The following is a 72089-nucleotide window of genomic DNA, read 5'->3' as shown; positions in this document are numbered from 1 at the left end:
CATGTAGTTTTCCAGTTATCCCAGCATCATTTATTGAAAAGGCTATCTTTTTTGCATTGTATGTTCTTGCCTCCTTTGTAGTATATTACTTGACCATAGGTGCTTGAGTTTATTTCTGGGTTTTCTATCCTGTTCCATTGATCTATATTTCTGTTTTTGTGCCAGTACCATACTGATCTGATAACTTTGTAGTATGATCTGAAGTCAGGAAGCTTGATTCCTTCATTTCCATTTTTCTTTTCCAACATTACTTCAGCTATTCAGGGTATTGTATGTTTCCACAAAATTTTAAAATATTCTGTTCTAGTTCTATTTAGAGTGTCCTGGTTAACTTGATAGGGAGTGCATTGAATCTGTAGATTGCCTAGGGTAGGATAGTCATTTTGACAATATTGATTCTTCCAATCTAAGAGCATGGTATATCTTTCCATCTGTTTTGTTTTTAATTTCTTTCATCAGTGTCTTTTAGTTTTCACAGTATAGGTCTTTTGCCTCTTTTTTTAGGTTTATTTCTATATATGTTATTCTTTCTGCTGTGGTGGCAAATGGGATGGTTTCTCTGATTTCTCCTTCTGAAATTTTGGTGTTAATATATAGAAACGCAATTGATTTCTGTGTATTAATTTTGATTCCTGCAAATTTGTCAGATTCATTGATGACTTCTAAGTTTTACAGTACTATGTTTAGGGTTTTCTAGGTAGAGTATCATAGCATCTGCAAACAGTTGATAGTTTTACTTCTTTTCCAATTTATATTCCTTTCATTTCTTTTTCTTCTCTGATTTCTGTGGCTAGGACTTCCAAAACTATGTTGAATAATAGTGGTGAAAATGGAAATCCTTGTCTTGCTCCTGATCTTGGAAAGTGGAAATGCTTTCAATTTTTCACCATTGGGAGTGATGATAGCTCTGGGTTTTTCATATACGGATTTTATTATGTTTAGGTAGGTTCCTACTATGCCCACTCTCTGGAGAGTTTTAATCAGAAATGGGTGTTGAATTTTGTCAAAAGCATTTTCTGCATCTATTGAGATGATCATATGGCTTTTATTTTTCAGTTTATGTGGTGTATCACATTGATTGATTTGCAGATACTGAAGAATATTTGTATCCCTGTGATAAATCCCACTTGATCATGGTGTATGTTCTTTTAATATGTATCTGGATTTACTTTGCTAGCATTTTGTTGAGGATTTTTGCATCTATGTTCATCAGTGATATTGACCTGTAATTTCCATTTTTTGTAGTATCCTTGTCTGGTTTTGGTATTAAGGTGTTGTCATAGAATCCTCTGCTATTTTTTTTTAACGAATTTCAGAAGAATAGGTGTTAACTCTTCTCTGAATATTTGATAGAGTTCACCTGTGTAGCTATCTGGTCCTGAACTTTTGTTATTTGGAGGGATTTTAATCACATTTTCAATGTAATTACTTGTGATTGGTTTGTTCATATTTTCAATTTCTTCCTGGTTCAGTCTGATTAAGTTGTATCTTTGTAAGAAATTGTCCATTTCTTCTAGGTTTTCCATTTTGCTGGTAGTTTGCATATGATAGTCTATTATGACCCTTTGTATTTCTGTGGAGTTAGTTGCAATTTCCCCTTTTCAATTCCTAATTTGATTGATTTGAGCCCTCTCATTTTTTTCTTGATGAGTCTGGGTAAGGGTTTATCGATTTTGTTGATCTTTTTAAAGAACAAACTTTTGGTTTCATTGTTCTTTTCTATTGTTTTCTGTCTCTTTATGTCATTTTTTTCTGCTCTGATCTTTATGATTTTTTTTCCTCCAACAATTTTGGGCTTTTTCTGTTCTTTCTTCACCAGTTGTTTTAGGTGTAAGTTTAGGTTGTTTATTTGAGCTTTTTCTTCTTTCCTGTGATAAGATTTTATTCCTATATACTTCCCTCTCAGAACTGCTTTTGTTGTATCCCATAGGTTTGGGGTGTTGTATTTTCATTGTTATTTGTCTCTAAGTATCTTTTGATTTCCTCTTTGAATTCTGCAGTGATCTATTGGTTGTTTAGCAGCATATTGTTTATCTTCCAGCAATATGTGTTTTTTGCTGTCTTTTTCTTGTAGTTGATTTCTCACCTTATAGCATTGTGGTTGGAGAAAATGCATGGGATAATTTCAACTTTGTAAAATTTACCAAGGCTAGATCTGTGGCACAAGATGTGGTCTATCCTGGAGAATGGTCCATGTGCACTTGAGAAGAATGTATATTCTGCCACTTTGGGATGACATGTTCAATAAATATTAGTTAAATTTATCTCATCTATGGTGTCATTTAAGGCCTTTATTTCCTTGATGATTTTCTGTCTGGATGATCTGCCCCTTGATGTAAGTGGGCTGTTAAAGCCCACCACTATTATTGTGTTTCTTTCCATTTCTCCTTTTATGGCTGTCAGCTGTTGCTTTATATATTGAGGTGCTCATATGTTAGGTGCATATGTATTTACAATTGCTATATCTTCCTCGTTGTTTGATCCATTGATCCTTATGCAGTGTCTTTGTCTCTCCTGATCTTTCTTTCTTTCTTTCTTTCTTTCTTTCTTTCTTTCTTTCTTTCTTTCTTTCTTTCTCTCTCTCTCTCTGTCTCTCTCTCTCTCTCTCTCTCTCTCTCCCTCTCTCTCTTTTTAACACTCCACCCACATCATATAGAGGTTCAGGCTAGGGGTCTAATCGGAGCTGTAGTCCCTGGCCTACATGGCAGCTCACAGCAATGCCGGATCCTTAACTCTGAGCAAGTCCAGGGGTTGAAACTGTATCCACATAGATGCTAGTCAGATTCGTTTCCACTGATCCATAGCAGAAACTTGATCATCTTTGTTTTAAAGTCTGCTTTGTCTGATATGAGTATTTCTACTCCCACTTACATTTGATTTCCATTTGCATGTAATATATTCTCCCATCCCTCACTTTCAGTATGTATGTGTCCTTAGGTCTGAAGTGGGTCTCTTTTAAATAGCATATATATGGGTCTTTTTTTTCTATCCATTCAGCCAGTCCATGTCTTCTGGCTGGAATATTTAATCCATTATAGTGTAATTATGGATAAGTATGTATTTATTGCCATTTTGTTAATCATTTTGAATTTTTGCTTTTGGTCTTTTTTTCTTCCATTGTTTGTGGCCTTATTGTGATTTTCTAACTATCTTTAGTGTTGGGTTTGGATTATTTTTTCTTTTTTATGTTTGTGTCTATTATAGGCTTTGGTTTGTGTTTCCCATTAGATTTGGATATGACCATCTTTATGTGTACAGAATTATTTTTGGTTGCAGTTATCTTGTTTTCAAATGCATTTTCAGTGTCCTGCATTTGTTTTCTCCTCCTCTCATGCTTGCCAGTTTCAATATCATACTTGTCAATGGATAATTTTCTACTTTTATATTATCTTTGTCTTTACCTGTGAGTTTCCTCATTTGAAATTTTCTTGTTTCTAATTGTGGCTTTTCCATTTCTGCTTAGGGATATTACTTTAGTGGTTGTCGAGCTGGTTTAGAGGTGCTGAATTGTTTTAGCTTTTGTTTATCTGAAAATCTTTTGATATCTCCATTGAATCTGAATAAGAGCCTTACTGGGTACAGTATTCTTGGTTCTAAGTTCCTCTCTTTCATCACTTTAAATATACCTTGCCACTCCAGCTGTTATCTTTATGGGAGTTCCTTTGTACGTTATTTGTTGCCTTTCCCTTGTGGCTTTTAATATTTTCTTAATTTAATTTTTGTCAGTTTGCTTAGTGTGTGTCTTGGCTGTGTTTCTCTTTGCATCTATCCTATGTGGGATTCTCTATGCGTCCTCAACTTGAGTGAGTGTTTCCTTTTCCATATTGGGTAAGTTTTTGGCTATAATCTCTTGGAATATTTTCTCTGGCCCTTTCTCTCTCTCTTCTCTATTTGGAACCCCTATAATGTTAATGTTATTATATTTAATGTTGTCCCAGAGATCTCTTAGACTCTTCTCAGTTATTTACATTCTTTTTAATTTTTATCTGTGGCTGTGATTTCCACCCCTTGTATTCCACATCACTTATTCATTCTTCTGCCTCTGTTATCATGCTGTTGATTCCTGCTGTGTATTCTTCATTTCAGATATTGTGCTATCCATCTTAATTTGCTTGTTCTTTAGATCTTCTAACTTTTCAGCTGCTTCAGAAATAACTTTCTCCAAACTATAGGTAAATTGTAGCTCTCAATCAGCTCAGGAGACCACTTATAGAATCCTAGAGAGTCTGTACTGTTTCCAAAATCACCTTCTGTCCCCTAGGCAATTTGTACCTCTCTGAATGCCCAGGAGGTCACTAGTGGATTCCCAAGATCTTTCACTGTGTCCAAGTTAATTTCTCCACTCACCTAATGCCTTCCTAGAAGCCCCCTTGTGAAATCTCATCTTCTGAAATAGTTTTCTCCACCCCCTAGGTAAATTTCAGCTCTGCACTTGCCAAAAGGGCTCCTTGCACACTCTCAGGACCAAGATCTTCTGCACTGCTTTTCTCTGCCCCTATGCAAAATGCAGCTCTCTGTCTGCTCAGGGGGCCACTTGCAGTATCCTACCCATCTATGCTCTTTCCAAAATCACCTCTGTCCCCTAGGGAAAACGGGACTCTCCACCCACACACTCAGTCATCCATGATCCCCTGAGCCTTCTGCACTGTTATAGCAGTCGCTCTAGTGTTCCCCCATTGAGATGCTGGTGAGGGTCATGCGGATTGTGCTGTTCCCAAATTCCCAAGAATCTGCTCCAAATGTTCCCTCCACTTTGTCCAGCTTTTCTGTAGCCTTAATGCCTATGGGCTGCTGAGAGAGGATTAAGATGGTGGAGGACAGGAGCTCAACTTCTCTCCTAAAAACAACAAAATTCACAACTAAAGGCTGAACAATCTGCACCCAAATGGACTGGAAACCTTAAAAAAGATACCCTACTCCAGAAGAAAAAGAGGAGGCCACATCAAGAGGTAGGAGGGGCGAATTTGCAGTATAAACAACCCCATACCTTCGGGGTAGGAAGCTCCACAGACTGAAAACTAACTGGTTCACAGAGACTCGCCTACAGGAGTGAGAGTTCTGAGCCCAACATCAAACCCTCACTTGTGGGGATCTGGCAATGGGAGAAAGAGCCCCCGGAGCATCTGGCATTGAAGGCCAGTGGGGCTTGTGTGCAGGAGCTCCACAGGACTGGGGAAAATAGAGACCCCATTCTTAAAAGGTGCACGCAGACTTTCACGTGCACTGGGTTCCAGGTAAGAGCAAAGTCTCCATAGGAATCTGGGTCAGACCTGACTGTGGTTCTTTGAGGATCTCCTGGGAAAACAGGGGTGAATGTGGCTTGTTGTGAGGGAAAGACATTGGAAGCAAAGCTTTTGGGAATATTCAGCAGCATGCATTTCTCTGGAGGTGGCCATTTGGGGAAAATCTAGCCCTACCCATCAGCAATGAGAAGCCACAGGGCAAACAACAATCCAGGTGGGATCACAGCCCCACCCCTCAGTAAACAGGCTACCTAAAGACCCCTCATGTTCACAGCCACATCTAATCCCATCCAGAGACTAAGCCACACCCACCAGAGGGATTAGAATTGGCTCCACCCACCAGTGGGCAGGCATTAGCCCCTCCTATCAGGAAGCCTACAGCAAGCCCCCATACAGACTTCAGCCACAACAGAGGACAGACACCAGAAGTAGGAGAGGCTACAACTCTATTATCTGTAAAAAGGTTACCACACCAAAAACCTATAAAACAAAAAGACAGAGAATGATAACTTAGATGAGGGAGAAAGGAAAAAACCCAGAAAATCAGCTAAGCAATGAGGAGATTCTCAGCCTCCAGGAGAAAGACTTTAGACTGTTGATGCTGAAGATGATGCAAGAAATTGGAAATAAACTGGAGGCAAAGATGGATAACTTACAGGAAACACTGAGAAAAGAGATACAAGAGATAAAACTTAAACAAGAAGAGATGCAAAATACAATAACTGAAATAAAAATTTCACTAGAAGCCACTAACAGCAAAATACAGGAGGCAGAAGAATGAATAAGCAAGGTGGAGGACAGATTAGTAGAAATTTCAGATGAAGAACAGAAAAGAGAAAAAAGACTGAAAAGAAATGAAGGGAGTCTCAGAGAACTCTGGGACAACATTAAATGCACTAACATCTGTATTATAGGGGTGCCAGAAGGAGAAGAGAGAGAGAAGGGGACAGAAAAAATATTCCAAGAGATAATAGCCAAAAACTTCCCTAACATGGGAAAGGAATCACTCACTCAAATCCAGCAAGCACAATGAGTACCATATAAAATAAACCCAGGGAGGAATACCCGGAGACACATATTAATCCAACTGACCAAAATTAAAGACAAAGAGAAAATCTTGAAAGCAGCTAGGGAAAAGAAACAAGTAACATACAAGGGAACCCCAATACGGTTATCAGCAGATTTTTCAGCAGAAACTCTGCAGGCCAGAAGGGAGTGGCATGGTAGGAAAAAACCTCCAACCAAGATTACTCTACCCAGCAAAGCTCTCATTCAGATTTGAAGGAGAAAACAAAACCTTCACAGATAAGCAAAAGCTGAGAGAATTCAGCAACACTAAACCAGCCTTACAATAAATACTAAAGGAACTTCTCTAGGCAGAAAAGAAAACACAGCAACAGGAAACAAAAATTCCACAAATGACAAGGCTCACCAGGAAAGGTATGTATACAGTAAAGATACAAAATCATCCATGCACAATTATACCACCAAAATCAGAAATCATGAGAAGAGGTGGGTACAAATGCAGAGCAATGGAGATGAACTTGCAATTAAGAGAACAACAACTTAAAACCATCTCATATACATATAGACACTTATATCAAAACTTCAGAATAACTGCAAACCGAAAAGCTACAATTGATACACAAACAAGGAATATCTGAAGAAGAAATATATCTCATAGTAAATAAGTGCATAATCCACCATGAAGGGGGTCATTTGACATCATTCTTGGAATGCTGAAGTCTTCTTACATCTGATTCTGATTTCTTCTCCATCAAAGAATTTATGATAATTATAATTAAATAATGCAACTGTATAATTAAATAATACAGTTCTACAATTGTATTATTAATAACCATTTCTCTCCATGGAACAATGTAAGGTCTATAATGTCTTGTTTATCACATCACATAGAATGGTGTAATGCCTATATTGAAGAATCAATAACATGTAACAAATTGTGAGGACATATTTATATAGTTATACTGTTTTTTTAACCAATTTATGTATTTTATATTTTACTTATTTTCAGAGGGTATATTATTTTTGTTATTCTTACCAGTTATTCTTTTTATTATGCTGTATAAAATATTTAATGGTATATAAGGCTATCTTTATAAATTTTAGTTGCATAATATACACAATTTTAATATAATGCTAATATTTACAGAAAAATTGAAATGTAATAGATAATACTAAATAGTAAAGATGAAAGCCATACAAAATGGGATAAAGTATAGAATAAATTTCCTATTTGTCTCAGCATATTTTCCATTCCACTTCTCCATAGGGAGTCACTTAATCTGCTTCTTAAGATCCATGATATAATAATCTGTGTGAATGTAATTGTGTTTAAACATATGTATTTTACTCTGTAAAAAAAAAACAGAAATTAGAAAAAAATAAAATTGTTCAAATTTCCATGCAAAAAAAAAAAAAAAAAAAGGTCTGTGGACTGCCCCAAAACTGTTGCTAAACAGCCACTGCTTGAGGGTAGATCCTGGAGCTGTGGCAGTTGGGGTCTTTCAGTCTGATAATGTTTGCAGGGGGTAAGGCTATGGTTGTGGATCCCCCCCTTCCTTCCAGCACCCCCTAACAATGGTGCCTAGCCTCCAAGCCCGAATAGGATTGCTCAGCTTACAGCTTCAGATGTGGTCACTCTAGACTCCAGTCCCTCCAGGCTGTCTCTGCTACCAATCCTACTTTTTCCCCAGATGACCAGCCCCAGAATTCTGTCTGATCTCCAAAGGTGGAGTTTCAGTTTCTGGCACCTGGCCACACCAGCTTATGGTTGGGAAGTGCAGGGGAGGTGACACCAACCATTTATAGAAGACCATTTACATTTTAACTGCTTTATACCAATTTCTGTTCTCCTTCAATACACCAAAGGTCTTCCTATGTCTCAGCTGGTCTTCTCACTGGTGTGGGGGACTTCCCAGGGTGCAGAGATTTTTTTTCCCTTTTCCAGCTCCCTCCCAGGGATGCAGGTCCTGACCTGTTTTATTTCTACTTTTCTCTCCTTTCTTTTCGTCTTCTTTCTTTTGTCCAACCAAATTTCATTTCTATCAGAATCCTGGGGCCTTTTTTCAGCATTCAGCAAATTTTCTGGGCAAATAATTTCACATATAGATGGATTTTTGATGAATTTGTGGGAGTAGGAGAGCCTCACACCCTACTCCTATGCCACCATCTTTTTATCCCCCCAGGTTCATTCATTCTTAATTTTAAAGTACTAATTTTAAAAAATGGTGGAAAGTCTTTCAACACGATATAAACTTTTCTTAGTAAGACTAATACTGTACTTAATAGTGAAACATCTGAAAAATTATTTTCAGTTGTAAAAAGAAATAACACCTATAACTTATACAATTTGACATTTTACTAAAATACTATTTAACTAATTATTTAAGATATTAAAATTAACCTAGCCAATTAGACAGGGAAAAGAAATAAAAACATTAAAATAAAAATGATGAGATAAAACTATTTTCAGGTTATATGTATATACTGAGAAAAGACAAGAGAAACAGTTAAAAATTCTCTATATATCCAGTCATTCAGGATAGGTAGAGTATATTAACTTACAGAAATCAATAGTAATCAAACATAAAACCTATAGCAAATACTATGAAAAAAGCCTCAACAAAAATAAAATTTCTAGAAATCTATGAGAAATATGTGGAGCTATATTAAGATCTTAAAACTGTCCTGGAGGAACATAAAAATTAAGCAAATAAAAATAACAGAAAAAAATAATCTCCCCTAAGCTTATTAATAACTATAGGATTATCTCATTTATGTACCATTTATAAGCTACATAAATTAATACCAAATTTATACTTTTTTTTGTCTTTTTCTAGGGTTGCACCTTCGGCATATGGAGGTTCCCAGGCTAGGGGTCTAATCGGAGCTGTAGCTGCCAGCCTATGCCAGAGCCACAGCAACGCGGGATCCGAACTGCATCCGTGACCTACACCACAGCTCAGGGCAATGCTGGATCCTTAACCCACTGAGCAAGGCCAGGGATCGAAACCATCAACCTTATGGTTCCTAGTCAGATTCGTTAACCACTGAGCCATGATGGGAACTCCCAAATTTATACATATTTTTAACAATTAAAATTCTTGAAAAGAAAAGCAACCAGGCGTTTTTTCTTACATATAACGTATAAACTCAAGTTACTAAAACTATGTAGAGACAGATCAATGCAATAGAACAAAAAATTCAGATACCAACTCTAATAAAAATCTGAAGTGAACAGAAACAGATGTTCTAATCAACAAGCATGGTTTGAAATGACTGTGTTGAGCTCTAGGGGATAAAAAAAATCTGGTTCATACTCACACAAAGACAAGTTACAACTTAGCAATGATTTAAACATAAGAACCCATAAAGTAGAAAAGAAAGCATGGGAGATTTCTTTTATAAACTCAGAGTGGAAGGCATTTATACATTTGACACAATATTCAGAAATTATTACAAAGCCTGACAAATTTAATGACATGAGCATCAGAAGCTACTATATAGCAAAACAAAACGAAACAAAAATACACAAAGGACAAAGACCAACTGGGAAAATACCAGTACTCTGAAATACATAAAGAAACACTACAAGGAGGTAATAAAGTCAGTAGAAAAGATAAAATCAGTCACAGAAAAGGAAATGTGCCCTTAAGAATAATAAAATAGTCAAACTCTCCTTTATAAGAGAAATTCACACTAAAGCTACAGTATTATTCCATTTTTATTTCATTAGACTGATAAAATCCTAAAAGCTTGATGTAATACACAAGATTGGTGACCAGAGACAATGCAAAGTCCTCTTTCAGGATGTTGACTCACACTGCAGCCTATTTGAATGGCTGTTCACTACATAACTCCAATTGTGCAACAGGTAGGAGTGTTTGGGGGGTTGGGGGATTGGGGGTGGGCCTTCTCATACGATATTGTGGAAGTGTGACATTGTACAGCAACAATAGAGGGTGACTTCATAGTTTTTAAAATAATGTAATATGCATGCATCATTGTGACATCAATCCTTCTGGAGTTCCTTATTCATATCCACTGGTGCATATGCAAAATAGATTATGCACAAGTTTTGTTTTTGAGGTATTGTCTCTATCAGCAAAAGATGAATGCTAGTTAGGTAACAACAAGATTTGCTTACAGGAAGATCTTAATCAACCACTAATAAAGGAGTAGAAATCTCTCTATGAATTTATAGGAAAAGATGTCCTAATTTTTATGTGAAAAAAAAGAAAGAAACATCAGTGCAGGATGCTACCATTTATGTAAAAGAGAGGGAAACAGAATATATAATCTGTACAGGCTCAAACACATGTACACACAGAAAAAAATCAGAATAAAAAAAGTAAATAACAGTGGTGGTTGACCTCTTGCTTGGAAGTGTTAACAAAGCAGTTTGGGATCAAGGGTGGACAAGTGTCTTTGCTTGGACTGTAATAACAGAATACCAAAGACTTCAGGGCTTAAACAACAAATATCTATTTCTCACAGTTCTGGAGACTGAAATTCCAAGATCAAGGCTCTACCAAATTTGGTGTCTGGCGAGGACTCCCTTCCTGATCTGCAGACAGCCTTCTTCTTAGGTCCTCACATGGCTGAAAGAGCATGTTCTGGTCTCTTCTTCTACTTCTAAGGTCACCCATCTCATCATGGTGGCTCCACAGCTATAACCTCATTCAAATCTCATTCTATGATTCAATACACATGATCTATGTTGGGTGTTCAACATGGTTGAAATGATGTACACATCCCTGCTGACTGATCTAAATTTAAATTCATGACTGCTAACTTCCAGGGTCCAGGAGTGTACATTCAGCTTCACCATATTTAAACAATCTTTTGACACCATCCCCAATTTTGGGTCCTGAATTAGATCATTTCCATCATTATTCCAGTATGCTAGAGTTATATTTAAATATCCCCTGTTACCATCAAAGATACTCACAGGTATACATTATTCCTTTACAGCAAATACCTTGAATGAATTATTGATGTTTTCTGTCTTAATTTGATCTTTTTCTATTTTCTAAACAAATACAACAAGACCTGGCCTCCACTGATACTTCTCTCATCAACGTCATTTGTTTTCAACTGCCAAACCCAACAATAGTTTTTACCTTCCTACTCTATGTATCAATCAGCATTTGGAAGAGTTTATTACACTTTGTTAAAAGTTGCTTTCACATGCCCTCTAGGAGTTACAGTCTCCTAACCCTCCTCTTAACATTATTGACTTCTCTCTCTTCAACTCTACACATCAAAGAAGACCAGGCCTTGGTGTGATATCTCAACTTGAGCAAACTCACTGCAAACACAGCCTCTTTATGTCTCATGATTTTATATTCCATCTACTTCTGACTATTACATTTAGAGTAGCTAAGCAATGAGGTCCTACTATATAGCACAGGGAACTGTATCCAACACCTTGGGATAGAACCTGATGAAAGATAGTGTAAGAAAAAGTATATATATATATATATAAAGTGTGTATATACATATACATATGTGTATATATATATATATATATATATATATATATATGACTGGGTTACTATATTTTACAACAGAAATTGACACAACACTGTAAATCAACCGTACACTAATAAAAATAAAATTAAATTTAAAAAAAAAATCAACAGCCTGAACTTTGACCTAAAGTTTAAGACATAAACTTCTATAATACCATTAGCTATCTAAACAGTATTTGAAATTTCACATGTAAAATAAAAACAACTTCTTGATTTGGACCCCCACTGACTCATAAAATAGCTTCTTTCTTGGTCTTTCCAATCTCCATAAAGAGGAATTCTGCTCTGCCGTTTGCTTAGACCAAAATTATCTACAATACCCTTGACTCATTTCTGTCACATGCCATGTGCAATCTTCCTTCTAACAAGAACATAGTCCAAGAACAGATGCCTTGCACATTTCCTTGCATTGTTTCCTCCTTTGACTGTAATGCTCTTCCCGATGGACACACAATTCACTGATACCTCATTCAGATTGCTGACCTCATATCACAATACCATAGTTCTTTTCTGAATGATAACTGCTTATCTCTAATCAGACCTTAGTGTCCTTAGACTCCTTGAATCTTGTCTTCTAACCTTCCTTCCTCCCTACCTTCTTTCCTTCCTTCCTTCCTCTTCCTTCCTTCTTTCCTCTCATCTTTCCTTACTTTCTCACTCCTTTCCTTCCTTCTTCCCTCCCTTCTTTCCTTCCTCCCTTCCTTCTTTTATCCCTCTTCCTTGCTTCCTTCTTTCCTTCTTCTTTCTTTCCTTCTCCCTCCCTCCATCCCTTCCTTCCTTCCTTTCTTTCTTTCAAGTAGAGAATAAAAATGAGACAACACCTGCAGGCACCCTGAATTAAGCCCCAGGGATAAGTAAACAGTTTAGAGGAATTTAGGTTTCTCTAGTCTTTTGGATTGAGGGCTTCTAAGCAATCCTACATAAATTCCAAAGTTCAAAGAAGACTCCATTAACATATGAATAGTGATTATAAAACACTTTTGACTTTTCTGTCCAATCTCACTCCCAAGAAGCACATTTTCATCTGCCTTTCCCTGTCCCTCAATTTGAGAACCTCATATCCTAATGTTCACCCCACTTTTCTCTCTTCCTCCTATTACCCTCTTATTTTATCTTTCTTTCAGGCTTGAATTTTTTTTTACCTTCTGTACCATTCACATGATAAGCAGATTAAAATGAGTTGCACTTTCTGATATCTAGTCTTTGGTAGTGTTTCAAGAAGATGAGGTTACAAAAAATATCTGCCATGGTAAAACCTGCCTTAAATATCCTTCCCAGAAACCATAAACTCATTGTTAAACTTGCCCAGACATCTAGACTCTTGGCACATTGGAAAGAAATCATGTATGGTTTAAGAAAATCCTATCATTAGAAAGAACACTTATCTTTGGATAGTAACAAATATAAGAAGAGAGTTCACCTTATTACCTGGATAAGTATTCTAGAGAATAAAGGCACATTTTACCCCAGAATTCTAATCTCAATTAATATGTGTATTACTCTTTAAACACACAAATAGAAAATTAAGGTCCTTTTGTTTTCAAGTCTTTTCTGGATTTTTTTCTTTTTATTTTTCTCTCTGTTTTGTGGCAATAGGTGTATAAATAAAGCTCCCTGTAGATGATGTTGTATGGTAAGTCTTTTAATGAAGCAACCTCCCACTGGAAATTTATCAAACTTCTTACCCAAATGCAGCTTTTATTTTGATAGACTAGTGACTGTGGTCAATCAAAACATAGCTACAAAATACTTTTTATTTTCTTCATTTCATTGTGTACTTAAAGAGTAGCATAATCAGGAACCCCATTGTGGTTCAGTGGTAATGAATATGGCTAGTATCCATGAGGGCACAAGTTTGATCTCTTGCCTTGTTCAGTGGATTAAGGATCTGGTATTACTGTGAGCTATAGTGTAGGTCACAGAAGCGGCTCAGATCCCATGCTTCTGTGACTGTGGCATAGGCCAGCAGCTACATCTCCAATTCAAACCCTAGCCTGGAAATGTCCATATGCCACTAAAAAGCAAAAACAAACAAACAAAAAAAAACTAGCATAATCATTTCATAATGACCATAATTTCTTCTGCCAAATAAATTAATCATTTTGGGGGTCAGCACTTACCACATGCCTCATATTACTGCTTAAGAAAGATGTAACTTTCTTGGACTTCCAGTTGTGCCTCAGCAGGTTAAGCAACTGACATAGTGTCTGTGAGCACACAAGTTTGATCCCTGGCCTCACTCAATGGATTAAGGATCTGGCCTTGCTGCAAGATGCAGCATAGGTCACAGATGCAACTCAGGTCCAATGTAGCCATGGCTGTGGTGTAGGCTGGCAGCTGCAATTTAGATTCAACCCCTTGCCCAGTAATTTCCATATGCCACAGATGCGGTGGTAAAAAGAAAAAGAAAAAAAAAAAAAAAAAAAAAAAAAAGGACAAATGTAACTTTATATACTCCGGGTAATTACACCTCCTGAACAATGTATTGTGTTTAAACTCAAATACAATATGCAAAAATACTGAATCCTAGAACAAAACCTATATAGTGGGTTAGTGCTGCTGTTTTATGTCAATTACCAACTGTTCTAGAACAATACTTTTAAATAACACTTTATTAGTTAAGTGTCTGTAGCAGAGATTGAAAAAGAGGTTCTGCCACAAAAGATGTCCCTTTGATTAGCTGAAAAGAAAATTCAGTTTTAGCAAAAGAATGAATTTAAAGGCATAATGCATTTTTGCTCAAATCTGTCTAGTACAACAGTACCAAGCAAGGTATTCATTAGTTCTCTGACAAGTCTATGTTTAAGTTGTGCCCTGATAAGCAACTGGCTCCTCTTAGGAAGCAGTGTGTGGGGGAGAAAAGAAGAGATAATGTATTACAGAGGCCTTGATTGGAAGAAGCCTACTGGGGATTCATTGTGAGGGAAAATATAGGTAAGGAAAATCTTTGGTTAATCAGCCACATTAAAAGATTAACTGCATTTCCAGTTTCACTGAATCCCTCACATTCTTTAGAAGTCTGTTTCTTCTTTAGACCTTATCTCAAATGTCCTGGTTTACTGGATTACTGTTTTTGAAGATGTGTCTCTCTTGTTTGATCTTTGAAGCATCTTGAGCTTGCCTTGGGCAAAACCTGGAACCATTATACACTTGTTCTTCTGCCTCCAAGTGCTTTTTGAAGAAATGCTCCAGGCTCCCCACTATCTGTAAATGTCATGGTGCCCAGTAAAGTGTCACTTTACAGATCTGATTAAAGATATTGTAAATTTAATCAAAGTTTATTTAAAGTGCATTAATTTATGTCAATGAGCTTTAAAAATCTTAAACTGAATGCTATATTTATAAATATTCCAAAATATCTATAAATATTTTGAATCTTCCTCATGGAATCCTATTATGTTAAGTTTATCAACGATTAGAAGTATGTTTAATAGGCAAGAATATACCATTTTTCATGTCTTATAAGGTTTTAAAGCATACCAACTCTTAATTATTAATATTATATAGTATTTTACATTGATATAAAATGCATCTTTATTTTTATTAACTCACAACTCCATTTATGTGTATTAGCCCTCTTGATAATCATGGTGTCTAAGCTAGGCATAAAAATGAGGGTATAACATATGATGAAATGTGAGGTCCAGAGGGATTATAAGTGGTTTTCCAAAATTAGCTGGGATGTCAAAATTAAGGAAGCATGTCATAGACAATAAACTTCCCCCACCTCCCCACTTGGGTTGATTACATTGGAGACTGGGGCACAAAGCCACCCTCACAGAAGTGAGTGAAGGAACCCATTCTCCACACATCACTTTGCCCAGTTTCATGGAGCTGCTCTCACAAGCTGAGCAGTGGCCCTTGGGATCTAAGTGCCCATAAAGACTGTTAATAAGTCTTCTCAGGAAACAGATTGTCTGCCAGGGTATCCACTTTAGTCGCCTGTTTCAAAAGAGAAATAATTTGGAACCTCATTAGATGTGTAAGTTCCTTGGAAAAAGCAAGGCATGCATCACAGTATCACATTCACTTCTCTTCCCTTCTCCACAGACCTGTTCCCAAACATGCATTCGTCCAAACCTCACCTAGACCCAAGAATTACAGATTTATTCATCATCCTCTTATCTCCAAATGTGCACATGGAAGGGAGTTCCAGGCTGGAACTCTAGAGACCTGTCTGTTTTGTTGTCTCTTTTATTATTAGCTCACTATGGGGGCAGTTTACCTATTTTTTCTCTTCTAAATCCACTTTCCTTATATGTAAAATTAATGATCCCAAATTCGTAACTATCTAAAATCTCTTCAGTGTTTCCAAATCTGTAAGAAAATGTAAGAGTATGTTAAACAAATTTTAAACTGGCCGTATAGTAAATGATTAAAGCCATGACACTAAATAATGTCTTGATTCCAGGCTTTGCTAAAAGTGTCAATTTGGAGCAGAGATATAAGCATCCAATTTTAGTTGCCTAATGTAATTTCAGTAAAATGACAGAACCACTGATTCAACACCATTTCTAAATTAGTTAGTCCTTAAAGTGCAACACAGAACACCATTAAATTACACACTAATCAATGGTACATTTAAAAACATTTGTAGAAAGAGCCCTTGCGCAATCTGATTACAAACCATGTTTTAACCTTATAGCTCAATACTCCTCAAGGCACCCCATGTTTTAGCTAAACCATTGCTCTTACACACACACATATGGACCATGCATCATTCCTCACTACCCACACCTTCATTTTAATAAAGATGTTCTCTATTCACCATCTCTCCCTCAACTGACCCTTTAGCATCAACTCAAGTTTCACCACATAGAAGGATGAAAGAAGGATGAAAGGAATATGTATTTTTTCCCTCCAATATTCAGTCACATCTGTTTACTTCAACTTCCAGTCTCAAAGCTACTGATGATATTGGTTCTCTCCTGGTCCTAATGCTTTAAGTCATACTCTGCCCACATCAGTTCTGTGTTGGTCTATCATGCCATAGCTGAGTTTGTTCCATAATGATTTTCCCAGGGATTATTGCTGTCTTTCCTCCCTCACTAATTCCATATTCTTTGGACTTTCATCATATTTTTCACTAGTTCTAAACTCTTGGTAGTGTGACCTCAATTTTGATACCTATCTCTTACCTTATCTGATACAGAAATTTGTATGTTTATCTTCTATCTCTACTATTTGCGTTTCAGTTATTCCTGCTGACTTTTGGCTGAGTTCACTCAAATTATTTTCTTTGTATTTTACCTAATTTTCCCATATATTAGTTAGTTGCTAGCACATAAAATCATTATTTACATACTTAATACAAAACTTTATAGGAAAAACATTTTTCTATCTTTACCTAAGTCTGTACACATATACATACATATCCATATGTGTGTGTGTGTGTGTGTGTGTGTACTGCGGACATCAATAAGCAACAAAATATATTATTATTCTACTATATCAGCTACTAAATAATCTGGTCAAAAAATGCCTCAGCTTTAATTTTTCCTTCTACCCATCCTCTGTATTTATACTGACACCATTTCAGTTGAAGTCTTTAATTAAAAATTGGAAATAAATGTCTTAAAGTAAAAGAATTACCAAAATTGTCTTATTTTTAGTCACTCAAAGGAGACCTTTTGATTTCTAAAAAATCCTTTAAATTCTTTTTTTCTCTCAAACCACCTTTTCTTATTTGTTTTTATTAATTAAAAATGATCAAATTAGTCTGACACAGAACATATTCTTAAAAATATTTTCTCTCTTACATTTAAATATTAGGACTAAGAAATATGTTTGTTCTTAATTTAAATATAATGTTATGGTAAATTGATAATGTGGAATCAAGTGATTGTTTTCTAACTATAGCCTAATAAATCAGTATATTATAACAGCTGCTACAAGCAGTAAAGTGGTGGTAATAAATGTAATAGTCAGAACAATATAATGACTTTAATTATGCTTGACTATTCAAGGGTATCATTTTTTTCACACACCCAATTTTTAAAAAGAATGATGATAGTCAAGTAAGGTAGATAGCTGCCTGTATGACGCTTTATCCAAAAAATAAAAAGCTGACTACTTACTGATATAGAAAGGTATTAAAAATAAATATCAAAAATAAAAACTTGTCACTTTATGTTGAAATATTGATCTACTGATTATACTTTAAAATTATAAACTGAATGTGAAACAGTCCAATATTTTGTTGTCTTATTTTATTTCCTTGTTATATAATCTGTCCTGGAATCTATGTTCTATTTTTATTGAACATTTTTCTAATAGCTTAGTAGCTTTAGGGGAGTGAATTTCTACAGATATTTTTGGACTTTAAAATATAATCAAGATCATTTTTCAAATTATTTTTACTCAGCTTGTCCTCAAAATGTATGGAGCATTACAAGCTTTGGCATTAGACAGTCCTCAGCTCTTTTGGCTTTGCCACTCATTAGTCATGTAACTTTAGGAAAGTGTCTAAACTTCTCAAAACTTTATTGCCCTCCTTAATGAATGGTAGATAATTAAAGCACCAGCCTCACAGTGTAGCTTAATTTATTTTAATGGGCTAGGTAAAGTATTTAATACTGACATGTATGCCATACTCAAAAAACATTAGTATTAGTTTTTAAATAGTCACAACATCTTATACTTTAATTGTTCCTTCATTTATTTATTGGTCTTATCTTTAGAAACATTCTTCCTTCGTGGTACTTTAGAAGGTTATAAGAAGAATGATTTGGGGACCATGTAAAACTAAAAAGCTTCTACACGGCAAGATAAATCATCAATGAATTGAAAATCTGCACAATGGGAAAAGAAATCCACATGCCATATACCTGATAATGGGTTAATATCCAAAGTATATAAAAACTCATACAATTCAATAGCCAAAAACAAAACAAAACAAAACAAAAACCAAACAATCCAATTTTAAAAAATGGACAAAGGACATGAATAGATATTTCTCCAAAAATATACACATGACCAGCAAGTACATGAAATGATGCTCGATGTCATAAGTAATTAGTGAAATGCCAAATAAAACCACAGTGATACATCATCTCACACCTGTTAGAATGGCCATCATCGAAAAGACAAGTGATAACAAATGTTGGAAAATATGTGGAAACCCACTCACACCTCACTCTTGTAATGGCCCTTGAGGAGATAATTATGGAAGACAGTTTTGAATGTTACCCCCCAGACTGTTTCCATGCATGGAGGTTATCTTTCTGGGCTAGTGTTGAATGCAGAATCTCATTTTGCAGAAATGGCAATATTTAAGAATTTTATTAAGAAAAAATCTTTACCCAAGGAACAATATCTGATCACTTCTGATGGAACATGATGGAGGATAATGTGAAAAAAAAAAGAATGCATATAAATGTATAATTGGTTCACTTTGTTGTACAGCAGAAACTGACAGAAATTTGTAAATCAACTATAATAAAAATATTTTTTTAGAAATCTTTAGGAAATACTGAGGAGGAAAGGGAGCAGAAACAGGAAACGAGACTGTTTCACACACAGGAATTCATTGATTCCTCACAATATCCCCGGAGGCACATATTGTTTTCTAAGGTTCCATGCAAATCAAGAGAAACTCAGGCTAAGAGACATCCTCAAGGATTTTAGGAATCCTCAAGGCACATTAGGGAATTCAATAAAGTTCTATTTCATTCCAAAGCTTCACACTTAGCTGTTGAGATGGCAATTCTCAATATCTTTTTCTATTAGATCTTTGTTTTTTTGTTTGTTTGTTTTTTTTTTTTTTTTTTTGTTTTTAGTACAAGAAGTTTCTTATAAATATACACACATGTACAAAAACACATACATGCATATGAATCTTAGCATATACAGAAAGTGGAAATGCTATCTTGGCAGAGAGAGACATGAATAATCCAATAACTTTTTGAGTTTACCCTTTAAGAAAATTTCAATGAGACCAGTGGGAATTTTTTTTCTTAAATGTCTTAAATTTATTAATTAGATTTTACTAATTCAGACAATTTTCCAGTAAAATTCATTTACCTTAATGAAGCAAAAATAATGAATACTCAAATTTGTGATTATCAATCCCAAAATTAGCCGCAATTTTTAAAAATTTAATTCAGGTATAGTGGATTTACAATATAGTGTTAATTGCTGCCATAACACAAAATGCTTCAGTTATACATATATATACGTTTTCATATTCTTTTCCATTATAGTTTATTACAGGATATAGCAGGACCTTGTTTTTACTCATTCTACATATAATTGCTGATTTTCTTTTTTTTAACCTTTATTTTATTTATTTTTTTTATAATGTTTTTTTCCCCACTGTACAGCAAGGGGATCAAGTTATCCTTACATGTATACATTTTTTTCCCACCCTTCGTTCTGTTGCAACATGACTATCTAGACATAGTTCTCAATGCTACTCAGCAGGATCTCCTTGTAAATCTATTCTAAGTTGTGTCTGATAACCCCAAGCTCCAGATCCCTCCCACTCCCTCCCTCTCCCATCAGGCAGCCACAAGTCTATTCTCCAAGTCCATGATTTTCTTTTCTGTGGAGATGTTCATTTGTGCTGGATATTAGGTTCCAGTTATAAGTAAAATCATATGGTATCTGTCTTTGTCTTTCCGACTCATTTCACTCAGTACGAGAGTCTCTAGTTCCATCCATGTTGCTATAAATGGCATTATGTCATTCTTTTTATGGCTGAGTAGTATTCCATTGTGTATATATACCACTTCTTCCGAATCCAATCATCTGTTGATGGACATTTGGGTTGTTTCCATGTCCTGGCTATTGTGAATAGCGCTGCAATGAACATGCGGGTGCATGTGTGTCTTTTAAGGAGAGTTTTGTTTGGATATATGCCCAAGAGTGGGATTGCAGGATCATATGGAAGTTCTATGTATAGATTTCTAAGGTATCTCCAAACTGTTCCCCATAGTGGCTGTACCAGTTTACATTCCCACCAACAGTGCAGGAGGGTTCCCTTTTCTCCACACCCCCTCCAGCACTTGTTATTTGTGGACTTATTAATGAGGGCCATTCTGACTGGTGTGAAGTGGTATCTCATGGTAGTTTTGATTTGCATTTCTCTTATGATCAGCGATGTTGAGCATTTTCTCATGTGTTTGCTGGCCATCTGTATATCTTCCTTGGAGAACAGTCTATTCAGGTCTTTTGCCCATTTTTCCATTGGGTGATTGGCTTTTTTGCTGTGGGGTTGTATAAGTTGCTTATATATTTTAGAGTTTAAGCCCTTGTCTGCTGCCTCATTTGAAACTATTTTCTCCCGTTCTGTAAGTTGTCTTTTTGTTTTCTTTTTGGTTTCCTTTGCTGTGCAAAAGTTTTTTGTTGTTGTTGTTGTTGTTGTTGTTGTTGTTTTTATTTTCCCACTGTACAGCAAGGGGGTCAGGTTATCCTTACAGGTATACCTTACAATTACAGTTTTTCCCCCACCCTTTCTTCTGTTGCAACATGAGTATTTAGACATAGTTCTCAATGCTATTCAGCAGGATCTCTTTGTAAATCTATTCTAAGTTGTGTCTGATAAGCCCAAGCTCCAGATCCCTCCCACTCCCTCCCTCTCCCATCAGGCAGCCACAAGTCTATTCTCCAAGTCCATGATTTTCTTTTCTGTGGAGATGTTCATTTGTGCTGGATATTAGATTCCAGTTATAAGTGATATCACATGGTATTTGTCTTTGTCTTTCTGGCTCATTTCACTCAGGATGAGATTCTCTATTTCCAACCATGTTGCTGCAAATGGCATGATGTCATCCTTTTTTATGGCTGAGTAGTATTCCATTGTGTATATATACCACTTCTTCCGAATCCAATCATCTGTTGATGGACATTTGGGTTGTTTCCATGTCCTGGCTATTGTGAATAGCGCTGCAATAAACATGCAGGGGCATGTGTCTCTTTTAAGTAGAGTTTTGTCCGGATAGATGCCCAAGAGTGGGATTGCAGGGTCATATGGAAGTTCTATGTATAGATTTCTAAGGTATCTCCAAACTGTTCCCCATAGTGGCTGTACCAGTTTACATTCCCACCAACAGTGCAGGAGGGTTCCCTTTTCTCCACAGCCCCTCCCGCATTTGTTATTTGTGGACTTATTAATGAGGGCCATTCTGACTGGTGTGAGGTGGTATCTCATGGTAGTTTTGATTTGCATTTCTCTTATGATCAGCGATGTTGAGCATTTTCTCATGTGTTTGCTGGCCATCTGTATATCTTCTTTGGAGAAATGTCTATTCAGGTCTTTTGCCCATTTTTCCATTGATTGATTGGTTTTTTTGCTGTTGAGTTGTATAAGTTGCTTATATATTCTAGAGATTAAGCCCTTGTCAGTTGCATCATTTGAAACTATTTTCTCCCATTCTGTAAGTTGTCTTTTTGTTTTCTTTTTGGTTTCCTTTGCTGTGCAAAAGCTTTTCAGTTTGATGAGGTCCCATGGGTTTATTTTTGCTCTAATTTCTATTGCTTTGCGAGACTGACCTGAGAAAATATTCATGTTGATGTCAGAGAGTGTTTTGCCTATGTTCTCTTCTAGGAGTTTGATGGTGTCCCGTCTTATATTTAAGTCTTTCAGCCTTTTTGGAAATTTTTTTAATACCTCAAAATTTAACTCATAGTTTAAATTTAACTCATACTGAGATTGTGATTATAACTCATAATGATAATGAGATTAATAGCTATCCATGCTTATGACTATTTTTGCACAACAAATATGCTGTTGACTAAAGACATTACTATGGGGTGAGTATAGAAAATGCATTTGAGTTATCACTAAATCACTGTTCTCTATTTTCAGATCTTTGAATACTTGGTCTGGATAGAAACTTTCTTTCTTATTCTTTTTTTTTCTTTTTATGCTTGCACATGCAGCACATGGAAGTTCCCAGGGCCAGGGATTGAATGATAGCTGCAGCTGTGACCTACACTTGTGGAAATGCCAGATCCTTAACCCACTGAACCAGGCTGGGTATCAAACCCGTATCCTTATGAAGACAATTTTGGGTCTTTCATCTGCAGAGCCACAATGGGAACTCTGGGATAGAAACTTTCAGCCAGAGCTGATCTAAATTTGCCACTGGCCACCCTCTTGAAGGAAAAAAGAAACAAGCTGATTCTAGTGCATTTCCTGTCATGATTCTGGCCATTCATATTCAGGGTCTCCCTCTGGTCAGTCCTTTCTGGCCCTCTGTCTCTCCCCACAGATTTGGATACCAGCATTCAGGCTGTTCCTGGGCATCTCTTGGTGAAGACACAGTCCTTATAAAAGGTGACCCTTAATCTTTCTGAGGTGGAAACTGCATCTCCCTCCCTGAGCTTGAGCTCAGAATTCCACTTCAAATTTATAGCTGAAGAACCCTCTCTTATATCACCTTGTCTTCAAATCTAGCAACAGACAGAATGAATCACCATTGAATTAGCTCTGCTGAATATTTCTAAATGAAAAACTCAGACATTTATCAGTTATGATGCCTATCTGAATGGTTTCCATAATGTTCCAGATCTGTGTAAAAAAGAAAGATTCACAAAAGGGACAGCATAAATATTTAGTACAGATGAATTAAAAACACATACATTTTCCTTAATTTAATCAGATATGTTTCTTCTACCTAATATATGCATTAGTGTTTTCTAAAGGCAGGAGAAACAAGATGGGAAAATAAGGAGGAAGGGAAAAAGAATCTTTTAGAGAAATTTTAACTATACTATATGAATTTAAATTATAATTGCAATATACAGTTTTATCCTACATAGATTTTAGAATTATTTGAAATTCCAAATAATTCCACTAAATACAGAATACTTAAACATGCTATCTATATGACTAATAAAACCTCTGAATCACTGTGATTACTGTTTTTACTTCACAATCATTTGCTGGTGACAGAAAAAAGTTAAGAGTTCTTTCATTCATTGAATTATATATATTTCTGATGATTGGCTCTGTGTACATATGTTATTTCATAAAAATATTTCAGTCCTAGTTGATAAATGCTCAGAGTTCAAAAGACAGTATGTACTTTCTCATAACTAATATACTTTATGCTTAAACTCCTTCTCTGGTGAAATATTTAGTGGCTAATTTCTTATTCACTTTTTTCTTTGAAAAGCATACAATCTTTCTTTTGGAGAAGGTCTTATGGAAATGTCAAGAAGGGACAAATGCACAACATAGTAAATGAAGCTTGAAGGCAATGTATAATTCATACCGAATAGTGGAACTTTAGTTTAAAAATTCAGAGACTGATTTGCTGGTTCAAAATGATATTTTTTTTTCTTTTCAGTTCAGTGAACCTAAGAATTATTCCTAAACCAATTTAGCACCTTCTCATCTGTTTCTAATTAAAAAGATCTTTATTTAAAAGTCCAGTGGATGGATACTGAGCACATGCATGTGAGGTCTCTGGAATGTTTACACATGCTCCCATATCCACCCTGTACTTTCCACACCTGATTCCATGAATGGGGCACTTTAAAAAGAAAAAAGAAGGATGCTTCCCTTCTTTTATTTCATTTCTACAGAGGTCTGAATGTATTAAGCATAGCACTTTAGAAAACAAATTTAACAATAACCTATCATTAGACTTGTAATTCTCTGATCAATCATTTTTGATTCTAGGACTTCTATGACACATCTGCACGATTTCATTAACTGATCATCCCATGCACATGTCCCTTCTCTTCCCCTCGGAATAACTGGAGCATGAAAATATTAAAAAAACAAACACAGAGAACCCTATAGTCTCTATTTGCCTTATTATTTTCTGACAGAGCTGGGCAGATTACTTTTTCAAGTGACTCACACATAAACACCTTTCTACTAGTCCATTGGCTGATGTTACTTTCTCAATGACACTTATCCTAAGGGCTTTGTTTGAAGTTGCCATGCTTCCATCCCATTCCATCCTGCTTTCCTTGTTCTTTTGGCCCCAGCATTTACCAATATTCTGATATCTGATGAGAGTAAAGATCCGTATTTAGCACGTGAATAGATCCCAACCACCTAGAACAGTGTGTGGCATACAGCTCCCTGTTACTGAATTTTTGCTGAATAAGAGAATATTCACCTTGCCAATGAGAAAACTTGGGCACAAGTAGTGAGTTATGGTACCAGGATCATACAGCTCAGAGAGGGTACTTGGTTCCCAGTCTCAGCCCCATACTACAGTTGTTCTTGTACTTATGAAGATAAACATTCTCCAGCTTGAGCAACCTGGCACTCCAGTGCAGTAACTCCCCACTGGAACAAACACAATTTTGCATTGTCATAGCACAATATTAAAAACAGATGGACTAGAGAAATTAGTGCTGATGAGATATTCTTTCTTTAAAAAGTAAACTGAGATAAGTACTCTCCAACACTTATCAATCAGTGATCTACCTAGCAAATTCACAAGTGAGTTGGGTCATTTAACATTGTCTCTATCATGTGCTGATCCTTATCCCCTCCCCCCCCCACATATGTTCAACTCCTAATGCCCAGAATCTCAGAATATGACTCTTCAATATGGCTGGTGTCCTTCTAAGAAGTGGAGTTTAGAAAATAATAATAATTTTGAAATAGTAGAGCTTGCTCATTCTGAGTAAGCATCAGGCAAAAGACAGAAAGATTGAGAGTCAAGAACAAAGCTGCATTGATGCTAAAATTCCCCTATCCTTGAGGTTTAGTTGTTTGGTTAACAAATGCTAATGTGCTAGGTATTTTTCTAACTTAATATGATCATATTTAATATTTGTCACAGCAACATTCCATTATCTAAATGGGGAAGTTGGAGCACAATTCTGTATAATAACTGGCACAAGGTACCCACTTAATAGGTGGCTGGCTAAACCCACATCTTCAACCGAGCACCTGTCTCCAGAACTTGTGCCAATGGCCTCAAAGCTGGGCAACTTTTCATAGGCACACAACCATTTCCCCCAAACAAACATGTGTTGAGTTGAGTTGAGATGGTTTCTGGAATCGTGTACAAATCTCCCAATCCTGAAATTTTTCCAATGATCTATTTCTTGGTACTGAGTCCAGCTCAATGTTACCCACTCTCCATCTGCTGTAATTTGCTCTCTTCTTTTGGGGAAATTTCTTTACTTTACTTTGTGTCTTTTCCTGCCATCTGGTGTCCACTGGGGTCACTCATGGCTTTTAAATGTAATACTTCCCTGACAATGAGTAGAGAAGGACCGACAGTTATGGAGCTGCATGGAAATTTAGGTGGATACGTCCCCAGAATATTGTTAGGTGCTTTTGAAAAATATTTCTAAGGTAGGAGAAAGTTCACTGATGTCTTTAGGAAATCAAGCATGTTGAGGATCATTTAAATCTGATGCAATGAATGTTGGGATTTAATCTTCAATATCTTCAAGATTCGTTTATTCCTTCAGTATTTCCAAGAATGCCAAATCTATGTGTTTGCTTTTTCTTCTTTTCTTGACAATCCATAGTGCCAATCTGCTACCATATAGGATTCCCTAGTCTCTTGATGCATCTACTTAAATATATTTGATTTATTTTCTCCTGTCTCTCATTCTGGAAATAAAATTTAAAAAAAAAACCTCCAATTTTCTCTCTTAGTAAGAGAGTAAAAAAAGAAAAACACAAGACAGAGGTATCTGAGATGATCAATGAAACTCCCTGTTCCTTTCTCCCTAGGATAGGATGCTCTAGTTTCAAATTTAACCAGTAAGGTTGTAAGTGATACACGTCAGAATGAGAGATACTTGGGGGGTATTGTGATGGTTAGTTTTGTATGTCAACTTAACTGGACCACAGAGGCACCCAGATGTTTGGTCAAATATTATTCTGGATGTGCCTATGAGGGTGTTTACAAATGAGATTAACATCTGACTCCACAGACTGAGTAAAGAACTTTGTCCTTCCTCATGGGGTAGGTCTTATCCAATCAGCTGAAGGCTTGCCTAGAGTAACAGCTGACTTTCTCACAAGTAAGAGAGAATTCCCCTCACCTGACTGACTTTGATCTGGGACATCAATTTCTTCCTGACTTGGATGGTAACCACACCCTCATCTCTTTTGGTTCTTAGGGTCTCTGACAACTGTAGATTTTGGGACTTCTCAGTCTCCATAATTGCATTGCCCAGTTTCCAGTAATAAACATATGGTCACACATATAAACATATACATTTTCTTTTTCTCTATTCACTCTTCCTAAGAGAAAACTTTTTTCTTTTATAACAACAATGACAGAAAAAATAAAACAAATATATTTAAACAAATTTAATTTATATAATAATTTAATTTATAAATTCTAGGTATATTTTATATTTTCATCCATCCCATTGGTTACGTTCCTCTGGAGAATTCTAACACAGATACGAATGAGTCATATCAAAAACGAAAGATCTTTTTTTTTCTACTCAATGCACTACATAGCCTTGGTAAAATTTTCTTTCTTTTTTTGTGTGTCTTTTTTGAGGTTGTGCCCATGGCATATGAAAGTTCCCAGGCTACAGGTTGATTCTGAGCTGCAGCTGCTGGCCTACACCACAGCCACAGCAACACAAGATCTGAGTCGAGTCTGTGACCTACACCATAGCTCACAGCACCTACTGAGTGAGGCCAGGGATGGAAGCCACATCTTCATGATACTAGTCGGGTTCGTTATTGCTGGGCCATGATGGGAACTCCCCTTTGTGAAACTTTCTAGGGAGCTATTCCTATAAATACATACATTTGAAGCTTACTATGCATATCCTGCTAAAACGTTTTACTGCTAAGGCTTCCTTACTACCTGTATTATCCCTATTACTAATAAATATCATTAGTGTTCACCTAGAGGTCTGCAGTGAATGTTCAAAAGGAGATTTAGCTCTATTTTGGGACGTGCCTGGTAACAGGAGAAATAAGTCACAGGATTGCAGCTAACACTTCCTCCCCTCTCCCCTAGTACACTGGATAGAGATGCACTTTTTACAACATAGCGTTCAGATCACAGAGGAGTATCACACACTGGATCAACCCCAAACATCTCAAATTTAGGAGGACGACTTGGCCTTTCTAGGTTGAAGTGACAATTAATCAATTTTTAAGATTTGGTTGACATGCAGACTCTGGTTTGATGAGGAAAATAACCATTGTGTTTCTTGCTCACAGGTAATAATGTTTCTCTATATGGTTGCAGAAGTATTTAACACACAAGAGAGGGAAACCCTAGAGAAGGGTCCTAAAGAGCTAGACACACCTTGGAGTTCCCTTCATGCCTCAACAGTTAACGAACCTAACTGGGATCTATGAGGATTCCAGTTCGATCCCTGTCCTCGCTCAGTAGGTCAAGGATCCAGCATTTCTGTAAGATGTGGTATAGGTCACAGACATGACTGGGATCCTGCATTGCTGTGGCTGTTGTGTAAGGCCAGTAGCTGTAGCTCCGATTCCTAGCCTGGGAACTTCCATATGGTGCAGACACAGCCCTAAAAAGAAAAAAAAAAAAGGCGGGGAGGAGCTAGACACACCAAAGAATGAACCAGAAAGACAAAGACAAATACCATATGATATCACTTATAACTGGAATGTAATATCCAGCACAAATGAACATCTCCACAGAAAAGAAAATCATGGACTTGGAGAAAAGACTTGTGGCTGCCTGATGGGAGGGAGAGGGAGTGGGAGGGATAGGGAGCTTGGGCTTATCAGACACAACTTAGAATAGATTTACAAGGAGATCCTGCTGAGTAGCATTGAGAACTTTGTCTAGATACTCATGTTGCAACAGAACAAAGGGTGGGGGAAAAAATGTAATTGTAATGTATACGTGTAAGGATAACTTGATCCCCTTGCTGTACAGTGGGAAAATAAATAAATAAATAAATAAATAAAAAGAAAGTGATCACTTTGGAATGGGTACCTTTGCTGGGGGAAGTTCTAGAATTTTCAATACACAGTCTGTGCCCATGAAAGTTGCGTGTGCATATGAATGGAGAAAGAGGTGTGGCCACACAAGGGATTCAGCTTGCTTTCTAGGCTATTAAATCAGGAAAATTCAGCATTATCCGATGAATCAAGGTAATGTATCTTCCTTGCAACACAACATACACACACCTACACACACACACACACACACACACACACTCTCTCACACACACAGCTCTCACCCTGGTAATATTAAGTGATAAGGCAGAGTTACAACTCTCTACAGAGTGTGTAGGGAACCAAGTTTTCCAGCTTCCTCCAACACAGTTTAATTATTTAGACTCTCACAAAATATTTCACTCTCAGGTCTCAAATCTCTTGACTTTACAAGAAACAGAATCCTTCATATCACTTTGGGCAGCCTATTAATGGACAAGAAATTTATGTGAAGAAAGAGTCTTCTTTTCAAGAGGAGTAAATCTTTTGACTCACGGGTTTCAGTTAATGACTTTCAAACTTCAAATTCATGTTTATATTGTGAAAGAAATAGATGGTCTACTTTCAAGTGCCCATGCAATACCTTGTAGGATGAGGATGTGTGCATTAGATGAAAACATTAGTAAAAATAAAAGGTACTGGCAGAGAGCAAAATATTTTAAATGTTGCATTTTTTTAACATTTTTGTTTTATTTTTACAAAATATGAACTGAAGCAAAAAACTCCCTCCCCTACAAAGTGCCAAGACACAGAAATATATTTGATGCTAAGAAGTGCTTGATATAGAATTTTAACTTATATGGCTTTTATATGCCACACTTTACATGCAATAGATAAATTCATGCAAAATTTAGATTTCTACTGCTTCTTAAACTAATGTTAGAAAATATCCACTTTTCTAAAGACATAATGTCTCTCTTCATGCAAGTCTAACTAAATGCTTGTTCTTTTCCTGGAAGAACAATAAATCTCAAGCTTTAGAGCTTTTCACAAATGTTTTAATATGAAGTTATATTCAGCAACACAGGACAGCAAGTTACTCTAGTTTTAGGAACCAGTGATTAGAACACAGAATTTGGACAGAAATATTTTCAATGGTCAGACTGACAGTGTTCTTTCTCTAATCTTATTTGCTTATTTTCTCTAACTCATTCTTTCCTTGTAAGTAAAATTTTTGATTGGAAACATATAATTTTTGACTGGAAAAATATGTAAAAGTAACTACTCATTTCCAAACTATATCTTTCCATTGTGAAGGCAATAAATTCAAATAATTACTGCTCTTATCAATGGTGTCCTACATTTTAGAATGATGTGTGTTCTACAATTGAATGCAAATAAATAAGAATGTATATATGTGTATATAATTATAATATGTTAATGTATAAATAAGTATATAAATACGTATACTTAAACTTAAATATCCCTTTAGGAACAATTAGTCCCCTATCATAAATATATTAACACTTTATTCCTAATTTTCATTTTATTTTTTTATTCTCGTTTGGCCACACTCAAGGCATGCAGGAGTTCCAGGGCCAGGGATTGCACCCCACCACACCAGAGACCCAAGCTGTAGCAGTGACAAAACTGGACCCTCAATCTGCTGAGCAACTAGGGAGCTCCTACTTTTCATTCTAAAAATAGAGATTTTCAAAGCAGGCCACCTTCACAAAGCTTTCACTTATCATTTGGAATTTGTCCTTGACAAGTGATATCAACTCAATTTAAAAGTATTGCTCATAAACTTCACATAGCAGAGTGAATTTTTTTTCAGAAATTAGAAATCAGGTACCTCTGGGAATAGTGACTTTGCTGAAATCAAAATGTAACTAATATTGTTAAATACATGAGCAAATCATGTCTCTAATTTCAGCTAAAGATGATGATTCTATGTCAGAGAAAAATGCCACATTTTCAAAAAAATGATGAACATTTTTATGCTGATTAAAAAATTAACACACAATTTTAAAGAATGCAGAAAACATATCTTCTTATTTATGATAACAGAATTATCACTCAAAACAATCCTGTTAATACTATTTTTATTATACTGAGGATTTTTTTTCAAATGAAAAAATCTTTTGAGTAAAACATCTGTATCTGATTTTTTCCTCTACTATAGACATGTTCTAGAGAAGAAAGACTCAAGTGAATGTGTCTGTTACAGTTTCTTTAGCAATAATTCTGACATTATTTGTTATACTACTTAACATATAACATGTTTTGCTTTTTAAAAATAGGAATGAGGTTAATATGTTCTTCCATCAAAAATTTTATAGATGCTTGTTTTATAGGAAATATTCATTAGTAAATTCAAAATGTTAAAACTAAGGAACACACTGAATTCTGTCAATGCTAATTTGCTCAAAGATCCATTAATAAAACCAAAAAAAGTGTGCCAATAAATACTTAACATTTTTTTTCTGAAAATGATCAATTTTTACTAACTTGAACTATTGTTTTAGCATTTTAAAGACTATCTACTTATTGGAAATAAACAATATTTGAGGGAAAGGGCACCAGGCATTCATGTGATTCTGATATTAAGATTATTAAAATTGAATTGCAAATTCTGAAATGCTAAAGCAACATTTTCCAGCTGAAGTCCCAAAGATGTAAAGTTCTTCACCATAAAATATTTTTAGAACTCAATTTCATATTGCTGGCATAGTTTTCACTGGGATGCTCTAAAGAATGATATAACAACTGGGTTAAATTCTGCATAAATGAAACTCATAACTTCTTCATATACGGCAGCTATGAGCAGGCAAATACCACAGACTCACCAGATTTCAAACACAAGTAGTTACATTCCCTTCACTAAGCTGTAGTTTCTTAATCATCAGAATTACTGTCTATTAAGATTTAATAATAAACAAATACCGCAAAATTGCCTGTAGTTCATGGTGTACTGATAATTCACTGATGATCTGAACACTTTTAATAGAAATAGGAAGGCATAGCCTTCTCAAGTTATGGAGACTAGAGCCATTTAACTTTATCTAATATCAAAAAGCATATGTCAGATCCAATTTTCCCTCATATACTTGCTGCTTTAACAGAAAGAAGAGAGAAGAGGCCATTAAAGAATAAGAGGAGATGGACCGATGTGTTTTTTTCTGTTTGCAGATATAAAAAGCTGAACATAACAGTAGCAACACAAGAGAGATGATATTGATTGTATGTAATAGTTCTACTGAGGTCTAGTGAGAGTTATATCAGATTTGATAAATGCGAAGATTTTATTTTTTAAGGTACATCAGCCCTATTGATTGTGTATTATTAATCTAATTCAATGTTAGTGATTCAGTAAGAGAACTGGAAATGCTTGGTAAATGAAGTATAATTTGCCTCAGAAATCAAGACTATTTTGCATATCATTTCAAGGCCAAGTCTGTCAAATGCACCTTTAGGAAAGTGGCTGTCTCTGGATGTAAGTTAGATTCACCCACAGCAGGAAGGGGCATAAAGAGTAACATTTGTGTGGGGGGTGGAGATGGGAGAAGAGTGGTTAACATTTAAGTAAATTGGATGGCCAAAGGAAGCCAGGATGGATCATCACAATTTGTGGTTTGAGAATAGTGGAAGGCAAAGCAGAGATGAGCATACTTGTTTTGGGGGTCACGACTAAGTGCATAGTGTTATCTTTAGATTGGAAAATTGCACCTTGCTTTAGGTAGGTGGGAAATGCTGGAGGAAGATGGGGTTTTTCTGGCCCTATGGTTAGACTGTGGAATTTTGCATTAATAGCTCTGTGCTATAAGGAGGAAATATTAATGCAATTGCCACTGGCCATGAGGGGGTACCCGGGACATAGGGAGGGGTGGAAGTTTGGAAGAGCTTTTAATGTCCTACCACTTTCCATCTCCAGGACAGTTAGGTGTGTTGTATGGCTTATGTGGAAGCTGGCTGATGGCAAATCCAGCAGTTACAAGTGGCCCATACATGAGAGGCTCAGTTCATTGCATGTACATGTTGGAAATCTGTGTAATATCCAAAGGACTGGGGTGCTGTCTTTGGATGTTATTTGACATGTAGTCCTTTGGAGAGCAAGAGAAATATGGAGTGTTAGGATGGGAGAGACAAAACACTTTTTTCTTAAGGGCTGTACTTGCTGCATATGGAAGTTCCCAAGCTAGAGGTCAAATCAGAGCTGCAGCTGCTGGCCTATGCCACAGCCACAGCAACACCAGATTCAAGATTCCTCTGCGACCTACACCATAGCTATGGCAAAGTGGGTTTTAACCCACTGAGTGAGGCCAGGGATTGAACACACATCCTCGTGGCTAATAGACTCCTTCTTAACCCACTGAGCCACAAGGGGAACTCCCAGAATACATTTAATCTAGTATGACTGAGGCATTCCAATGCAGAGTCTGATCAGCCACCATTGTTCCTACTTTTCTGAGTGATAAGGGGATAAAACCCATGGGGGTGTCTCTGTAGGCAGAGATTCACACTCAACAAAATTAAGGTTGCCTCCTCTGAGACAAGGCAGTCTGCACCTCAGCCTGAATTATTAGACCCTTGGAATGGCATGCAGTGGCACTTTGCATAATTGGACCACTTTGGGTGGTATTTTGAAGGATTCAAGGAAAAAGTATCCATTCCTCTGTTCCCTTTGAAATAATCGGAGGCCACTGCTGTCCATAGGTGTGACCCATCATATCCCTGAGTGTCTGGGAAACACAAAGTTTCCTATCATCAGCAGTAAGTTTGCAGCAGCAAAGAAAATGAGAGGCTGCTGTCTCCACCTGAAAGTCATCTAGGAGAATAGGTTGCCATTTCTGTACCTTGGGAAAACCAATCAGCACATTCCTCTAAAGCAGATACAGCTTCCCAGATATAACAGACACTAACGCCCAAGAATATAGGCACCCAGGCTGGCCTCTGGCAAGTACAGGCTGAGATAGGAAACACATGGGCTCTCCAGTCCTGGAAAGTGGGCTCAGTAGCCTAGTACTCCAACTGTCCTAAGATGGGCCCCTGCCTGGGCTGGCATCTAGCTCCTGGAGTTTAGCCAATTAGTACTGTTCACTTTGAATATTCAGACACCAAAGTTTTGTTAGGGAGAGAGGCAGCAACCACCAGCAGACAGTACTACCTCAAGCCAAGTTCACCGATAGGCAGCCACCATGCAGGGCTGCAAGGAGCGTTGCACCTGGGGAAGAGGTACGGCAAGCTGGAGGTGGGGAATAAATAGCTTACCCATGGCAAGCAGGGTGGGATCAGCTCGGTTTGGGTGGCTCGGTTGTAGTTGGCTAATTGAATAAGCTCATGGATGTAGGTTAGACTCACACATCTAAGTGTCTATTGCCTGTCCACATAAAGTGGAAGCGTTATTGGGGAGTGGCTGGTTGCTTAAAACATTAGTGGCCCAGAAAGTGGGAAGTAACTGGGGAGGGGGAGTTTAGAAAACTGTCTGCCAAGGGGGATTGAGATTTTTCAGCCATGAGATCAATGCTGGGTCTAGACAATAGTTGTGAAATATCATATTAAAATAGATGCCCTTGGTGCAATTGTTCCACCTACTTTAATATATCAGTGAAACTTCCATGAATACCACAGATTTGGAACAATACAACATATTTATTCCTTTTTATTTATTTATTTTTTTGGTCTTTTGTCTTTCTAGGGCTGCACCAGTGGCATATGGAGGTTCCCAGGCTAAGGGTCCTATCAGAGCTACAGCTGCCAGCCTATGCCAGAGCCACAGCAACGCCAGAGCCAAGCCACATCTGTGACCTACACCACAGCTCACAGCAATGCCAGATCCTTAAGCCACTTAGTGAGGCCGGGAATCGAACCTGAAACCCATGGTTCCTATAGAATTTGTTTCTGCTGTGCCATGATGGGAACTCCTCTTTTTTAATTTTTTAAAATCTGTTTTCCCTTTTCAGTATTCAAAAGATCCAGAAAGTAAACAAAGTGTGAAAAAAGAAGGGAAACATTTTTTCTAATTTTATTTGACTTTAATGGCAAAATAAGATGCATTTTCTCCTGTAATTATCTAGACTGTATCATATAAGATTTTTTTTTCTAGGTCCGCACCCACGGCATATGGAGGTTCCCAGGCTAGGGGTCTAATCGGAGCTACAGCTGCCGGCCTACGCCAGAGCCACAGCAACTCGGGATCCAAGCCTCATCTGCAGCCTACACCATAGTTCACGGCAACGCCAGATCCTGAACCTACAGAGCGAGGCCAGGGATCAAACCAGCAACCTCATGGTTCCTAGTCAGATTCGTTAACCACTGAGCCACAACGGGAACTCCATATAGTGTTTAATCTTTGCATTGATGTTAAATATTTTTAGAAAAAAAATTCTAAATATTTCTGAAGATTTCTATTTGAAAGTTAACTAGACTTGGTCTATTTGTTAGAGTCTGTCAGATCTAAAATACATACACTTCTATTTAGTTTCCTTCTTTGAGGCTAATGCCTTTCCTTATTCTTTTAGGCATATTTTACTATTATATTATAAATTTATAAATGACCTCCAAAATCATGTAGTACAATAGTCTCATATTTCATCATTCATTCATTCATTCAAGTTTTATGGCTTATTATGTAGCATGATCCTAGAAGCAGTGTTCACAGTGGACAAAAGGTCCAAACCACCCAAATATCCATCAAAAAATGAATAAATAAATAAATGGAGATACAAATCTAGTGAAATATCATTCAGCAATATAAAATACTAAAATACTGATATATGTGACAACATGGATGAACTTCAAAAATATTATGCAAAATGAAATAGTTTATTTAAAGAGATTGCTTATTGTATGGTTCCATTTAACTAAAATTTCTGAAAGAGAAAAATACACATGGACAGAAAGTAGGTTAGTGGTTGCCTGGAGCTGGTGTTTGTAATGGAGAGAGATGGAAAAGAGGTAGAAGTTTCTTTTTTTTTTTGAAGCAATGGAAATATTCTAAATAAGGCTGTTGTGGTAGTTACACAACTCTGTAAATACACTAAAATTCATTGAATTATATACTTAAGATAAGTGAATCTTATGCTATGTAAATTAAATGTCAGTAAAGCTGTTAAAAAATCATGGCCTATATCCAAATAAAGAAAACTACACAAAGTAAATGATAATGATCTAAATAGTAATAACAGTAAATTACATTAAATAGTAATAAGCAAAAACAGGCATAGCATCTACTTGCTGGAACTTGAAATCAGCATGACAGGACACATTTTTATAAATTATTAACATAAATGATCAAACTTGCCCCTGTGATACAGTGCATGATGTCTCTGAAAACCCATGACAGGGGCTCTAATTTGAGTCTGGGAGATCAGTGAAACCAAGAAATATTTATGCTGAGGGCTAAAAATTAGGAAGTAACTAGGGAAAAATTGTCTTCCAAACAGAGGGAACTAAGTTATGCCATATGTATTTGCAAGGCCAGTAAGATGGACCAAAACAGTGACCCCATAAAGATTGAAAGGAGAAAAGTCAGAGCCAGACCACGGTCTAACAAAAGTTTATGTCAGATTCAGTCTGAAGTCACTGCAGTATTTTAAATAGAGGGGATGACATTTTGGAACTCGTATTTTGAAAAGATCCTCATGACTGCAGTGCAGAAACTGGATTTCAAGGGTGTCAGAGAGACAAGTGCTACACAGTATAGTTGTTACGGTTCCCTTGCATCAGAGTGTCAGAAGTGGAGGCTGGAGAAGACAGGCATATAGAATTTTAGGAAGTGAAATCAGTGGGTCTTGAGGATGAGACACAAACTTGTCAGGAGGAGGAGTCAAAGGGAATCCCAGGTTTCCAGCTTGGGAAGCAGCCTGAGTCACAGTGGCATTCCTTTTCTGAAATGTTGGGCTGTAGAAGAGGATGAAGTAGGGTGAGGAGATTATAAATGACCTTTGTTGAACATAAGGTACCTCAGGCTCTATTCTACACAATATAAATTGCGTAGAATTTATATTCTACACAATATAAATTGCGTAGAATTTATATTCTACACAATATAAATTGCGTAGAATTTATATTCTACACAATATAAATTGCGTAGAATTTATATTCTACACAATATATTCTTCTATATAATAATTGTGTAGAATTTATATTCTATGCAAAATAACATCTTGATGGCAAAACCAATTTTGAAAATATTTGAATGAGAGCCCAGCTTTTCTAGACTTTAGTCATGTCTGTAGAATTATATCAACATCATTAACTAAAAAGTCCATGAGAATCATTGTTAGTCATTGTGATTACACATTTTAAAAAATGAAGAATTTCATGAAGCATTTTAAAAGGACAAATGATGCAAACTAAAAAGAAAAAAGATACAGGGTATTGTGCCTTGTCTGTGTGACTTTCCAGGCCCTCCTTACTCTACTGTCCCCAACTCATTTCTACGCATCTCACAGTTTATACTTCAAAGAAATTAATTGCTTACAGTTTCCTGGAATACACCATGTTGCTTTTAATCTGGGAACTTTTTTTTTTGCCTTTTTCTAGGGCCGCTCCTGTGGCATATGGAGGTTCCCAGGCCAGGGGTCTAATCAGAGCTATAGCCACGGCCTACACCACAGCCACAGCAACACAGGATCCAAGCCGTGTCTGTGACCTATACCAGAGATCACGGTAATGCCAGATCCTTAACTCACTGAGCAAGGCCAGGGATGGAACCAGAGTCATCATGGATAACCCACAACCTCATGGTTCCTAGTTGGATTGGTTAACCACTGAGCCATGACGGGAACTCCTAATCTGGGAACTTTTTTTTTCCCTTTTGGCAATGTTCTTCCCAATCCCCATCTTTACCCATGTTGCCTTGCTGTTAGATTAAAGCACATATCTACAGTTTATGCTTAGAGCTTTCTCATCAGTTCCTCATTGCACGTGATGGATACCCTTTCACCAGATCGCATTCAGTACACAGCTCTCTAATCATCTGTGTCTATTTCTATTGGTTTCCCCACTCTGTTGGCACCTTGCATCTATGTCAGTTTATATACTCAATATTTAGCACAATAGTGTTAGAGAGTGATACTTATCATGTACTTCAAGTAGAATCTTTAAAATAAGATTTATCTAATTTCACTCCCCACTATCTAATTTCAAAGAAGTTGTCATGGTCACCAAAAACTGTTGACTTAAAAAAATATGTCTAAATGGAAAAATAAACAAATAAATAAAAATACTATAATAAAAAAGTATGCCCAACTTAAAAGTTGAGAGTTATGTGTTTTATTTGGGGTAAAATGTAGACTATAGCCTGGGAGGCAGCATTTCAGGTAGCTCTGAAGTGCCACTCCAAAGAAGCAGGGGGAAGTAGTATATATGTGATTTTGGCAAATGGGGAACTTTATACAAACAAGCACACATTTTATAGAAGTTTGCTCCCTGCCATGAAGAGCATATGTCACCATGAAGGATTTTAGTGCTTTTCTAGTTACCAGGAGATGCAACAATTGGGCTCATAAAAATTTCCTCCTGAAATATATGACTATATGAAGACCTGTTCTGTCAGTTTTCCCAAAGCACAGAGTGCCTCACTCCTGATCTCCACCCTGAGCTCTTTTCAGGAAGATGCTGAGGGTCATCAGCTTCAATGGCTCATGATTCAATCCTTGTAGAGGCAACTGTCAAGTGTCAACCTCAAGTTCACAGGCTGAAGAATAAAACTAAGATAAAAGCTAAGGCCAAAACATGCTTTTTATTACCAAAAAAGTTCAAATTGTTGGTTGCTTAGTTATGCATGGAGATGGACCTACTAATGCCAAACTCCTAAATTAGACAGGCACACCCACTGCATCACAGGACACATGGGACTGGACACTCACAGTAAACCAGGATTGTGAAGGGGGTGTGATACAAGCCTGCCTTTACACTCAGTGAACTGAACGAAAAAATCCGGAATGGAAAGAGACATTCTTTCTATAGTGGTCAACAAGCATGTGTAATTGATGTGTAATTGACACCTGCCTAGGGTAAAAAGTGAAAACATAAGGAGGGGAGGAACAAGGGTCCCTGTAAAGAATGACTTAAAGATACTATCCCTGTGTTATTCCAAAAGGTATGATTAATTTAAAAAAATATATTAATGTAGTAAATATTAATTTCCTGAAGTGACTTTTATTCCTGACGTAAATTGAATTTCTTCAGTGGTCAGTCATGGATAGCAAATGCAACCTTCCAGCAGGCTTATGCTTAGGGCAACTATTCAATTTTAAACTTCACAGTTTTATTTTGTGTGCCCTACCCCAACAAATATATTCGGTTTCTATGGACCAAGAGGAAATTCCATTAACAATAAATTAGTTACAAGAGCCTAAAATTATGAGCCAGAGCAAACTCAGTTGTTGCTTAGCAACAACCTAGTAGGCTGAAGTTTAATTTTGGATCAGTTAACCCTGAATGAAATTCAAAATTAATTTTTCATATTGCAATATCTTTGAAAGGTTGTCAGTCCATGTATAAATTTTTTTCCCTCTCAGTTATTCAATCTTTCATAACTGCTCTCAAGCATCAAATTGTTATTTTTATATTTTTAAGAAAGTAAAATTATCTTTTAGATTGGAATTGACCAAAATGTTTGAGTAAAATCAAGTCAGTTGTGAAGTCAGTTTAAAATACGGCATTTTTCTATCGTTGCACCTCACAGCTGGAGAGGATGTCAAAATATAGTCTACATAGGGCTATTTTCACACTATTTCCATCACTATCAAAAGTTTAACATCCTACATGGACATCTGTCCTAAAAAACTCCTTCACTCTCAAAGAAAGAAGAAAAATTACTTCAAAAACTACATGGAGTTAAAAACATCTGTCCAAACCTTCTATTTTGGCTGTAAAAACTGCAGCTACAACAACACTTTTTGGTTTTCTTCCTTTTTTTATTACTTCGAATGATGGTGACAAAAATCTTTCTACTTTCTTAGCTACTGATGTCAAAATATAAAATTGAGATAAACTGTACCTAAGACAGGACACCATCAAACTCCTAGAAGAGAACATAGGCAAAACACTCTCTGACATCAACATCATGAATATTTTCTCAGGTCAGTCTCCCAAAGCAATAGAAATTAGAGCAAAAATAAACCCATGGGACCTCATCAAACTGAAAAACTTTTGCACAGCAAAGGAAACCAAAAAGAAAACAAAAAGACAACTTACAGAATGGGAGAAAATAGTTTCAAATGAGGCAACGGACAAGGGCTTAAACTCTAAAATATAAGCAACTTATACAACTCAACAGCAAAAAAGCCAATCACCCAATGGAAAAATGGGCAAAAGACCTGAATAGACTGTTCTCCAAGGAAGATATACAGATGGCCAGCAAACACATGAGAAAATGCTCAACATCGCTGATCATAAGAGAAATGCAAATCAAAACTACCATGAGATACCACTTCACACCAGTCAGAATGGCCCTCATTAATAAGTCCACAAATAACAAGTGCTGGAGGGGGTGTGGAGAAAAGGGAACCCTCCTGCACTGTTGGTGGGAATGTAAACTGGTACAGCCACTATGGGGAACAGTTTGGAGATACCTTAGAAATCTATACATAGAACTTCCATATGATCCTGCAATCCCACTCTTGGGCATATATCCAAACAAAACTCTCCTTAAAAGACACACATGCACCCGCATGTTCATTGCAGCGCTATTCACAATAGCCAGGACATGGAAACAACCCAAATGTCCATCAACAGATGATTGGATTCGGAAGAAGTGGTATATATACACAATGGAATACTACTCAGCCATAAAAAAGAATGACATAATGCCATTTATAGCAACATGGATGGAACTAGGGACTCTCATTCTGAGTGAAATGAGTCGGAAAGACAAAGACAGATACCATATGATTTTACTTATAACTGGAACCTAATATCCAGCACAAATGAACATCTCCACAGAAAAGAAAATCATGGACTTGGAGAATAGACTTGTGGCTGCCTGATGGGAGAGGGAGGGAGTGGGAGGGATCTGGAGCTTGGGGTTATCAGACACAACTTAGAATAGATTTACAAGGAGATCCTGCTGAGTAGCATTGAGAACTATGTCTAGATAGTCATGTTGCAACAGAACAAAGGGTGCAACAGAAGGGTGCAATAGAACAAAGGGTGGGAAGAAAAAATGTAATGTGTACATATAAGGATAACTTGATCCCCTTGCTGTCCAGTGGGAAAATAAAATAAAATAAAAAATGGGAACAAAATAAAAAAAGGAGAAATTAAATTTTGAAAAATCAATAAAAATATTTCAGTAAATAAAAAAAGAGATAAACTGTACCATATTAAACTATTCGCTAGCTTTAATGTTTGTAAAACTGATAATCTGTGATAAAATTACTAAAGCATTTTTGAGTGCCTTGAAGGAATTAGAAAACCTTTACAATGTAGATAGACCTGAATTTATGTATCAGTACTCTCATTGCAAAGACCCCTACACACACACACACACACACACACACACACATACACACACACACACTCACACACACACATATTAAAAATTACTAGCATTTTGAAAAAAATTTAGGAAAAACTTAAAAATATATTATTGGATAGATTCCACTAAAAGGAGCTTGTGATTTCCGCGTAATTTGTATGAATTCAATTTCTAGGTCTAGGTCTAGGTTTTCATGTGAAGACGTTTAGTTTTTAAGTAAAGTATGAAAGGTGCATACGGAGATCCAAAAAAACCAATGAGGAACCCACTGCCATATTAGATAATGAGACATCTCCAAAATTGAATTCCTGGTTAAAACATCATTAGAAAGACCACTCTTGTGGGATTATATCACAGAGTCAAGGTTCTATTGAAAGTGCAGATCTTTGTCATTGACCAATATGAAAAGTCAACATTAAAAATAAGCTGCAAAATACACAGCAAGTTTTATCTGTCAAAGAACATATTTATGGGATGTAAGCTGTTCCTTAGAAAACGTTTAAAAATTTTTTATTATAGTTGATTTACAATGTTCTGTCAATTTATGCTAGGAAACTTTAGAGTCTGGTATAAACTATTGCATCAAAGGATGATCTTTTAAAGATGGAGGTATGTGCGCTTCCTATAACATCTGCCTTAATCTAAATATGATCTGAGATTATTTTTCTTTAAACTAACTTCTTTAACTTAGTTAATTCACCAAATTCTTCTTCAGCAAAACGTTGGGAATTGTTTAAGTTTTAAAATTGTAAAAAGCAATTTGTGCTCAACTATGAAAACCATTTTTTTTTTGTCTTTTTTTGCTATTTCTTGCTATTTCTTGGGCCGCTCCCGCGGCACATGGAGGTTCCCAGGCTAGGGGTCGAATCGGAGCTGTAGCCACCAGCCTACGCCAGAGCCACAGCAACGCGGGATTCGAGCCGCGTCTGCAACCTACACCACAGCTCACGGCAACGCTGGATCGTTAACCCACTGAGCAAGGGCAGGGACCGAACCCGCAACCTCATGGTTCCTAGTCGGATTCGTTCACCACTGCGCCACGACGGGAACTCCTGAAAATCATTTTTAAAAAGAAAACAAAAGAAAAGGGAAAGAAGGTATCATTAACTATAAGTCAACATGGAAAGAGCCACATAAACATTTTATAGAAAAACCCTCTTGGTTATTCTGTGCATAAATGTGCATATTTATATGTCATTTTAAATGATCACTTCCAGCTCCTTGGTAGTGTCCTCACTTAATAAATCATGCACATTTTCCCTCATCAAAAATATTCTTCTTAAAGTTAAATTTAATTGCTTCACTATATGCCTTTAAATGGTGATATCAATTTCCTATCTTTTACACAAATGTTATTTCCAATATCTTATTATTTTACATTTATTTATTTATTTAATGGTGACGCTCGTGTCATATGGAAGTTCCTGGACCAGGGCTCAAATCTGAGTCACAGCTTTGACCTATGCCACAGTTGCAGCAATGCCACATGCTTTAATCAATTTGCTAAGCCAGGGATTGAAGCTGCACCTCCACATTGCCCTGAGCTACTGCAAACTTATACCACTGATTCTTAGCCCACTGCACCATGGTGGGAACTCCCTTTTATTTTAAATATTACTTCAGTAACCTTCTTGTAGATTCTTCTTAGCATACATTGTTATTGAAGCTGATTGTTTTACTTTTTCTAAATTCAGTTTTTATTTTAAAATAACTTTAGATCTATCAAAAAAGTAGTTCGGTTTTCCCATAGACCCTTTACCCAGCTTCCCTGATCTTAAAACTTAAATAATCATACAGCAATATCAAAACCAGAAAACTGATAAATTGGTAAATTAAATAACCTATCATCCTTATTCAAATTTCACTATTTGAAATATTCCTATGTTTTCTCATTATTAGACATGTGTTAATGCATTTTGAACCAAAAAGGCACATTTTCAGTACATGTCAGAGAAGCATGTCACAACGTTTTATTTCTGTTAATGTTAAGTTTGACAACTTTGTTAAAAGAGTGGATGACACATTCCTCTTTGTTAAAAGAGTGGATGCATGGATATGTGTTTTATTCTACTGGTTATAATTCATTATCATAATTATTTCATTATTACTTATTTTGTTTCTAAAATTATCCTTTGTGAGTTTTCTTCAGTGGCTTCTGTGACCTTTTAATAAGTCCCCATAATTTTCTGAACACTCCTTTACTTTCTGTTATCAGAATATTCCAGACCCATCTTGTATTTTCATTGCCCCAGCCCTAGAATTAATAATTAACCCAAACCAAGTTCTGGGGTTAACAGTGCTCATTGCTCCTAATATAGTAAATTGAGCTAGAAAATAAAATTCTACACACTAACACCGATGAACCCTTGCCTCCATATTTATTTCTGTGCCTATCAATACCTCTATATAAATAAAAACATGAATTCTTACAGATATCCCCAATTCCAATCCAAAAACACAGGGTTCTTTCTAGCCTTCTTTTTCCTTATTTGTGATTTTTTTCTGACTATGATAATCTGGATATTTCTACAATATATTTCTATGTTTGTTCAATAGTAAACACATACAGTATTTTAGAATCACTAACCAAACCAAAAGTGTGAAACACATTTACAAACTAGAACACAATACCTATGTACTGTTTTTCTTATCTTCAAGCCACTAGCCTGTACTGAAAATATTATATACCATGGAGTTCCTTTTCTGTCTCAGCAGGTTAAGAACCCAATTAATATCCATGAGGATGTGGGTTTGATCCCTGGCCTCACTCAGTGGGTTAAATATCCAGCTTTGCCACAAGCTACTGCATATGTTGCAGATGAGGTTTGGTTCCCATTTTGTTGTGGCAGTGATGTAGGCAGCAGATGTAGATTTGATTCAACCCCTAGCCTGAGCACTTCCATATGCCACAGGTGTGGCCCTAAAATAAATAAATGAATTAAAATTTCAGTATTATATTGGGTAGAAATGGGAATATAGTAGAGGAGATTAAAACAGGGTAGGGTTTTCTTCTCCAGTAGAAGAAAGTTCAGTCAGTCCTCTGTATTGGCAGGTTCTGCATCCACCAACAAGGATCCCAGTGCATGACACCACTTTATAAAAGTGGCTTGAGCATCCATGGATTCTGGTACTGGGTGGGTCCTAGAACCATTACTCAGCAGATACAAAGGGATGACTATAACCACATGGATACATCTGCACAGTTTAGAGGGTTATTGGTAAGTGCTTCCTGCTTCTCATATTAGCTCCCTTTATTTTTAAAAAAGAAGAAACGGAGCAATGAATAGAGACAAAGAGAATGAGAGGCAGAGACAGAGTGGGAAGTCACATTTGATTTGATATTTCATCCAGTCTAATTGCTAATCATTTAACCTTATCCCACAGGGAAATGGGTTTTTTTCTTTCCATTATTGATTATTAATATATAATGTATATATTAATATTTTCAGAATACAGAAATATCAAATTGTTAATAGGAGTATATTATATATATTTTACTGATATAAAATTTTTATGAGGAAAAATTGAGTTAAAATCACATTTTTTAAGAAGAAAACTGTGCATTGATGAACATTTTTAATTAAAAGTATATGTTTATTAAGTTTGCTGTGATTTTAACAAACTTAACAAATATACACATTTTTTTCCACACCACCAAATGGAATCTAATGTCCCAAAGGTAAAAGCTGATTCTAAAATTAGGGTTTGAGTGGTGTTCCCTTCATGGTTCCACAGTTAACGAACCTGACTAGAATCCATGAGGATGCAGGTTCAATTCCTGTTCTTGCTCAGTGGGTTAAGGAGCCAGCACTGCCATGGGCTGTGGTGTAGATTGCAGACACAGCTCGAATCCCATGGTGCTGAAGCTGTGGGGTAGGCCATTGACTGTAGCTCCAATTTGACTACTAGCCTGGGAACTTCCACTTGCGAAGAATGAAGCCTTAAAAAGCAAATAATAATAATAATAAAATAAAATTAGGGTTTGAGTGAGAAGGATCAAGATGGTGGAGGAGTAAGACATCATGCTCACTGTTTCCACAAACACATCCAAAAAAAAAAAAAAACCATCTACATATAGAACGACTCACACAGAATATCTACTGAATAGAGGCAGAGGAAATTAAACCTCCAAAAAGGGCAATAAACCCTCCACATAACTTGGTAGAACAAAAGAAAAATAAAAGAGAGAGAGAGAGAGACAAAGAAATCAGGATGGGACTAGTACTCTTGACAGGGAGCTGTGAAAGAGAAAAGGAACCCACACCCTGGGAAGCCACCTTATTGATGGGGAGATCAGCAGAAATGAAGGGACCTCAAAGTCTCCAAGAAAACCTAAGCATCTGGACCAAGGAGGGCAAGGCAGAGTGAGAGCCACACAGACCGTCTGAACCACCATCACAGACACCACAGCCTGATGCTCAGGAAGGGACTGGGCAATGTGACTCAGACTCCCGAGGTCAGTTCTGGGGAGGGGATTAGGGTTAGCTGTGTGGAGACAGCCTGAAGAGCTATGGAGCAGTGTGCCACAGACTGAGGAGAAGAATGCCACAGCTAAGCAGGGAGGAGGTTTGGACCTGCAGGAGAAGCAAGGTGCCATTGTTGGGGAGGGAAGAGGAGGAGGGGCAGAATGTCATAGGAATCTCTTTCCCTGTGCATGCATAGAATCATTCTACATGTAGGACTCTACAGGGAGGACAGGCATCTCTTGTGCAGTTCACAGGTAGCCAGGCACTTAGCACATGATCTAATGGCAGTGTGGGGCTAAGCGCAACACAAACAGTAGGGACAAACCACAGCACTCATCTGAGAAATAAGAAGAGGGCGTGACCTGCCACCACTAGGGGTCTGGGAATAGGCTCCACCTGTGGTCCTTGTCTCCTCAGAGACTGGCGAAAAAGAGTGCACTGCAACTGAGCACCACCTTTTGTTTCTCTCATTCCCCTGGGAACACACCCGCCCTGCTGCTACCATTGCCAAATGCTGCAGGCAGCACACACACAAATGCCTGATCATTGTGACTTCCCAGGACCCCACAACGCAGCCTGCACAACACCTCCTGCATGTGCTAAGCAGGATGGAGTGTGTCTTGCATGGTCTATAGGTGGCATGGGCAAACCACCACAGATATCTCTAATCCAGAAGTTGTTGTGACTCCAACCACTAGGGGTCCATGAACAGGCACCACTTGCCTCAAAGGGCACATGGAGGAGGGCATTGTGACTGAACAGACTACTTTGTTATTCTTACTCCCCTGGGAACTCACACACCCTGCCACTGCAACTACCAAATGCTCCGGGCACTGCCTAAATCTTCCTGAGGCTCATTACCACGTCCCAGGGCACTGAAACTAGGAGTAGCCTGTGCCACCTTCTTACAGGTCCTTGCTACTGTCAAGAGCCCAGCAACCAGGCACTGATTACTAGCCCTGCTCGTTGCTTCCTTCTCCCTGGAAACACATTCAGAACCCTATCAAAGGGAAAACAGCTCACACTGAAGAAAGAGATAGCAAACATTCAAATGCCCATAACAAAGATAAATAGTAATGACACAAAATACAAAGGGCTGCTCTTTCATATAAATAGCCCTCCAAGACTACAGTAATTGGTATCCCTAAACTCACAGAATAAGAAAAATATAAATGAAATGAAGAAGCTCAGTAACCATTCCCATTTAAAAGAAGAGGAGAATTCACTTGAAGCAGCAAATAATGTAATAGACTTATGCAATCTAATGGACACTGAGGTTAAAAAGTAGAGAGTGAAAATATTGAAGGAATTAAAGGTGAATATGAAGGATTTAAGAGCAGATAGAAACAGTAATATAGATTTGTTTAGAAAGGAACTAGAAAATATGAGGAGCCAAGAAAAATTAGAAAATTCATTTGCAGAGATGCAAACTGAGTTAAAGGGACTAAATAGCAGAATGAATAATGCAGAGAAACAAATTAGTGACTTGGAAGATAGAATAATAGAAATCACCCAATCAGGACAGCAAACAGAAAACCAAATGAAAAAAAACATGAAAGCAATGTAAGAGATCTATGGGATAATATAAAGCAGGCCAATCTACACATAATAGGGATTCCAGAAGGAGAAGGAAAAGAAGAGGGAATTGAAAATATATTAAAGAAATTACATCTGAAAACTTTCCAAATCTAAAGAAAATGCATATTAACATACAGGAAGCACAGAGGGCCACAAACAAGTTGAACCCAAACAGGCCACACCAAGACGTTATAATAAAAATGGCAAACATTAAAGATAAAGAGAGGATTCTAAAGGCAGCAAGACAAACACAAAGTATTAATTATAAGGGAACCCCCATAAGGCTATCAGCTGTTTCCTCTATAGAAACACCACAGGCTAGAAGAGAGAGGCAAGATATATTCAAAGTTCTCAAAGGGAAAAATTTGCAGTCTAGAATACTCTATCCAGTAATAATATCATTTAAAATAGATGGAGAAATAATTTCTCAAACCAAGAAAAACTAAATAGAGTTTTAAAAACAGATAAGAACTAAAAGAGTACAGCAATGCTAAACCCATCCTAAAAGAAATACTGGAAAGACTTCTCTAAATAAAAAAGAAGTAGGAAGAAACAGGATAGGGAAAAATCGCAATTGGAAAGGAATCACTTAAATTAGCAAATATATGATGTAAAAGAAAAAATCTATTGTAAAATGATGATAAACACAAGGAACAGCAGAAGGACAAATATGAAGATGTTAAAAAAGGACTTCAAAATCCTAAGATGTGGGGAAGGAAAGTAAGAAAATCTAGACTCTTCTTTTTGTTTTTCTTTAGAACGTGTCCCTATATGACTATCGGGACAAAGCAAACAGATATAGGAAGGGATTAACATATTTGAAAAACAGGGCAAACACAAATCAAAACCAAGCGTTACATTCACAAAAACTAAAAAGAAAAGGACGCAAGCATAAAACAGAAGGAAATCATCCAACCAAAAAAAGAAAGGAAAAAAGGAGAACCCTAGAATCAACTGGAAAACAAGATTTAAAATGGCAATAAATATATATTTATCAATATCCTAAATGTCAATGGACTGAGTGTTCCAGTCAAAACAGAGTGGCAGATTGTATAAAAAAGCAAAAGCCTACATATAATATGCTGTCTAAGCAGACTCACCTTGGGGCAAAGGACACAAATAAACAGAAAGTGAGGGGATGGGAAAAAGATATTTCATGCGAATATAAAAGACAGGAAAGCAGGAGTCACAATACTCATGTAAGAAAAAATAAACTTTAAAATGAAGGCCATAAAGAAAGACAAAGATGGACACTGTTTAATGATGAAAGGATCCATTCAAGAAGAGGATGTTACAATCATCAATATATATGCCTGTAATATAAAAGCACCCAGATATATACAACAAATACTAATAGACATGAAAGGAGAAATTGATGGAAACACAATCATAGTAGGAGACTTTACCACCGCACTCACATCAATGGACAGATCCTCTAGGCAGAAAATCAATAAGGCGACAGATTCTAAATGACACAATAGAAAAGTTAGACTTCATTGACATTTTCAGGATTTTATATCCAAAAAGATCAGAATATACATTTTCTTCATTTGCACATGGAACATTTTCAAGGATTGACCACATAATTGGGCCCAAAACTAACCTCAACAAATTTAAGAGAACAGAAATTATTTCAAGTATCTTCTCTGACCACAACTAGAAATCATGAAACTAGAAATCAACCACAGGAAAAGAAATGAGAAAAAAACTGACTACATGAAGACTAAACAAAAAAATCAATGGGTCAATGAGGAAATCAAAAAGGAAATTTAAAAAACACAAGACAAATGATAATGAAAATAAAATCATTCAAGATCTATGGGATGCTTCAAAAGCAGTGCTTATAGGGAAGTTCATAGCAATAACTTAACCTACAATCTAAAAAAAAAAAATAGGAAAAGAAGAATGAACAAAACCTAAAGTCAGCAGAAGAAAGGAAATCATGAAGATCAGATAGGAAATCAATAAAAAGAGATTCAAAAGACAATGGAAAAAATCAGTAAAACCAAGAGCTGGTTCTTTGAAAGGGTGAACAACACTGATAAACCTCTGGCCACACTCACCATGAAGAAGAGAGAAAGAATACAAATAAAAAAAGTAAGAAATGAAAAAAGGAGAAATATCAATGGATACTGCAGAAATACAAAAAAATAAAATAAGAGAATACTATGAACAGTTTTAGGCCAACAAATTTGAAAATCTAGAAGAAATGGACACCTTTCTAGATATTTATAGCCCTCCAAAACTGAATCAAGGAAAAATAGATCAGCCAAACAGATCAAGCACTAAAAATGAAATTGAATATGTAATAAAAACACTCCTACAAACAAAACTCCAGGACCAGGTGGCTTCACAGGCAAATTCTACACAACATACAAAGAAGAGCTTATACCCATTCTTCTTAAACTTTTCCAAAATGTTGAAGAAGAAGAGATACCCCTAAAGTTATTCACTGAAACCACATTCACCCTAATACCAAAACCAAAGATACTACCAAAAATGAAAAATATAGGCCAATATCTTTGATGAATATGGAGGCAAAAATACTCAACAAAATTTTCAGCAACCAAATCCAACAACATATAAAAAAGATCATACACCATGACCAAGTGGGATTCATCCCAAGTTCACAAGGATGGTTCAACATATGCAAATCAATCAATGTCATACATCACATTAACAAAAGTAAAATCAAAAACCACATGATCATATCAATAGATGCAGAAAAAACATTTTACAAAGTCCAATTTGTGCTTAAAAACTCTTACCAAAGTGAGTATAGAGGGAATATATCTTAACATACTAAGAGCCATTTATAACAAACCCACAGCAAATATAATACTCAATGGAGAAAAGATGAAAGCCTTCCCACTAAAATCTGGAACAAGACAAGGATGCCCACTCTCACCACTAATAAATCCTGTTTTATTCAATATAGTATTGGAAGTCCTAGCTACAGCAATCAGACAAACAAAAGAAATAAAATGTATCCAAATTGGAAGGGAAGAGGTGAAATTGTCACTGTATGCAGATGAAATGATACTATATATATAAAACCCTAAGGACTCCACAAAAAAAAAATTGCTTGAACTGATCAAAAAATTCAGCAAAGTAGCAGGATACAAGATTAATTCTCAGAAATCAGTTGCATTTCTGTATACTAACAATAAAATACTAGAAAAGGAATATAAAAATACAACACCTTTTAAAATCACATCCAAAAAAAATTAAATACCTGGGAATAAACTTGACAAAGTTGAAAGACTTAAATGCTGGTGACTATAAAACATTAATCAATGAAATTAAAGAGGATTCAAAGAAATAGAAAGATAGTCCATGCTCCTGGATTAATATCATAAAGATGGCCATACTGCCCAAAGCAATCTACAGATTCAATGCAATCCCTATCAAATTACCCATGACATTTTTCACAGAACTACAACAAACAATCCAAAAATTTGTATGGAACCATAAAAGACTCAGAATTGCCAAATTAATACTGAGGGGAAAAAAAACAAGCAGGAGGCATAACTCTCCCAGACTTCAGGCAATATTACAAAGCCACAGAAATCAAGATAGTATGGTACTAGTACCAAAACATACAGACAGACCAATGGAGCAGAATAGAGAACCAGAAATAAACCCAGACAGCTTTGGTCAATTAATCTTCAGCAAAGGAGGTGAGAATATAAAATGGGAAAAAGACAGTCTCTTCAGCAAGTGGTGCTGGAAAAACTGGACAACTGCATATAAATCAATGAAACTGGAACACACCTTCACACCATGCACAAAAATAAACCCAAAATGGCTAAAAGACTTAAACGTAAGATAAGACACCATCAAACTCCTAGAAAAGAACATAGGCAAAATATTCTCTGGACATAAACCATACAAATGCTTTCTTAGTTCAGTCTCCCAAGGCAATAGAAATAAAGCAAAAATAACCAATGAGGCCTAAGCAAATGGACAAGCTTTTGCACACAGCAAAGGAAACAATAGAAAAAGACAACCTATGGAATGGGAGGAAATAGTTTCAAATGATGTAACTGAAAATGATTAATCTCTAAAATACAGAAATATCTTATACAACTCAACAGCAAAAAAAAAAGCAAACAGCCCAGTTGAAAAATGGCCAGAAGGCCTAAATAGGCATTACTTCAAAGAAGATATACAGATGGCCAACAAGTATTTCAAGTGATGTTGAAAAAATTCTCAACACTTCTAATTGTTAGACAAGTGCAAATAAAAACTACTATGAGGTACCACTTCACACCAGTCAGAATGGCCATCATTAGACACTCTACAAGTAAAAAGTTCTGGAGAGGGTGTGGAAAAAAGGGTACCCTCCAATACTGTTGGTGGGAATGTAAATTGGTACAATCACTATGGAAAACAGTATGGAGGTACTTCAGAAAACTAAATATAGAACTACCTTGTGACCCAGCAATCCTACTCTGGGCATATATACAGACAAAACTTTCCTTGAAAAAAACATGTGCACCCCTATGTTCATTGCAGCACTAGTCACAATAGCCAAGACAGGGAAACAACCTAAATGCCCATCAACAGATGAATGGATTAAGATGTTGTACATATACACAATGGAATTCTTCTACTCAGCCATAAAAAAAGAACAATGTAATGCCATTTGCAGCAACATGGATGGAACAAGAGGCTTTCATACTAAGGGAATTAAGTTAGAAAGAGAAACAGAAATACTTTATGATATCACTTCTATCTGGAATCTAATATGTGGCACAAATGAAACTTTCCACAGAAAAGAAACTCATGGATTGGAAGAATAGACTTGTGGTTGTCAATGAGGAGGGAGAGGGTGTGAGATAGACTGGGAATTTGGGGTTAGTAGATGCAAACTACTGCATTTGCAGTGGGTAAGCATTGAGATCCTGCTATATAGTACAGGAAACTATACCTAGTCACTTGTGATGGAACATGATGGAGGATAATGTGAGAAAAAGAATATGATTTACAACCATAAATCAATTATTACTGTAAATCAACTATAACAGAAAAAATAAAAATCATAAAATAAATCATAAAATAAATCATAAAATAAATAAAATTAGGGTCTGATTAAATTATTTACTCGTGAAATATCCTCCTTAAAATACGTCTGAATTTTTATTCTTTCATAATATACCCCCTTTCTACCAAGAGGGATTTTTTAACTATCATTTCTATTTCGCTGCTAGTTGATAAGGAGTGATGGGGTAAGAATCTTCAGCCCTGCTGTAACACACATTGAAATTACAAATGGGCTTTATGCAAACCCTTAAGTTTCTTTGTTCTATTGCCCTGCTTTTTTAAAATATCATGTGGTATCACATATGTGTGGAATCTAAAATATGGCACAAATGAACCTATCTACAAAACAAAAACAGACTTGTGGTTGCCAAGGGGGATGGGGGAAGGAGTGGGATGGACAGGGAGTTTGGGGTTGGTAGATGCAAACTATTACACCTAGAGTGGATCAACAATGAGGTCCTACTGTAAAGCACAGGGAACTATTTCCAGTCTCTTGGGATAGAACATGAAGGAAAACAGTTTGTGAAAATGAATATGTGTGTGTGTGTGTGTGTGTGTGTGTGTGTGTCTGGGTCACTATGCTGTAAAGCAGAAATTGGCACAACATTGTAAGTCAGCTATACTTTAATACAAAAAATATAAAAAAATAAATTTAAAAGGACATTTAAAACTGCAGGGAATTCTAGATTTGTTATATAGGGCCTTTGGGAAATGCATTCAAACATAATCCTTTTTGCAAACCCAAAAAGAGGTGGTAAGCAAATTGATCGAGATTGTTTAAAACACTGCAGAGATGTTTAGGTTTCTATACTGTGTCACCTCATTTATTTGTGGAATCTTAAAAACAAACAAATACAAATTACTATGAGCTCAAAAATACAGAAAACAGATTAGTTCTAACCAGAGGCAGGGACTAGGGATTTGGGTGAAATAGTTAAGGTGAAAGGTACAAAATTCCAGTTATAAAATACATTAGTTCTAGGAATATACTCTACAGTATGGTGACTACAGTTAATAATACTGTACTGAATATTTGAAAGTTGCTAAGAGAGTAGATCTTAAAAGTTTTCACCATGAGAAAAAAATTAATTATGTCTGGTAATAGATGTTAACTAGACATATGATCATGATCATTTTGCAATATATAGAGGTATTGCATCACTATGTTGTACAACTGAAACTTGGTTTTATATATTAATTATACCTCAATCTAAAATTTATTCTAGGAATTCCCATTGGGTTCAGCAAGTTACAACATGACTAGTAACTATGAGGATGACTATTTGATCTCTGGTCTTACTCAGCACGTTAAGGATCTGGCATTACCATGAGCTGTGGTATAGGTCACAGACACAGCTTGGATCACATGTTGCTATGGCTGTGGTGTAGGCCAGCAGCTGCAGCTCTGATTTGATACCTAGCCTGGGAACCTCCATATGCCACAGGTGCAGCCCTAAAAAGCAAAATAAATTAATTAATTAAAAATAAATAAATACAATAATAAAATTTATTCTATACGTGGAACCAATATGGCACAAAATAACCTATTTACAAAACAGGAACAGACTTACAGACATAGAGAAGCCTTGTGATTGTCAAGGGGATGGGGAGAGGAAGTGGGATGGACGGTGAGTTTGGGGTTCATAGATGCAAACTATTACATTTAGAACGGATAGCAATGAGGTCCTACTGTATAGCACAGGGAACCATATACAATCTCTTGGGATAAAATATGATGGAAAATAGTATGAGAAAAAGAATGTGTGTGTGTGTGTGTGTGTGTGTGTGTGTGAGTAAGAGAGAGAAAGAGAAACTGGGTCACTTTGCTGTACAGCAGAAATTGACACAGCTCAATTGTTAAAATTGTTAAATGAATGAATATAGCTTAAATTTTATGTATCAATTATACCTTAATTTAAAAATTATTCTAGGAAAACTGATTTCTACTTCGTGTTTTGTCTGTATGAAAGGTGGAGTATAAGCTTCCTATTGATAAAATGACAACTCGGGAACAACTCTTTGCAAAGTGTGATCCAGGGACTCCTCAAGGATCCCCATGATGGCCCAGGGGTTCTGTGAATTCAAAACTATTCTTATAATAATTGTAAGATTATTTTTGTCATTGTTATTCCCATTTTCTCTTTTTAAAACAGTTTTAGTGAGGTATTATCGGCATACAAAAAAAACTGTTGGTATTTAACATCCGCAATGTGAAGTTTGCTCTCATTCTCTCATCACAGCTCAGTGAACGTTTGCTGGAAGCTACATGATAGGGAAGACATCTTTGCTCCAATGAATATCGGAATGTGTGCTTGTAAAATTTGTGCTTTTAAAGCTTCTCAACTTTACTTTTTAAGCAATAAATATTAACAGATATAATTCACACAAACCAAAGCTTTGGGGAGGTCTTTAATAATATTTAAGAGCGTAAAGTATTCCTGAGACAAAAAATTTTGAAAACCACTGATCTCAAATTTTGTTTATAGGATTCAAGAATAAAACATCACCATTTATTATAATCAGGCAGTATCCTGAGCACTAGAAAGTTAACTTTTGAGCAACACAGTCTGAACTGCACAGGTCCACATATATGTGATTTTTTCTTTTGATTACCCATATTACTGTGTTCATGATCCATGACTGGTTGAATCTGTGGATACAGAATCTGTGATTACAAAGGACTGACTAAAGGGCTTGAGAATCCATGGGTTTCAGTTTTGCAATGGGTCCTGGAGTGAATCCCTTACTGATACTGAGGGGAGACTGCACATCTGCAAGAACATATTTTAATTATGATGGCTTATGGAGTCCCCATTGTGGCTCAGCCACAGTAACAAACCTGAATAGCATCCATGAGGTTGCAGGTTCCATCCCTGGCCTCACTCAGTGGATTAAGGACACTGCATTGCCTGAGCTGTGGGGTAGGTCACAGACGCAATTCAGATCTGGTGTGGCTGTGGCTGTAGCATAGGCTGGCAAGTGCAGTTCTGATTCAACCCCTAGCTTGGGGACTTCCATATGCCATGGTGCAGCCCTAAAAAGACCAAAAAAAAAAAAAAAAGATGAAGGCTTGCATCATGGAGGTAGACCTCAAATTCAACCAAAAAATGAGTAAACATTTCCAAATATGTAGAAGCTTTCACATCTATCTACAATGTGAAATTTGTCATGAGTACCTCTGATTTCAGTACTTCTCCATCACAATGAAAATTTACCAATATAAACATATTGCTTCCATTTGGGGAAAGCTCATCTACGGTTTCTCATCTAGAGACCACTTTTCCTCACAATATTTCAACATACTGTAATGAACAAGGGCTGAAAACTACTGAAATAACATGGGTATTCCTTTTCATCTTCTTCCTAAAATTCATTATCATTATGGAGAGCCTACATGGCTAACATGGAGAAGGTAATATATTCTAGTTCTAACTAAAAAACATTCAATAATAAGAGTTCTTAAATATTATACTGTGAAATATGTAGGGAATGCAAAATGTCATGGAAGGTACAGAATACTAAGAAATATAAGCAGCTTTCAGTTGAACAAGGGGAAAGAAGATGCAGGCTGTGATGATCGAAACATTAATACTCCAAAGTTCTTAAAGCAGAAAGTGGAGTATAAATCACATCAACAAGACTCGAGAGCTCCCACTTGAAGGTATCTTCTGCCATTTGAGATAGGTTCTTCTCCTGAAAACACATATTTGGGGCCAATTTAATTGGCTTGACTAATAAAACTGTATTTTATTTATTTAGTTAATTAGCTGGTTAATAAGTTATGTTTTACAGGCATATTTGCTGCATATGGAAGTTCATAAGCTAAAGGTAGAATTGGAGGTACAGCTGCAGGCCTATGCAACAGCCACAGTAACACTAGCTCTGAGCCACATCTGTGAAATATGTTGCAGTTTGTGGTAACTATGGATCCTTAACACACTGAGCCAGGCCAAAGTTTGCAACCATATCCTCATAGATACTATCTCACATTCTTAATCCCCTGAGCCATACTGGAAACTCCCATAAAACTGTGTTTTTAAATACATTGCATCTATATTTATTGGGTAAGAAGATTCTAAATTGTAGCAAATCAGTTTTCCTATTATCCAATATATAGTTAATTCAAAACATTTGTTTATTAATTAAACAATGAATAAACTCCAAAGGATTTGTTTTGATTGGCAACTTGAAATGTAGAATTGGCTAACTTGGATTTTTTTAATAAAATGAGGGCTCTGTCAAGCTCCAGCAATCATTATAGAAGTCAATTATTTTGCGGGGAAGCAGGGATTCAAGACTCATGGCATATCTTCTTCAAAATTTCCTTAAGGTAAAATTAATTTGCAGAAGGAAATTAAGAGCTAAATAACAAACAAAAAAAAGCAATAACAGTAAGTCAGAAAGAGAAAGACAAATACCATATGATATCACTTATATCTGAAATCTAATATAAGACACAAATGAACCTTTCCACAGAAAAGAAAATCATGGACTTGGAGAATAGACTTGTAGTTGCCAAGGGGGAGGGGGAGATAGTGGGGTGGTTGAGGAGCTTGGGGTTAATAGATACAAGCTATTGCCTTTGGAATGGACTAACAATGAGATCCTGCTGTGTAGAAATGGGAAATCTGTCTAGTCATTTATGATGGAGCATGATAATGTATGAAAATAGAATGTTTACATGTATGTGTAATTGGGTAACCATGCTGTACAGTAGAAAAAAATGTATTGGGGAAATAACTATTAAAAATAACAATAAAATAAAAAAAATAACAATGATTATAAAGTTTTCTTAACTAGCCTGTACCATCTAAATGTGTTGAATATCATAAAATCACAGACATAGAGAACAAGATCTGTGGTTGCCAAGAGGGATTGGGGAGGAAGTACGATACACTGGGAGTTTGAGAATGCACACTATTTCATTTATTTATTTATTTATCTACTTTTTATGGCCACATCTGTGGTATATGGAAGTTCCCAGGCTAGGGGATGAATCAGAGCTACAGCCGTGGCCTACACCATACCACAGAGACATGATCTGAGCTGCTTCTGTGACCTACGGCACAGCTCATGGCAATGCTAAATCCATACCCACTGAGTGAGGCCTGGGCTCAAACTCGCATCCTTATGGATAGAGATGGCTTCATTACCAATGAGTCACAGCAGAAACTCCCACATTTAGACTGGATAAGCAATGAGGCACAGTGAACTATGTCCAGATAGAACATGATGGAAGATAGTCTGAGAAAAAGAATGTGTGTGTATATATATATGACTGAATCACTTTGCTATACAGAAGGAATTGACACAACACTGTAAATCAACTTGCTTTAATATAAATAAATACATTAATTAATTAATTAATATCTCATGTGTTATAGAAGAATAAATTTACCTCTGGTCTCTATGAAATCACAATTTATGTTAAATTTGCCTCTTTCTCAGTCTTCTAGAATCCTTTTTCCTGTTTTAGCGGGGCAGACACCAGAAGTAAGAGAGGCTACAACTCTATTATCTGTAAAAAGTCACCACACCAAAAACCTATAAAAATGAAAAGACAGAGAACTATAACTCAGATGAGGGAGAAAGGAAAAAACCCCAGAAAATCAGCTAAGCGATGAGGAGATTCTCTGCCTCCAAGAAAAAAGATTTTAGACCATTGATGCTGAAGATGATGCAAGACATTGGAAATAAACTGAGGCAAAGATGGATAACTTTCAGGAAACACTGAGAAAAGAGATACAAGAGATAAAACTTAAACAAGAAGAGATGCAAAATACAATAACTGAAATAAAAATTTCACTAGAAGCCACTAACAGCAAAATACAGGAGGCAGAAGAACGAATAAGCAAGGTGGAGGACAGATTAGTAGAAATTTCAGATGAAGAACAGAAAAGAGAAAAAAAGCTGAAAAGAAATGAAGAGAGTCTCAGAGAACTCTGGGACAACATTAAATGCACTAACATCTGTATTATAGGGGTGCCAGAAGGAGAAGAGAGAGAGAAGGGGACAGAAGAATATTCCAAGAGATAATAGCCAAAAACTTCCCTAACATGGGAAAGGAATCACTCACTCAAATCCAGCAAGCACAATGAGTACCATATAAAATAAGCCCAAGGAGGAATACCCCAAGACACATATTAATCCAACTGACCAAAATTAAAGACAAAGAGAAAATCTTGAAAGCAGCTAGGGAAAAGAAACAAATAACATACAAGGGAACCCCAATACGGTTATCAGCAGATTTTTCAGCAGAAACTCTGCAGGCCAGAAGGGAGTGGCATGATATACTTAATGCAATGAAAGGAAAAAACCTCCAACCAAGATTACTCTACCCAGCAAGGCTCTCATTCAGATTTGAAGGAGAAATCAAAACCTTCACAGACAAGCAAAAGCTGAGAGAATTCAGCAACACTAAACCAGCCTTACAACAAATACTAATGGAACTTCTCTAGGCAGAAAAGAACAAGAGAAGAAGGAAAGGAAAAAAGAGCAACCACAAAGAAATCCAAAGCAATTAATGAAATGGCAATAAGAACATACATATCCACAATTACCTTAAATGTGAATGGACTAAACACCCCAACCAAAAGACACAGGCTGGCTGAATGGATACAAAAACAAGACCCATATATATGCTGTCTTCAAGAGACCCACTTCACTTCTAGGGACACATACAAATGGAAAGTGAGAGGATGGAAGAAAATATTTCATGCAAACGGGGATCAAAAGAAAGCTGCACTAGCAATACTCACCTCAGACAAAATAGACTTTAAAATGAAGACTATTTGAAGGGACAAAGAAGGTCATCACATAATGATCAAAGGATCAATCCAAGAAGAAGATATAACAATTTTAAATGTCTACGCACCCAACATGGGTTCACCGCAATATGTAAGGCAACTGCTAACAACCTTAAAAGGACAAATCAACAATAACACAATCATAGTGGGTGACATTAACACCCCACTTACAGCAATGGACAGATCAACCAGCCAGAACATCAATCAGGAAACACAGGCCCTGAATGATGCATTAAACCAGGTGGACTTAATAGATAGTTATAGGACGTTCCATCCAAAAGCAACAGAATACACATTCTTCTCAAGTGCACATGGAACATTCTCTAGGATTGATCACATCCTGGTAACAAATCCAACCTTGGTAACTTTAAGAAAATTGAAATCATATCAAGCATCTTTTCTGATCACAATGCTATACAACTAGAAATCAACAACTAGAATCCCTATTCCTGTTTTCATAATGTTAAAAGCCTTGCATCTGAGGACTAATTTCCTCTCTAGATTTTGTTCTTGGTAGTGACATAACACATTCCCAGTTTACCTTCCAAATTATAGCCTATAGACACGGATTTGTGGTTGTAATATAGGAACATCTCAATTGAGGGAAATACTAAATTAGTACAATGCAAACAAATCTAAAGTAAATTGAAAGAAATAGAATAAATGTCTGAAAAATTTAGTGGGGCTATAAATTTTTAAAGAATTCTATATTTGTATTGTTATTTTTTCAATGTTCTTTTTTCCTTATGCTCTTTAATTCGATTTACAGATAAATTCACAAAGAAATATCTTGTACTAAACTTTTCTACTCAAGTATAAATTTTAATTTTATTTTTTTAAATTGACATATTTACAATATTATATTAGTTTCAAGCATATGGTGATTCAATATCTTTATATATTACATTTGTTTAAAGTTATTAAAAATAATGGAAGATTTCCATGTGCTGTACAATATATCCTTGTTGCTTATGTTTCATACGTAGTAATTTGTATCTTTTAAACCTATATACTTATCATGTCATCCCCTCTTTTCACTCCCTAGTGTTATCCCCTAGTTTATTGTATATGTTTCTGAGCCTATTTCTGTTTTATTATATTCATTGTTTTATTTTTAGACTTCACAATAAGTGTTAACAACATGTTTTTCTTTGTCTAATTTATTTCATTAAGCACAGTACTCTCTAGGTCCATCCACATTGTTGAAGATGGCATACTTTCATTCTTTTCTATGGCCAAGTAATATTTCATTGTGCATATACACCTCATCTTCTTTATCTATTCATCCATTGATGGACACTCGGGTTGCTTTCACATTTTGACTAGTGTAAATAATTCTGCTATGAACATTGAGGTACATTGAGGTACAAGTTTTGAATTAGCATTTTCATTTCTTTTCTCAGATGCATACCCATTAATGGAATTGCTGGCTTATATGGTAGTTTGATTTTTAGTTTTTTGAGGAAAATGCATACTGACTTCCATATTGGTGGTAACAATTTATATCCCAACCAACAGTGTACAGGGGTTCACCTTTCTCCACATCCTCGACAACATTTGTTATTTTTTGACTTTTTGATGATAGCCAGTTTGACAGGTGCAAAATGGTATCTCATTGTGTCTTTGATTTATGTTTTCCTAATAATTAGCAATGTTGAGCATTTTTCATGTGCCCATTGGCCATCTGTATATCCCCTTTGGAAAAATGTCCATATAGTTCTTTCTGCCCATTTTTTACTTAACTTGTTTGTTTCCTGATAATAAGTTGTATGAGCTGTTTATATGTTCTGGTTATCAACTCCTCATTGGCCATACCATTTCCAAACATTCTCTCATGTTCAGTAGATTTTCTTTTCATTTTGTGAATGGTTTCCTTTGCTGCACAAAAGTGTTTAAGTTTAGTTAGGTCACATTTGTTTACTTTATTTCTTTTGCCTTTTGATATCAATTCAAAAAATATTGCTACAAGTTACATCAAAGAGCATTCTGCCTATTTTCTCTTCTAGGAATATTATGATTTCAGGCCCTACTTTAAGTTAAATGCCCTGAAGGACTTGGTGGTAAGAAATGATTTTTCCACAGCCTGACCCATCTCTTCAGGAATCAGTCCTGTTAGGTAGATTCTTTTCATTATTTCCATTTATACATCAGAGAATTAGATTAAGTTAATTCTCCAAGTAATAACTAGTACAGAGGGACTCAGAACTCACAGGTCTAATATTAAATCTACAATAGCATGATATCCTCGGCACTGATGTAATTCAAAAAGAGTCAGGAAAGCAATTGTTGATGAATTTTTACAAGACACTTAACCATGAAATATAACTTGGGCATTTAGATTTCTTTCAACTGAGAAAACAATAATTTTATGGTCTTTGAAATTTAGTGACAATCCCAATCCAAATCAACAGTTCAAGTATTTTAATGTTAATACCTATTATTTTATACTTACATATGTGTTCTTTTTTGTTAAAAATACTCATTCCTACCACTATTGACAGATTCACTTATTTGTGGCATGTGGAATTTCCCAGGCCAGGGAACTAACCCACACCAGAGCAGCAACCCTAGCTGCTTCAGTGACAATGCAAAATCCTTAACATGCTGTGTTACAAGAGAATTCCCTCACTTGCTTGCTTTTTTCTCAGCTTTATCAAGCCATATAAGTAGCATAATGTCAAGTAGCATAATGTCAAGAATCATAACAGTAATATTACTAAAAATTAAATAAGTATAAGGCTTTTTACATCTTTTTTTCACTTTACAAGACATTCAATTTAGGAGTTTTATGTTCAAAATCACCTGTAACAATTTCATTTTCCTGTGTGCTATGGTACCCATTTGCTATAGAGATAGATCCACATGTTTGCATCTGTTTTTAATTTTGCATTGTAAATAGTTTGCTGGTAGGAATTAAAACATGAAAAAATAAGCCCTATTAAAAATTGGCAATAATAACAAGTCAATCATCCTTTGCTTCATCAGTCTCACAGAAACCATTCCAAAGATGTGCTGTGAAAAGTAATAATGATTTTTGAATAAGCTTGGTTGTTGAGAAATTTTTATCAGAAATAATTATTGAAAACACCAGATTAAAGTCAATAGAGATAGGGATAAATAAAGTTACCATAATATATACATTTTCCGTACATATTTGCCTATGATGCACATTTCAAACTGTTGTATTTTTTCCAATACGATAGATGAATAATAGTAGAATATTATAGTTTTAATTAGATTTTTTTTTTTTTTTGCGGGGGGCCCATGCCTACAGCCCATGGAAGTTCCTGGACCAGGGATCAAACCCATACCACAGCAGTGACCCAAGCCACAGCAGGGAGAACACCAGATGTTTATCTCACTCTGCCACTAGGAAACTCCATTTTCTTTAGGAGTGAAATTGAGCAGAATTTACAAGTACAATGGTCCTTTGTATTTTTTTCTTTGTGGATAAATTATTCCTATTTTATCTCCATTTTTCTGTGTAGTTGATTTTCTCATCTCGATTTTTAGTAGATTTTTATGTATGCAAGTAATAGCTCTTTTCCTGTGAAATAAATGCCACTATTTTTCTCATTTTATCTTTTATCTTTTGATGTTGCTTATGGTAATTTGGACAAGCAAACATTTTATATTGGGGTTTCTGAAATTAAGTCTAGCTTAACCCTCTCTTCTTACTGTTTCTGGATCTGAGTCATAGTTATGCGGCTTTTCCACACTCTGCCAGACATGAGACTGAGGTCATCTTCTAACAAGCTCTCCAGATAGTCCTCGAATCCCTTCAGACACATGAGAATTCTCAGCAAGGGTTAGCCGACCAATAGAAGCGTCCACTGGATGGATTTGGAAAATAATAAAAGTTGGCTAAAACACTGAATTTTGAACTAATATCGGGTTTGGGTTCTGGTTTGATATACACATAAAAGCTAATTTGTACACTATCCATTGTTCCTAGTAATATTTGTTTAAAGTTTAAAAAGCCAATTTTTTTAAGCTAATGATTTGCCATGTCATCTTTATTGTATAACACTATATAAATACTTGATACTTGGGTCTATTTGGAAATTGCTATTCTTTTCTATTGGTCTGTCTAAATGTGTGCTCTATTTAATATTCATTTAGAATAAGAGGTTTTACCATGTTTTAATATGTGTGATTGCTTTTTTGGAAAAAAAATAGTGTTAAAATTTCAATGGAGTTCCTATTTTGCTGGCATATATTTATACTATTTGTTGGAATGAGATGAGAATTACAAGGCTTACTTTTTTTTTTTTTTTTTTTTTTTTTTTGCTATTTTAGAGCCACACTCGTGGCATATGGAGGTTCCCGGGCTAGAAGTCTAATCAGAGCTACAGCTGCCTGCCTACACCACAGCCACAGCAACTCAGGATCCAAGTCACGTCTGCAATGTACACCACAGCTCACAGCAATGCCAGATCCTTAACCCACTGAACAAGGTCAGGGATGGAACCTGCAGCCTTATGGATTATAATTGGGTTCATTAACCACTGAACCATGAGGGAACTCCTGAAGGCTTACCATTTGTAACACCAAAATGTCCTAAACATTCAAACAAATCATAAATAGATAATTTATTTAAGAGTTTGTCTAGTAAAAATATTTGTGGAAGACTATCTAGCACAGGGAACTCTATCCAATTTCTTGGGACAGACAATGATGGGAAGATAATATTAGAAAAAGAATGTATATATACGTATGACTGGGTCACTATGCTGTACAGAAGAAATTGACACAACACTGCAAATCAACTACACTCTAATAAAAAATGCATCAAAAAGAAAATTTAATCTCTATGGACTTACAAAATTTTTCAAATGGAATTATATGTTTTCTATCAAGAAGTGAGAATCAATAATATACTTCATTGAACAGATGTCCTCTGAAATTTCAGGGTGATTTAGCACATGAGAGGAGAAAATTTTCTCAATGGAAAATATTATGGTCTACAAAAACTAATTAATTGAATATGTCAATTTACTAACAAGAACATGGCACTTTGAAAAATATAGTAAAATGTATAAACATTGAATACAATAAGAACATTTTTGGAAAAGAATCCAGAAAAATACTAAGAGTACAATATAGAGATAGTGGCAGGTAATACATTGATTTAATGACTACATGAACAATAATAATTTTGCTTATGTTGCTTTCTTAATTTGTCAACTTTAATGAGCTTTAATTTGCATAAAATAAAACATACCTCAAGACACACACAAAAAAGTACTGCATCGTTCCAGTTATGTGAGTACCTAGAAAGTCAAGTTCACTAAGGTGGAAAATAAAATGGTGACCAAAAGGGGATGAGGAGAGAAGGAAAGAGAATTATTGCTTAATGGGGACTGAATTTCAGTTTTGCAACATGAGCAGTTCTGTATGTGGATGGTAGTGAAGATTGAATTATGTGTATGTTCTTAATACCATTAAGTGTATATTTTAAATGCTTAAAAGAGACAATTTTATGTTTACTGCACTACACTTTTTAAGTACAAAGAAAAAATATACTTATTTAACTATATATCAATTGTTCATATTTTTGTATCCATTACCACAATCAAGATATAAAATATCTCTCATCTCAAAAGGCTAACTCTTTTCCCTATGCAATCAACCCTCTCTTAGCCCCAGAAACATCTGATTTTTTTCTAACCCAGATTATTCCAAGACGCTGTACAAATAAAACCATATAGCACATAGGTTCTTTGTCTGACATCATCCATTCAGCATGTTTTTGAGATTTATATGTGTTTCTACATGCTACAGTACTTCTTTCTATTGCTGCAAAGTATGTCAGATTTTGGATACACCACCTCCTGATGGATATTTTATGTTTTTTTTCCCCAATTTTTGGATTTATGAATAAACCTTATACAGACAAAGAAATAGAGTTTTATTTAATCTTAAAAAAATAGACAAAATTGGGGATGTTGCACCTTTTCCCCCCTAAAGGCATTTGGTTAATTCTAAAGTTTCACAAAATCTGTGCTTAGAGATCTGGAGAGAGAACATTAGACAAATAGAGCAGATATTTTAGAAACCCTCCCTGGGCTTATGGGACAAGGATTAACCTTTAGGACCTATCAGGAGAAAGGAGCAAGTGAACACACAAAAGTTCTCAATGAAAAGTTCTGATGAAATTTTAGAAATAAGGATTAATTATAGAAGATCTGATTTTTACTCTTTACTAAAATTACAGCCTGACCTCAGCTCAGTCCTTAACTGGATTCAGATAACCTGCCCCTACTCTATCAGTCTAGCAGAGAAGGTACTGAACACTCTGTAGTGCAAGGTGTTATCCACAGCCCCAGCAAGGCTGCACACACGTGGCTGCCATTCTCTGATAGTTATATATAAAAACATGACAAAAAAAAAGAACCACCAGACCAAATACCCACGTTTAAAACAAACAAGAGACAGATGTAAAAATGATACAAATACTAGAAAGGACAGAGATCTCAAAAATAACAAAAATTAGTAAGCTTAAGAAATAAATGCAACTTTAGGTAACAGACATCCCATAATGTTATGAGAACATATGTAAAAATATGTGTATATATGAGAAAATAGTGAGAAAGAAAGAGAGAAATGGATTAATTTGGGGCACAAAAGTGAAAAACAGAAGACAGCACATGTGAATAGGTAGATGCAAACCACAGAAAATATCTAAATTGAAACAGAGAAACAGGAAGTAATGGAAAACACAGAACAGTACATGAAAAAAAATACATATAAGAGAGCATAAGGTTCAGAGTTCCCATGGTGGCTCAGTGGTTAATGAAACTGACTAGGAACCATGAGGTTGCAGGTTCAATCCCTGGCCTTGCTCAGTGGGATAAGGATCTGGCGTTGCCATGAGCTGTGGTGTAGGTTGCAGATACAGCTCAGATCCTGTGCTGCTATGGCTGTGGCATAGGCCGGAGGCTACAGCTCTGATTAGACCCCTAGCCTGGGAACCTCCATATGCCTCCAGTGTGGCCCTAGAAAAGATAAAAAAAGAGAGAGAAAGAGCATAAGGTGTCTAATATATACGTAATAGGAATTTTAGAAAGAAAGGAAAGAAGGAAAGCAAGATTTGAAAATATAATATCTGTGGATTTTCAAACTAATGAAATACTTTAACCTGAGGTCCAGTAAGCTTTGTAAAATCCATGATGGATAAATACAATGTTGCTACATCACAGTAAAACTGCCAATTATCTCTGTTTAAAAAACAATCTTAAAAGAAACATTGCAAACACATTACTATCAGAAAATAAAACCATGACTAACAGTTGACATTTCAGCAGGAAAAAAAAAAATAGAAGCCAGGAAATAATGGAATGACATCTTTAAAGCCAACAGATATTATCTGCCATGTGGACTTCCATACTCTTCACAGTAATAGTGGGAAAGTGAAGATAACAATGTTTAGAGGCAAAGAAAATGGATGAAATTTGTCCCTGGAAGCCTTGCAACAAAAGATACACTAATGGATGCTTGTCAGATGGGAGAAAAATTATCCCAGAATGAATCATGCAAATGCAAAAAGAAAAGAAGAGGAATGGAGGTGGTCAGTACAGGGTAAATATAAACATTTACATAAAAATAAATAAAATACTCTCCTGGGGGTTTTATCTATGCAAAATTAAAGTGCACGACAACTGAAATTCAAAAGGCAAACAAAGGGATACATATAGTGAAAAGGATCCTTATTCTTAATGTTTGCTTTTTTGTTATTTCTGAAAATAAAATGTTCTTTACTTTGTTATTTCTGCATAACTTGTTACCCTGGAACATAGTGCTTAAATGATAAACATTTATTAGCTCGCAGAGTTTCTGTGGGTCAGGAGTTTGTCAACACCTGAGCTGGTTAATCCACACTCAGGGACTTTCATAAGGATTACATTCATCTGAAGGCTTGGCTGGGTATGAAAGCTCACACAGTTGGCAAATTGGAGCCAGCTATCTGTTTCTCAAAATGGACCTCTCTGTAGAACTGCTTGAATGTCCTCTTGTCATGATGACTGGCTTGCCCCAGAGAATGTAATACAGGAGAAAAGTCAAGGCCAGAAGCTATGGTCTTTTATGACCTTGCTTTGGAAGTCATTTACTATCATTTCCATTATATTTTATTGATTATATAAATCAACTACAGCATGTGGGTGGGTACCACTCAAAGATATAAAACCAAGAGGCTATATTAGATTCTGGTACCCACACTGAGAAAATGGTAAATATTATTTCTATTAGGCTGCATTAAGTCAAGAATGTCAGTTGTGGATTTCCCATAGTGGCTCAGTGGTTAACAAACCCCACTAGAATCCATGAGGATGAGGGTTCAATCCCTGGCCCTGCTCAGTGGGTTAAGGATACAGTGTTTCCATGAGCTGTGGTGTAGGTCATAGATGTGGTTCGAATCCCGTGTTGCTGTGGCTGTGGTGAAGGCCCGCAGGGTACAGCTCTGATTGTACCCCTAGCCTGGGAACCTCCATATGCTGTTTGTGTGGCCCTAAAAAGATAAAAGAAAAAAAAAAAAAGAATGTCAGTTGTAATCACCAAGGTGACAATTAGCATAACAGCAAATGGCTGTATGACCAACAATCTAATAGATGGAGAATGGGGATAAGAAAGAAAGAAAAGAGAAAAATAAAAAGAATGATGGGGAGTTCCAATTATGGATAAGCAGTAATGAACCTGACTAGTATCCATGAGGACTTAGGTTCTATACATGGCCTCCCTCAGTGGGTTAAGGATCCAGTGTGCTGAGCTGTGGTGTAGGTCACAGACTCAGCCAGATCCCTTGTTGCTGTGGCTGTGACCTAGGCCGGTGGCTACAGCTCCAATTTGACCCCTAGCCTGGGAACTTCCATATGCTGTGAGTGCAGCCTTAAAAAGAAATGTGGTGTTTAAAAAGAAAGCAAATAGTAATATCTTAGAATAAATCCCTTACATAATCACATTAGAAATGAAACAATTAAATAGAAACATTGATAGACTCAATTAAAATGATTTATATGCTCCTTACAGAAGCCATATCTTGATTATAATGATATAGAAAGATTAAAACTACAAGAATGTGGAGTTCCCTTGTGGTGCAATGGGTTAAGGATCCAGCATCATCACTGCAGCAGCATGGGTTGCTGCTATGACACAGGTCTGATTCCTGGCCCAGGAACTTCTGCATATTACAAGCACAGCCAAAAAAAAAAAACAAACAAACAAAAAAAAAAAAACCTGCAAGAATGTAAAAATATATGTGCAAATGCTATAATATTATAATACAAAGTGTTCTCTAAAACAAAATAGATTAATAGACCTATAAAGAGAGACTTAGTAAGGAAAAGAATCAATCCATTACAAAGACAACACCATTCTAAATCTTTATGCATAGCATAAAACACTTAAAATTATAAAAGCAAAGAAAGTCACAACTTAAAGAGGAAATACTGAGAAAAGCAGGAAAAAGATAAAGACATACAAGATCTGAAGAACCAAGAAACATGTTTTAGCTTACTGGTAAATATACAGGTCCCAGGTTAAAAAAAAAAAAATTAGGCAGGTAGGGCATAAAATTTAAACAAGCATGCCTCTCATTAAAGCTTACCATCCACTTGCAGGATCCTAAAGCACTGACTTAAATTTTGTGCCCTAAACACTTCTCTTACTCTAGACTCCACCCTGAACATACAGCACATCCCCCGAAAAGGATGTGACAGAGGACACAATATTTTTTAATGGATGGGAATATTTGCCATTGTTAATTTAGAAAGGGTCATACAGCCTTTAAATCAATCAAGCTATATTCTCTGACCACAGCCTAGAATCAATAACAAAATAAAACTAAAACATGAAGAGTTTGAAAGTTAAGCCTGTATGTCTAAATGACCAATAAAATAAAAGGGATATCACAATATAAAATAGAAAAGTATTTTGAAGTAAATCAACTGAAGATACAACATATAAAAATCAATTGTATCCCACTGAAACAACACTTAGAAATGTATATCTTGACCATATATATTAAAAAAGAGTATATGTTAAAAAACAATTGTCTAGGATCCCCCATGTGGCATAATGGGTTAAGGATTCATGTTTGTCACTGCAGTGGCTTGGGTCGCTGCTATGGCTAAGATTTGATCCCTGATCTCTGGCCTGGGAACTTCCAAATGCAGTAGGCATAGAAGACAAAAAAAATTTTTTTTAAATTGTCTAGGCATTTCAAGATGCTATTAAAACAATAAAAAAACAAACTAAATATTTATATATAAACATTTGTGAACATGTTTTATTTCCTTGGTATATCTTCCCATACATAGAACGTAATGACTTTTATGATTTTAGTTATATATTGATAGATTGTGCTTTATTCACACATTTAAACACACCCATAATATATACATCTTTCCTTTATCTTTCCCCTATTGCCTATTAAAAATGAAAATAATAGGTGATACATTATGTCACTGATTTTAAAATCCACACTTATTTGGTTGTAACAAAGTTACATTTTCTCTGTTTTTCACTGTTCTTCTTTGAATAACCTGTTTCTGTACTTTGCCATAAAAACTAAAAAAGAAAAACAAATACTGCTGGAGTTCCCTGGTGCTCAGGGGAGTTAAATATCTGGTGATATTACTGCTAAAGCTCTGGTCAATACTTAACAAGGGTGTGATCCTTGGCCCTGAAACTTCTGCGGTGGGTGTGGCCATAAAACAAAACAAAAAATTTTTAAAAAAACAAAAAACTTCTGATTGTTTTCTTCACTATTTAACACGACAGTAGACAGTAACAAAAGCATTCCCACATATATGTGTACATTTAGAGAAGTCCTTTCAATATTTATTTTAGCATGGATTTTCTATTGCTGAATTCTTTTAGCTTTTGTTTGTAGGAAAAAAAAATTATTTCCCCTTCTATTTTAAATGATATTCTTGCTGGATAGAGTATTCTAGGTTGCAGATTTTTTCCTTTTAGTGCTTTAAATATCTCTTGCCATTCCCTCCTGGCCTGTAGAGTTTCTGAAGAGAAATCAGCTGATAACCTTATGGGGGTGCCCTTATGGGTAACATTCTGCTTTTGTCTTGCTGCCTTTAGGATCCTCTCTTTATCACTAACTTTTACCATTTTTATTATAATGTGCCTTGGTGTGGGCCTATTTGGGTTAAACTTGTTTGGGGCCCTCTGTGCTCCCTGTATCTTGAAATAAGTATCCTTTAGATTTGGGATGTTTCCAGCGATAATTTCTTCAAATATATTTTCCATCCCCTTATTTTTTTTTTTACTCCTTCTGGAATTCCTATTATGTGTAGATTGGCCTGCTTTATATTATCCCATAGGTCTCTTATATTGCTTTCATGTTTTTTCATTTGGTTTTCTGTCTGCTGACCTGTTTGTGTGATTTCCACTATTCTATCTTCCACATCACTAATTCGTTCTTCTGCATTATTCATTCTGGTTTTTATTGCCTTTAGCTCAGTTTATATCTCTGCAAATGAAGTTTCTAGTTTTTCGTGGCTCCTCCTTATATTTTCTAGTTCCTTTCTGAGGGCATCTGCATTACTCTTCACATCTTCTCTTAATTCCTTCAGTATTTTCACTATTTCCCTTTTGAACTCCAAGTCTGTCAGACTGCAGAGGTCTGTTTCATTGTTGACTGCTTTAGGTGAGATCTCTTGTTGGTTTGATTGAGGGTGGTTCCTCAGCTTCTTCATCTTACATGTTGTTTTCTTCTTCTCGGTGGAGTTGTAGTCCCCGTTGCTGGACAGAATTTGACTTGGCACTGCTGTGGAATGTTTCCCAGGGACTGGCGTTGTTAGTTGTCTTCTTTGAGGCAGCGTGGGTTTTCTTGGGGGTGGGCAGAGCTGACAGAGTCTCTCTGAAGCAAAGGAGGACTTCCTGAGGGCAGACAGGACTGGGAGGTCTGCACTGCAATGGAAGCAGATTTCACGTGGCTGGGCAGAGCTTGCTCTGGTGTTACTGGGCTGTGGGGCTCTTCTAGGGGTCTGGCAGTGCTGATCAGCTGTTCCACGGGAATGCAGCACCCCCCAAGGGCGGGAGCAGCCAGCTGGGCGGCTGAGAAGCCAAGGGGCTCTTCCCCAAGGCAGCAGGGATTGGCAGGATCACAGGACAATGGAGGCAGATTTGTATGGCCAGGTTGAGCTTGTACTAGCTTTTCTGGGCTGCAGGCCTTTTCCCGGGGGGCTGGCGGTGCTGGGTGCTGCTCTGCAGAGGTGTAGCCCCTCCAGGGGGCAGGCAGACCAGGGAAGGGAGAGCCCCTGCAGTGGTCAGCTTCCTGCAAACGGTGATGCCAGCCCTCTAGGATGGCAGGCAGCCTCAGGTCCCGCCTGAGGGTAGGGGGTAGGGGGAGGAGGGGATGCACTGGGTAGTACAGCTTTCTGATAGCTGGTGGGCGAGTGAGCTCACTGCGGTGTGGGGAGTATTCTATGGTGGCCCACCCGTCATCCTCTCCCCTCCCCAACACTGGTGACTTGTCTCTCCTGCCGATCCAGCTCTTCTCCCAGGTTCCCTCTGATGTGGCTTTCCACCCCCAGCCCTTAGCGTATTGCACCCTGCACATGGAACACTCAGCTTCCTAGTCTCCCAAGCAGTCTCTGCCTTGATAACTGGACAGACCAGTTCCTGGTCTCCCACGCAGTCTCATCACCACCCACCCCAGCCTGCTTCTGGGGATTAGCCTCTGGAGCCAAGGTCTCGGTTCCCAGCCCCCACCCAGGCGTCTCAGTTTTTGGCGACTGTGCCAGTAGTTCAGATGATCTGTTCAGTTCTCACTCTGCTCTTTAGAACTCAGACTTACTGCTGCACTCTTCTCTGCATATAGAGATCCCTCCGATTTGGTTGCTCTTTCTGTCGAGTAGGTGACTTTCTATGGTGTGGGATCCCTTTCTCCTCCACAGTTCCCTTTTGGGAGCACCTGTCCAGCTCTGATTCCCCTTCTCTCACTCTCTTCTGTCATTGTTTGATTTCTGACTAGCTGAATGAATATTTAAATAAAATCTTGCTCCAATTCATAGAAGTTCTACAGAAAAAGAGACTTTAGAAATGCTTCTCAGAAAAATACCAGCTATTCGAA

The sequence above is a fragment of the Sus scrofa genome, chromosome 8, assembly GCF_000003025.6.
Source record: "Sus scrofa isolate TJ Tabasco breed Duroc chromosome 8, Sscrofa11.1, whole genome shotgun sequence".
In the NCBI taxonomy this organism is placed as follows: domain Eukaryota; kingdom Metazoa; phylum Chordata; class Mammalia; order Artiodactyla; family Suidae; genus Sus; species Sus scrofa.
This window is presented reverse-complemented; position numbering follows the sequence as displayed.